Source organism: Mytilus trossulus, chromosome 3 (genome assembly GCF_036588685.1).
Source record: "Mytilus trossulus isolate FHL-02 chromosome 3, PNRI_Mtr1.1.1.hap1, whole genome shotgun sequence".
Classification (NCBI taxonomy): Eukaryota; Metazoa; Mollusca; class Bivalvia; order Mytilida; family Mytilidae; genus Mytilus; species Mytilus trossulus.
In genome coordinates, this window is record NC_086375.1 from 7,842,211 (window position 1) to 7,914,299 (window position 72,089).

The 72,089-nt window shown below is 32.7% G+C and overlaps 1 protein-coding gene across 1 annotated transcript; it reads left to right on the forward strand.

Moving 5' to 3' along the window:
- The first annotated feature begins 28,719 nt into the window (after positions 1–28,719).
- LOC134709933 (uncharacterized) lies at positions 28,720–58,169 on the forward strand. Its single transcript, XM_063570056.1, has 6 exons — positions 28,720–29,223; positions 31,353–31,740; positions 36,436–36,665; positions 43,423–43,780; positions 47,929–51,405; positions 58,132–58,169. Exons 2-6 carry the CDS (start codon positions 31,524–31,526, stop codon positions 58,167–58,169), a joined length of 4,320 nt encoding a protein of 1,439 aa, XP_063426126.1. The 5' UTR covers positions 28,720–29,223; positions 31,353–31,523.
- The last annotated feature ends 13,920 nt before the right edge of the window (positions 58,170–72,089 follow it).

The following is a 72,089-nucleotide window of genomic DNA, read 5'->3' on the forward strand; positions in this document are numbered from 1 at the left end:
AACCAATAGTGGACATTATGAGGATGAATAATTTTGAATTCTGGAAAATTGATCAGAATGATTAAAACTAACATCGAACTATGTAAAGTGGGTTAGCCATGTTAAATTTGACTTTCACTGATAAAGTCTGCAGATATCTCAGAAAAGATTAACTTACAATCTGTACATGGTTAACCCTCCAAAATTGGGTTAGTTTTCAGCATAAATTTCCTAACCATTTCCAGACTTCAAAACTTTTCAAGATTCAAATATTTCCTTCTTTGATCAACTTTTGACCAAATATGTACGGGCACATTATCTTAGAACATTTATTGCAATTTAGGCACTTGCAACTATTGTGAAGTAAAATTAGCAAGAAATTATTGATTCAAGCAGAAACCGTCGAAATCCACCCCAACAACATTCTACAATCACTAGTGACTAACTGACAAATGGACTGACAGAAGTGAAGTAATATGTTCATGTTTCACAAAGAATCTTCGAGTTATGAATCCGCAAGGTCCCCTACAAATTCGAAAAATATATAACAATCTCCTCACCTCTAACTTATGCACTAAGAGATTCATATTGCAGTAGCATGGGTTTGAATCCCGGCGTGGGAATAACCAAAAATTTGCGAAAGCAAATTTACAGATCTAACATTGTTGGGTTGATGTTTAGACGAGTTGTATATACATTATGTACACAGCCATGTATCACCATCATTGATGGCGATCCGATGGAAACATCTGTTGTAGGGTTGTCACTGACTCAGACGTACTTATGAATATAATTATTTTCTGTGACTGTATCTTACATTAATTTGTAGGATCCTTTACTATAGATAATGTAGCTGATCTGTAACAATAACATCTTCATGCCTTATATATCATGTACTGTAGTACGCCGCTAGATTAAAACTGACGTGGAAAGGTAACACATGCCCACTGAAAGCTCTTTTTTGAGAGCCCAGGTGGTCGTGTGGTCTAGCGGGACAGCTGCAGTGCAGGCCATTTGGTGTCACGATATCACAGTAGCATGGGTTCGAATCCCGGCGTGGGAAGAACCAAAAATTTGCGAAAGCAAATTTACAGATCTAACATTGTTGGGTTGATGTTTAGACGAGTTGTATATATATATATATATATATATATATGAGTTTATAAAGACGAGTCTAAATTGAAAACTACGTTAAACCGGAGGGAAAATATAATACAAGCCCAAACAAAAAAATAGAGTTTATAAAGATACAGCTATAAAGCTGCAGCCCAAAATAAAGTGGAGACAACTTCGGTGAAAAAGATCTAAGAGTCAACATATCATCTGATCTTCAATCAATTTTAAAAGATGTCAAATCAATATCAATACCACCTCTTCTACTCTACAAATGAAGGTTGGAAGAAAAGATCAGGCCCAGCACTTGGTTCCAAAAGTATCTGGAATTGAACTAATAAAGCCATCCTTGTTGACAAGACTCTGACGTGTCCAGAAAATATGAAATCTTTTGATATAAGGGCCTGTCTTATATTACCTGATGGTAAATTTATAACACTTGATTGGAATGAAAAACAATTTCTTCTGTTCAGTAATGATGGCACCTTCATCAGAAAAGTAGTAACATTAACAGGATATCCATGGAATGCTTGCTTTGTCAGAAATAACACAGTGGCTGTCACCTTAGTAAACACAAACCGGACAGTACTGGTGGATACAGAAAAGAATACAGTTATTCAAACAATTCAACTTTCTCATTTCTGTTTTGGAGTAGCAAGTGATGGTAAAACTTTGGTCATCAGTGATAGTGTCAGCCGATGTACTACAGTGAATCTGAGTGACATGTCTCATAAAATCATAGAAGAAATGGGAAGGGTGTGCCATGTTTCATTATACAAAGGAAATATCTATTTGACCAATTACGATGAAAATAAAGTCTGCTGCTATAAAATTACAGGGGAACCTGTCTGGTCATTTCAGCATCAAGATATTGCCTGGCCAAGAGGAATAACATTAGACAAGAATGGTTTTGTTTATATAGCTTCTGATAGAAACAACAGTATTGTGGTAGTATCCCCAGATGGTAAAGCCTGTAAGACAATATACTATTGGAGGATGATGGAATCGTAGATCCTTGGGTAATAGACATCAACAGAGAAACAGGAATGATGATAGTGTCAAGTAAAAGTAGTGACGATAACAGTGTTAAACACTATGAAACAGTTTTGGTTTATAAAATTTAAAACATTTTTTGTTGAATAAATATTTAAAAAATTTGTAAGGGTTCCGCGGAAGCCAGTGTCTCGCCTACTTTTGCTGAAAATCACAGGCTCAACAAAAATGAAGGGAAAAAAAATAAAAATATACTTCTTGATACTATCTTTTGATTGTTAGAAGCTTCTGTCCAAGTTTGGTAAAAATCCGGATAGTTTATGAATCTAATAAATGTTTAAAAACTTTAACTGCCGACTGTATGTTAACTGGAAGTCCATTTATAAGTAAAATACAGATACACAGGTACAAAATATTAACAAAATTTCCTTCTAAAAACTAGCTTTTGATCATAAACAAGCTTTTATCTAAGTTTGGTACATATTAAAAGTAGTATAAGAAAGTTATTATTTTTTTTTAAATCAAACCACAGAGTGAATGTGTTGTTTCTTGGCAAAAAATCTAAGTCCATTTAAAAGTAAAATACAGAAAAAACAGATTTATTTTTTTACAAAATTTACTTCTGATTTTTATCTTTCAATCATAAACAAGCTTGTGTCTATGCTTGTTACAAAACCAGGATAGTTTAAAAAAGTTATTAAAATTTAAAAAAAACTTTAACCACTGAGTGAATGTAATGTTTCCCTGTAGAAAAACTAAGTCCATTTGTAGGTAAAATACGGAAAAAAAATGGAATTTTATTTTCTACTATCATAGGTGGGGAATAATAAAATCACCCCAAACAAGGTAACTAGGACAAGTTTAGTGGTTTATAAGGTGCAATACCATCAAATCATAGAAAGTCACATCTTAATTCATAGGAAAAAGGATTGAGAAAAAATATTCTATTGAATTTAAATTGTCAGTTACATGCACAAGAAGTTAAAATCTAGAACGGAAACAGGGAATGTGTCAAAGAGACAACAACCCAACCAAAGAGCAGTAAACAGCCAAAAGCCACCAATGGATCTTAAATACAGCAAGAATATCCTACACCCTGAGGATTTCGTCAGCTGACCTGTTAACAAAAATGGGCCCTAGTTCAGTAATAATGGATGTCATACTCAACTCCGAAATATACAAAGAAACTAAAATTAAAATTCATTCAAGATTAACAAAGGTCAAAGGCTACTGACTTGGGACATAATCAAACACACAGTGAGGTTTAACATAAATCCTGCATTTAATTGCAAAATAATTCGAGAGTAAAAAACATAACTTGAGTGTTTCAAGCACCATTCTTTTTTTATTTGATATTTCAAAAAAATATTTTGGAAGCTTGAACATGGTTACTTAAAACAGTGGAAAAAAAGGTGAACATTTGATTGGTTAACTTTAGTATGAAATTAATCACTTTGTGAAATTATGTTTGTAGTACAGGACAGAATAAACTTTACTCATGCCAGTCACATACTAAAAATCATATTTTAATTAAGAATTGAATGCTTCTTTTTGTAAATTTATTGGGGTGTAAAAGCGTTGACCGAAGTACATTTTGTATGAAGCGCGGAAGCGCTTCATTCTAAAAATGTACGCACGGTCAACGCTTTTACAACCCTATAAAGTTACAAAAAGAAGCATTCAATACTTATAATTACATTTTTTAGCTAGGATTATAAAAACGATTTTCATGAAGTTATTTTTTTAAATTCACCTGTGCACTTTATTGTGGGACCTCGTGTCATCATGAATGAAATGTTATTGTCTCATGCAACTGCTTACGGAATAACTTGTGATGTGCAATTAGCCAATCAGAATAACGTATTATAATGAAACATACATCTAATGTAATTATAAGGATATAAACAAAGGCAACATTAGCATACAGCTGTTTAAAACTCATAAATCCATGGACAAAAAACAAAATTGGGGTAACAAACTAAAACTGAGGGAAACGCATTAAATATAAGAGGAGAACAACAACATAACACCAAAATGTATCACACACTGAGGATCAGACAAAATCCCACGAGAATAACAAATATAACATCAAAACCAAATACATGAATTTGGGATAGACAAGTACCGTGACAAGTCTTATCGCAATGTGAATTTACACAAAACAAGTATTAACAAAGGCATTATTTTCCATCCAATCAGGCCATCTTCAAGAACGAAAAAGCTATAGACTTAATTCTGTAATCTTAAGATGTGAATTTTGATGCATGTATTTTTGTTAATACTCACATAAAAAAAAATGAATTATCTCCCTTTGTATATGTTGGAATTCAACTTTGATATCAATACAAAGTCTGAACTGAGTTATATTGAATGACTGCCATAAGGATAAGAAACCAAAAAAAAATTTCTAAAATCTTTTAATCTCAAAACCAAATTTCTATTAAAATAATGGTATAAGAAAAATTATCCTTTTGGTTTTTTCATGACAGATCAAGCTAACTTAAACTCATAACAAAAGTCCAAATTGTCAATTGGTGCATTAAAATAAGGGAATTGAAGTTTTTTGTTACTTTACACTGTCCATTCCATAAAGTTTTTACTATTCCTTAAACAATCTCATATAATTTGAAAACTTTACAGTTTACTTTATACACATGTAGTACATGTATTATCATTTACTGTCTATCTCCTAAATAGATCTGATTGTTATCCAATATAGATCATGAGAACTTCCTTTCTACATTTCTATACTGTACAATCCCTTTAAATATTACAACTATCCATACTAAATAAACAACTTAGTTTTTGAACATGGTTAATTCTCAAAGCATAAAAAAAACAGCATGTTAACAAATTCCTGGAAAAGGTGAGTTATATTCTGTCAAGAATTGTATAATGAAGGTGTAAAGACCACAACTCAACAGGTGGAACTACAGAAATTTAACATAAAGTCACTTCCACTGATGCGGTATCAACTTCTTATTTTTTTATATGTGGCAATACTCAAAATAAGCTTTTAAGAAAATTTTCAATTGAACTGATTAAGTGATTGGTTAACACTTGAAGGCTTTTGGTTGTAACCTGATAGAAATGATAGACATGACTACATGCATTACTGATATTTATAGATTACCGTTGATCATCTCAACCAGATTGACAATCGAATTAAGATGATCAATGAGAAAATTGAGAATGGAAATGGGGAATGTGTCAAAGAGACAACAACCTGACCAAAGAAAAAAACAACAGCAGAAGGTAACCAACAGGTCTTCAATGTAGCGAGAAATTCCAGCACCCAGAGGCATCCTTCAGCTAAACTAATTTCCAAATTTTACACAAGAAACTTATAAAATAATACAAGACTAACAAAGGCTAGAGGCTCCTGACTTGGGACAGGCGCAAACATGTGGCGGGGTTAAACATGTTTGTGAGATCTCAACCCTCCCCTATACCTCTAGCCAATGTAGAAAAGTAAACGCATAACATGCACATTAAAATTCAGTTAAAGAAAAGTCCAAGTCTGATGTCAGAAGATGTAACCAAAAACAAGAAAGTGTCCAAAGTACACGGATGCCCCACAGCACTATCATTTTCCATGTTCAATGGACCATGAAATTGGATAAAAAATATAATTAGGCATTAAAATTAGAAAGATGATATCATAAGGAACATGTGTACTAAGTTTCAAGTTGATTGGACTTCAACTTCATCAAAAACTACCTTGACCAAAAACTTTAACGTGAATCATGCACTATCATTTTCTATGTTCAGTGGACCGTGAAATTGGGATCAAAAGTTTAATTTGGTTTAAAAATTAGAAAGAGCATATCACAAGGAACATGTGTACTAAGTTTCAAGTTGATTGGACTTCAACTTCATCAAAAACTACCTTGACCAAAAACTTTAACCTGAAGCGGGACAGACGGACGAACAGACAGACAAACGAACAGACCGACAGACGGACAAACGGACAAACAGACCAGAAAACATAATGACCCTCTACTATCCTAGGTGGGGCATAAAATTAAAAAAAATGACAATAATACATCAATAACAACAGACTACTAGCAGTAAACTGACATGCCAGCTCCAGACCTCATTTAAACTGACTGAAAGATTATGATTTCATCATTTGAACATCAGGCACAATCCTTCTGGTTAGGGGTTTAGTATCATACCATCATAACATATATGAGAAGAACATAACCATTGTCTGTTTATCACTATTTTACCTATGACGGTGTTGTCAATTTTGTTAGCAATGCCACCTGACTGCTTAGTTTTTAACAATAATTTTCCATCTCAAGCAAGAAGCATGATATGAAAATTTATGACAAAAAAAATCAAAGGAAAAAATCTGATGTAATTTATATAACTCAATGAGGACAAAAAGTGAAAGAACACTTGATGTCCTGTCGCCTTCCATTTGTTGTACATGTAAAAGTTCTTCTTTGATTCAAATGCAAGGATTATAAACTGTATAGATAAATTTGTACAATTAGAATAAGATTATTGAATCATTACCTGCATGAGAGATGATTAAAATATATTAAAAATTCATCACTAAATATCATAGACCTAATAGAATGAACAATAAATGGGGAATGTGTCCATACTCAGGGACACAGATGATGCCCCCCCCCCCCCACTATGCATAAAGCGCTATGAAGGGACATAACTCAAAAACTGTAACAGTGATCCTTCCAAAAATTGAACTTAGGCTGAGTTTTTGTGGTAAAAAGCCAATTATATATACATTTCATTTCATTTAGTTGGTGCAAGGACACAGTTACCTTCTTTGGTTTTCGTTGTCTACGAATATAGTCCCTAGTGTAAAAAGTGTATAACTTGCATCTTTTATTTGATACACTTTCTAAATTTATTTCTTGATATTAAATGCATGAAATATTAAGTAGGGGGATGTAATTACATGTCAGAAAAAATTTGGTGCTGAATCTTTATGTTAAGTAGTGAATTGGTCCAGTTCTAAAAGGTCAAATTTTATCACATCTGAAGCTGTCAAACTGAATTTTACACCCCCTTAACACAGAATTGTCAATATTTTGAGTTAGAGCTGGTAGAAGTTTCTATAATTTTGATATTATTTGTCTCACTGGTAGTATACTACACTGTAAAAATCTTTTTGAGAAAGAGCAGGTGCGATTTTTTAATTTGAATTTTAATAATTGTCTAAAAGAAATGCACTACGAAATAACTGTGTTCTCGGGCCAGTTGATAGAGAACAGAAACAAAAATTCAGTAGTTTTTTTCATTTGTAAAGGGACATAACCCTAGAATGGTAATCAAAGTGATTATAAGCACCTAATGGTAAAGAATGCTTCAAAAATAAAATTTATCAGTAGGAAGTAAAATTGAATACTGCATTGTATGAAGCATTATTGGCAGTTGATTCAACATTCTGAACAAGGAAAGATAACTCAAATTTTCAAAAAAGACTTTAAAATATTTTTTAAAAATGAAGAGAAACCATATACTCCACAGGGCACAGCTTTATACGGCAGCAGAGGTCGAACTCTGAACAGTTGGGGCAAGTATGGACACAACATTTAAGCTTGATACAGCTCTGAATTTTGATTATGATTAAATAGTTGACACAACAAAAGTTTCTGACACAGTCAATGAATGTGGTCTAAGAACTTAAACTTGAAAATTTTAAAACTTTAAATTGACCATTTACCTATCATAGTCCAATATCCAAAATCTAAATACATGGTAAGATTCAGCATATCATAGAACCCCAATTTAATTTTTCATGAAATCAAATAATGTTCCATTTCAGACCCTTTAGACCTCAATGCAGACCAATTTGATAACCGGGTCCAAATATTGAAAATCTAAATACATGGTTCAGCATATCAAAAACCCTTAAGAATTCAATTTTTGTTAAATTCAAATAAAGTTTAATTTTGGACCCTTTGGACCGTAACTTAAGATCAATTTGAAAACAGGACCAAAAATTAAGAATCTTAATACACGATTAGATTTGGCATATCAAAGAACCCCAATAATTCATTCTTTGATGAAATCAAACAAAGTTTAATTTTGGAGCCTTTTGGGCCCCAATTCCTAAACTGTTGGCACCAAAACTCCCTTAATCAATCCTAACCTCCCTTTCATGGTCATAAACCTTGTGTTTAAATTTCAAAGATTTCTTTTTACTTATAAATACTGAAATTATACTGCGAAAAACAAATGTTTTCAGACGACAACCACAACGTCATACCAATATACGACCAAATTTTGCGGTTGTATACAATCTGCTTTAATTTATCAGGGGAGGGCAAAAACTAAACATTGCGTTATATAATGCATTGATTGTAGTTGATTCAACTATATTCATGGACAAAAGAAGAAAACTTCAATTTTAATGAACAGCTGTGTCATGAGCCCATGATAAGCCCATCATCTGGTGTGGAAGTTTTATGCAATAATCATTAATAGTTTCTGAAAAAGTTTGAAGGAATAATCATATATTGTTTTTGAGATAGGGCGGGACATGTGAAACCCACCCCTCTTTGTTTTTTTACAAGACACTACTAAATATCACTTAAATAAAATTTTGAATCAAAACCAAAAACTTTACAGATCTTTAGATGAATATAACAATGAAGTGTACATGTGTAAAGTTAAATTGAACAATAATAAATTGTTTTTGAGATACAGGGCAACATGTGAAAAACCCCTCCCCCTTTTTTACCAAAATACTCAATAACTCAAAAATAAAATTTTGAATCATCACTAAAAAGTATACCGATCTTAAGATTCATATAACAAAGATGTGTGTAAAGTTTTAAGCAATAATCATAAATTGTTTTTGAGATACAGCGTGACATGTAAAATAAGCCGCCCCTTTTTTACAAAGTACTCAATAACTCAAAAATGAAATATTGAATCATCACCAAAACTAATACAAATCTTAAGATTTATATAACTAAGAAGTGTGCAAAGTTTTAAGCAATAATCAAGAATCCTTTTTGAGATACAGTGCGACATGTGAAAAAAACACACCCCGTGTTTTAGTTACAAACTGCTGTAACTTAAAAAGTTGCATAATGCAGCCTAACCAATAGTGGACATTATGAGGATGAATAATTTTGAATTCTGGAAAATTGATCAGAATGATTAAAACCAACATCGAACTATGTAAAGTGGGTTAGCCATGTTAAATTTGACTTTCACTGATAAAGTCTGCAGATATCTCAGAAAAGATTAACTTACAATCTGTGCATGGTTAACCCTCCAAAATTAGGTTAGTTTTCAGCATAAATTTCCTAACCATTTCCAGACTTCAAAACTTTTCAAGATTCAAATATTTCCTTCTTTGATCAACTTTTGACCAAATATGTACGGGCACATTATCTTAGAACATTTATTGCAATTTAGGCACTTGCAACTATTGTGAAGTAAAATTAGCAAGAAATAATTATTGATTCAAGCAGAAACCGTCGAAATCCACCCCAACAACATTCTACAATCACTAGTGACTAACTGACAAATGGACTGACAGAAGTGAAGTAATATGTTCATGTTTCACAAAGAATCTTCGAGTTATGAATCCGCAAGGTCCTCTACAAATTCGAAAAATATATAACAATCTCCTCACCTCTAACTTATGCACTAAGAGATTCATATTGCAGTAGCATGGGTTCGAATCCCGGCGTGGGAATAACCAAAAATTTGCGAAAGCAAATTTACAGATCTAACATTGTTGGGTTGATGTTTAGACGAGTTGTATATACATTATGTACACAGCCATGTATCACCATCATTGATGGCGATCCGATGGAAACATCTGTTGTAGGGTTGTCACTGACTCAGACGTACTTATGAATATAATTATTTTCTGTGACTGTATCTTACATTAATTTGTAGGATCCTTTACTATAGATAATTTAACTGATCTGTAACAATAACATCTTCATGCCTTATATATCATGTACTGTAGTACGCCGCTAGATTAAAACTGACGTGGAAAGGTAACACATGCCCACCGAAAGCTCTTTTTTGAGAGCCCAGGTGGTCGTGTGGTCTAGCGGGACGGCTGCAGTGCAGGCCATTTGGTGTCATGATATCACAGTAGCATGGGTTCGAAACCCGGCGTGGGAAGAACCAAAAATTTGCGAAAGCAAATTTACAGATCTAACATTGTTGGGTTGATGTTTAGACGAGTTGTATATATATATATATATATGAGTTTATAAAGACGAGTCTAAATTGAAAACTACGTTAAACCGGAGGGAAAATATAATACAAGCCCAAACAAAAAAATAGAGTTTATAAAGATACAGCTATAAAGCTGCAGCCCAAAATAAAGTGGAGACAACTTCGGTGAAAAAGATCTAAGAGTCAACATATCATCTGATCTTCAATCAATTTTAAAAGATGTCAAATCAATATCAATACCACCTCTTCTACTCTACAAATGAAGGTTGGAAGAAAAGATCAGGCCCAGCACTTGGTTCCAAAAGTATCTGGAATTGAACTAATAAAGCCATCCTTGTTGACAAGACTCTGACGTGTCCAGAAAATATGAAATCTTTTGATATAAGGGCCTGTCTTATATTACCTGATGGTAAATTTATAACACTTGATTGGAATGAAAAACAATTTCTTCTGTTCAGTAATGATGGCACCTTCATCAGAAAAGTAGTAACATTAACAGGATATCCATGGAATGCTTGCTTTGTCAGAAATAACACAGTGGCTGTCACCTTAGGAAACACAAACCGGACAGTACTGGTGGATACAGAAAAGAATACAGTTATTCAAACAATTCAACTTTCTCATTTCTGTTTTGGAGTAGCAAGTGATGGTAAAACTTTGGTTATCAGTGATGGTGGCAGTCAATGTACTACAGTGAATCTGAGTGACATGTCTCATAAAATCTTAGAAGTAATGGGAGGAGTGTACCGTATTTCATTATTCCAAGGAAATATCTATGGGACCAATTACGATGAAAAAAAAGTCTGCTGCTATAAAACTACTGGAGAACCTGTCTGGACATATCAGCACCAAGACATTGCCAGACCACAAGGAATTACATTAGACAAGAATGGCTTTGATTATATAGCTTCTCCTGGAAACAACAGTATTGTGGTAGTGTCACCAGATGGTAAAGCCTGTAAGACAATTCTATCAGAGGCTGATGAAATCAAAGGTCCTTATGCAATAGACATCAATAGGGATACAGGACTAATGATAGTGTCAAGTAAAAGTAATGACTATAAAAGTGCTACACACTATGAAACAGCTTATGTTTATAAAATTAAAACTTTATTTTGCTATTTTATTGTATTTAATTTATTAATTTATCATTTCCCATTTTTAATTATTCATTTTTAGACGGTGATTTTTCATTAATGTCACCAGCTTATGGTGTTTATATATCTCAACTTATTTGATTTACTCTTGTATGTAACAATGTATTTGATTTCAAGAAAGAAATCTCTGTAAAAAAATTACCGAAAAATTATTACACCAGGGTTTTCGTTATCACAAACTTAAGTAAAAGCATTTACTGAATTTTACAATCGGTAGAAGGACATCATTTCTAAATAATAAATTCACATGCAGATACAAGTATCTTATAAAATTCAGGTATTTCACATCCAATATTTTATAGTACAAAATGTAATACTTTACAAAGCACAACATGTCGGCAGAATGATCAATCACCTCAAAGGGCAAACTAAATCTTTAAATAGATTTATTTATGTTAAAAGTCTGTAAAATGAATGTTGAACTTCAAGTATCATATATAAAACTTAACCCGATCAATTATTCCTGAAAATGAAGTCATGAATTATGTCAGACAGACATTCCATACACCAAATACAGTGGTCTTATGTCTTATCGCTTTAATAATTCTGAGAAACAGATCAAACCACAAAATCTAACATTGACCAATGAACCATGAAAAATGATGTCAAGGTGATACAAAACCTGGCTCATTTCATGAATGGTCAATCGTCAACATTATTTTCAAAAAAACCCTCAAACTTTTGTCTTTTGAGGCCCTTTGGGTTACAATTATGTCAATGAATGTGCCAAAATCTGACATATCACTAGATTCAATTTGAAATTTTTCATAATCAAATAATTTTTAACAGAACTGATCTGATAAATTTACAAATCATATTTCCAAAAGATTAAAAATAAATCTTGTTGAGAAGTCTGACCTAAGGTTTTATGTAATGAATCCTTGGTCTGACCTGATAAGTTTTTAAGTGCCAGTCTGCCTTAGAATCAGGCAGTGGTGAAAACATGACAACAACAAAAACACCCAATTTGACATTGATTTCAGTTCATAATATGTAGATATGCACAAAAATAACATTCATTTCCATTTTCTGTTCTGGTAATAGAAGATACAATTTGGTTGAAATGCACTAAAAATTCAAGAATAAGGGGAGATAACTCTGTAATTTGCTATCATTCTAGCCAATTTTCTAACCAAGTTATTTGATATTACCAGACACACACAAAGGAAAGACTTATACTTTTACACTCAGGATGATGGTTAGTATTGAATAGAATGATTAGCTCGGTGGGTTTTCTAATCATGTTTTAATTTTTACCTTAATTGCCTGATTCTTACAAAGACTGGCACTTAACTACACATGTCATTGGAAAAGATAGAAACTTTTAAAACTAAAATGCAACTTTAACACTAAAATTGAAAAATTATTCAAAATATAGTAAATCTAGTAATTAACAACCCTTAACTTCAATTATGAGTTAACTCACTCACTCACAGAGGAATTTGGCCCTAAAACCATTTGAATATATCGTCTTGCTGATCATTTCTACTTTTTTAAAGTTTCTATCTATCTATTGAAGTCTTCAAGATATGAAGCAAAAACTCAGAAATTTGTAAAATTGTCAATAAAGAGCAATAACTCTTACGATTTTGGCAGTATTAACTTATTTGTGTTAGGCCTTTAGTGAATTAAGGTGTTTCTAAGTAAATCTAGTGTTTTGCTAATCAGTTTTGCTATTTTAAAGTTTCTCTCTGTTTTTGGTTTGAGATACATTGTAATAGGCAAAAATGAAAAAAATTAGTAAAACTTGTCATTTAAAGGCAATAAATTTACAACTCAAATGAAAAGTCACAAACAGTTTTGTTGTTAAAACAATGCATGCAATCAGTAGAGCTCAACATTGTGAAATTTCTGCCCCTGTCAGATTTTTTCTATTTGTAGCGGTTTCCAAAAAGATACACAAAACTTGCATTTATAACTTTTTCCTATTCTTAGCCATGTTGACCTACTTGGTTAATAGGCAGAATAATCGGAAACATTTTTGAAACTAGATACCCTAATGACGATCGTGGCCTTGCTTAATTAATTATATTTCTTCTTTCAGTAGTAATCACAGTCATAAATAGGGACACAGATGAAACCCCCTCCTCACATATCATATTGAGTTATAAAGGGAGTCATAACTGAAGAACGGTAAAAGCGATGCTACCCAAATTTAATTGTTAATGGTCTGAGTTTTGTTTCAGCCAACTTAACATGCTTAAGAATGGAAACAAAAATTCAGCATTTTTTTTGTTATAGAGTGGTATACATGTAACTCTAGAACAGATAATAAAGTGACACCACCAAAGTTCAAACTTGATCTGTATTTTGTGGTATATATGTAATAAGCATTGTGTAAAAGCTTCATAACATTGAGTTAAGGACAAAGATAGTGTTTTGTGGTGATAAAAGAGGTACCAAAGATACCAAAGGGACAGTCAAACTCGTAAATCTAAAACAAACTGACAACGCCATGGCTAAAAATGAAAAAGACAAACAGAAAAACAATAGTACACATGACACAACATAGAAAACTAAAGAATAAACAACACGAACCCCACCAAAAACTAGGGGTGATCTCAGGTGCTCCGGAAGGGTAAGCAGATCCTGCTCCACATGCAGCAAAGAATATTGGCCCCGCAATTCAATAAAAAAAAATGGTTGCAATCTTAAACAATAAATAGGCAACAAAGTAGCAACACTTCATCAGCACCTCATAGGCATTAACAACTTCAGTGTGTATGCCATGTTTGAATTCATTCCATTCAGTGCACCTCTAGAGGAAGCATGTGTAGGTATTTCCCAAAGGGTTTTATGTTTAACTTACTCCCCCTGCTGGCAGCCTTATTGGATGACAATTAAACAGCTACAAAGTAGCAACATTTGGTCAACACATCAAAAGAGACATTCATACCATTAGGGTCTTGAAAGAGACATTTGGATTTCCCATAGGGTTCTTTTTTAACCATGGTAACTAAGTTTCCCTTTAGCAGCCATCTGGTTAATGGATTTGCTACAAAGTAACAACAATATTAAAGTCAGAAAACTGACGCCAAGTGATAAGAAAAGCTCATTTGGCCCTGGGTTAGGGGAGCTACAAATTTATAAGAGTGTTCATGGTCTTATTTAAGACCGATATAATAGTTCTTTCTGTACATGCTGTAGGGGAGGAGTGAATAAATAGAATTATTTGATTGTGGATGTAAATTGATAGCTACTTATACTAATGTAATATAGTTTTGCTCAGCTTTGAATATCAGTTACGTTTAATATTATACATGTACATATGTATATATATATATACATGTATATAAACACAGGCACTTAATGTCTCATAAAAAAAAATCCTATATACCTTAATATAACACAAGGTACTTAACTAAATTTTTTGAAAAATGACACCAAGTTCTGAATTCTCGTTATTTTTTTATTTCTCGGTTGCCAAAACTACTTAAACTTAATATGCCGTAAATCTAAATTGATTTATCCATTGTTATCTACACAATGGTATATGACACGACTATCATTGTTGTCGGGATCTTTAGTAGCAGGCCTCAGAATTCGGTCAGCAGGATGTTTTTTTCGCATTCGTCTCATTGCTACATTGTTAAACCCTAACCTCCAAACTATGCATGCCTTTAATTGACCTAAATCGGAGACATATACATGTATATGTCTATGCCTAAATTCAATATATTTTGTCAAATTCAGACACTTTTCATATTCTAATACAACATGTACAACAGTACAAAGGGAGCTAATTCAATTTAAAATTATCATACAAGGAAAAGTTGCAATCCTGTGACATTTTATAATAATGTTTGCCACTTTAAAATTTAATCAAATATGTGGCATTAGAATCTGAAAAGAGATAACTGTACCTGTAATTGTAAACCAAATTTGTCACAGTAAAATCTATGTTAGCAACATTAGCTTTCGAAATGCTAATTTTTAACCTTTTTTCAGCTGAACCAAATCACTAATTTACAGAAACATTGTACAGGACGATGAGATATGAGTGCCAATAAGTAACAATTTATAAAAGTAATGACCCAAATTATTTGAGGCATAATTAAAACATAAAGAAATAAATTTGAAAGGGGTATAAAAAAAAATGGTAAGGGAGCTACCATTTGATTTTTATGGGGGGGGCTAGGATGAAATTTGAAACAAGAGGCTCTCAAGAGCCTGAATCGCTCACCTTAATACTTTTGGTTAAATCTCTCATCAATGATTATTTTGGCTTTTCAATTTATTTAAATGTTCTTTGGATCGTCCTATTTTCTTTAAAAGCCAAAAAAATAATCATTTTCTCCTATGTTCTATTTTAGCCATAGGAGCTGTTTCTTGACATACAAGGAAATAAAATATAAAATTTATACTAGATTCTCTGAAACTCATTTAGCCTAAGTTTGGCTGAACAGCAGTTTCAAAGGAGAAGATTTTTTAAAGTAAGTCAACATGATGAACAAATTGTGAAAAAAGTCTTTAAAGGGCAATAACTCCTTAAGGGGTCAATTGACAATTTTGGTCAAATTGACTTATTTGTAGATCTTACTTTGCTGAACATTATTGCTGTTTACAGTTTATCTCTATCTATAATAATATTCAAGATAATAACCAAAAACTGCAAAATTTCTTTAAAATCATCAATTCAGGGGCATTATACCTGAAAAACCAGTTACCCAATTCGGCGGAAAATTTCAGGACAGGTAGACCTTGACCTAATAAATACTTTAACTTCTTGTCTTATTTGCTCTAAATGCGGGAGTTTTTGAGATATAAGCCAAAAACTGCATTTCTATAATATTCAAGATAATAAACAAAAACAGCAAAATTTCCTTAAAATTATCAATTCAGGGGCAGCAACCCAACAACAGGTTGTCTGATTCATCTGAAAATTGCAGGGCAGGTAGATCTTGACCTGATTAACAACATTAACCCATGTCAGATTTGCTCTAAATGCTTTGGTTTTGGAGTTATAAGCCAAAAACTGCATTTGACCCCTATGTTCTATTTTTAGCCATGACGACCATGTTTGTTGATAGATCAAAACTTCGGATACAATTTACAAACTAGATACCCTAAGGAACATTCAGTTAAAGTTTGGAAGTATTTGGCCCAGTAGTTTCAAAGGAGAAGATTTTTGTAAAAGATTACTAAGATTTACGAAAAATGGTTAAAAATTGACTATAAAGGGCAATAACTCCTAAAGGATTCAACTGACCATTTCGGTCATGTTGACTTATTTGTAGATCTTACTTTGCTGAACATTATTGCTGTTTACAGTTTATCTCTATCTATAATAATATTCAAGATAATAACCAAAAACAGCAAAATTTCTTTAAAATTACCAATTCAGGGGCAGCAACCCAATAACGGGTTGTCTGATTCATCTGAAAATTTCAGGGCAGATTGATCTTGACCTGATAATCAATATTACCCATATCAGATTTGCTCTAAATGCTTTGATTTTTGAGTTATAAGCCCGAAACTGCATTTGACCCCTATGTTCTATTTTTAGCAATGGCGACCATGTTTGTTGATAGATCAAACTTCAGATACAATTTATAAACTAGATACCCTAAGGAACATTCAGTTAAAGTTTGGAAGTATTTGGCCCAGCAGTTTTAGAGGAGAAGATTCTTGAAATAGTTTACGACGACAGAAGACGACAGACGACGACGGACGCCAAGTGATGGCATACATGTAAGCTCACTTGGCCCTTTGGGCCAGGTGAGCTAAAAAGGACAGGAGTTTTGAGTAAACAAAACTGGCAGGATAAGACACTAGCAAAAAAAAAAGTCAGCACGACAATTTATTAAAAAAAAGTCAGGATAAACTTTTTAAAAAAAGGCAGGACCGAACAGAGTGAAAAATAAAAAGGCAGGACAGAGATAACAGCTATGAAATGCAGGACAAAATTTTTCATCCTAGCCCCCCCCCCCCCCCCCCCCATAAAAATCAAATGGTAGCACTAGCTCCCTAAGTAACCAAAGGGGAATAACTAGACCATTTTTTAATTGTCTTTTATGAATGAGTTACACCAGTTGACCCTGGACTTCATATGACATCTTCAAACGTTCACACTGTCACATAATAACTCAAGAAAATTGACAAGGGGAATTCATTGAAAGGTAGTGTCTGAGCATACCTGCATGTGGGTATGTGAAGACAAATTGGCCATTGTAGGCTACAAGTACACCTACTATACTCAGGTTTTATAATTAAATGTCATCCAATCAGGAATAAAATGTGTAATAAACCAAAAATTTATCACAATATAGAAAAAAGGATTAGACACAGAGGTATCGGGACCGTTCGCCCTAGTAACATGTTCGCCCTGGGTCTGTTTGCCCTGAGTTCGTTCGCCCACAGAGTCCGTTTGCCCAATTAAAAAATATTAATAATCAGGGCATTGAAGTTGAATAAACTTAATCAGATATATTTCTATGGTATATATTCTTGAAATTTATGGAAACATGGAAATATCTGAAAGTTTATGGCTTGTTAAGGATCATTAATTTATTGTTTTATGACAAAATAATTCGGATCACTGCTTATTGTGATACCTGTCTTTTGATGGATTTATAATATAAAAAACAAATTTGTTTTGATAATATATTCAGCTTGAAATTAATTTAAAAAAAATGTACAACTGTAAAACGGATTTACAAGTTCATTCATTAAAATACTCTGAGACTAGTCTAAGTTATACTGCAGACATTAGTGAATGACTGAATACAATTATTTTGTTAACAAATATCAACAAAGATAAATACATTGTATTCCAATATATATTCTACTGCAATCAAAGAGAAAATGATGAAATTGATTGCAGCAATATCAATATTCGGTGATTTTTTCAACAAACTTCAACATATTTTATTCAAATTATGCCACTAGACAACAATTAGTAAAAAATAAAAATCAGGGCGAATGGACCCTAGGCGAACAGGTATCAGGTGAACAGGTACTAGGGCGTATGTGAATTAGGGCGTACGGACCCGGATTCGACACAGAGATGCTAAGATTTGAAATATATTTTTTTTTCAATTTTTTAATTTGCTTTTTTTAATTCATGTAAACTTTATAAAATTTCCCGCCAAAAGCTGCTACTAGTATATAACCCCCTTCGTTTGTTAATTCCGACTCTCTAATTAACCTAACTTTTGGTACCCTTTAAGTATTATATAAGAGAATACTTCCCGATTGAATTCTGTAAAAAAAAAAAAAATATTAATATAGAAATTTCCAATTTTCTGATGGTAACTGGTCAACCAGTAATGTTTGCGGCTATAAAAATAAAGTTTAATATGATACTTTTCCATTTTAAACACTGACATGATATTTTTTTACTTGATCTCAACTTTTTAACATGTAAATAAAGTTTTACCTGTTGATGAAATTTCTCACCTGCAAATCCTCTCCTTTCTAGCCTTCTTGACAGAAGAGTGGGCTACATTAAAACTCTGTCGAAAGCCGGTTTTCAGTTCCGGTCGATTTTGAAAACAGGACTTTCATTGGAAATAATTTTTTAAAGGGAAGGATATGAATTATTTTTTTTGAATAAGCTTTTGTCAGTTCACACATTACTTCCATTTTGATTTTTTTGGTGCGTGTCCTTCATTTGATCCAACAGATCATGAATATCATTACCCTTCCGTGATCATGGTTGGAGTCACTGAGTTTAGGCTCCTAGACCATCCTACTGTGCCAAACGAAGGGCAATTTTACTAATGCTTAAAAATGGGGATAAATTACTGAAAAGACATGTTATGCCGAAATGCGCATCTGGTGCACTGAAGAAATGGTACCGTTAATTTTATTACATCATTGATGTCATGATACACTTGTACCCTGTATTTTTATATTCCGTGTAGGTAAAGTTGGCATGTCATGATATATTCAAGTTTTTTCTTCACTAGTCTACATAATTATGATGCAGACAAAAGTTTCCATATTTTGTAGATTTATCCTTATTTACTATATTGTTACACCTGTTTAATTTAGAATCCATTTTGAACCATAGAAACATGGGTTTGAATCTACCTTGAAACTGACGACCGGGTTATGATTCTGTAATAAGGAGTACTCAAATTGCATATAAATATTCACATCCCGTTTATTGTCCGTTTATACGTACATTTTATAATTAATAAGGTTTAACTTGACTCTCTCAGTCAAAGTTAACTGTAGCGAAAAGTGACTTCATCTGGGACTATAATGTTATACTAGTTAGTATGGTGAGATTTTTTTATGACCCCCCACCGTGGCGAATAGGGCATTACGTTTTATCATTGTCTGTCTGTCCGTCCATCCGTCCGTATGTCACAAAGTTTGTTTACGTTCTATAACTTAATTCAGCCGCAACCAAAAGTTATGAATCTTGTACTAAATGCTAAATACCACAAAAACACAGATCAAGTTTGAATTGTGCATCAGTGGTGGCGTCACTAACGTTCTAGAACCGTGCGAAATATGTAGTAGGATTCCACCTAGACACTAGTAGGTATGAAGTAGGAATCTACCTAGTAGAATCAAAGATTCCATGTAAAAAGTAGTCGGACATGGAAAATGAACAAAAAAATTACTGGATTTTTTTTATATTTCACTACCAAAACCCTACCTAGGTGGAATCTTAAAAGTCTGTATGGAATTTTTTCTGTTTTGAAAATCTGAATTGATAATTTATTTCCAACTATATGTAGAAGATTCATACCAGAATCAATTTATAGATTCCTACCAGAAATATTTCTACATGGAATTGTCTCGAACTGGATTCCTATTTGATAAGAACACACATTTTGCAGTGTAAAATGCAAGTAAGTTCCAGTTCACAAATTCAAAAGTTTGAGTGGAAAATAATGAAAAGTTGTGTTGGGACACAATGCTGTAAGCTAGGATCACACAACTACAACATGGAAATGCAAGAACATGAAATTATGGCTTATGAAGACTGAAGGTAATTTTTATACATTCAAAATAAAAAAAATTATCTGCCGTCCAAAAATATTTAGTAAACAATAATAGTGCATAATTACATGTATACTCATTATTTGTTCATTATTATAACTCTTAATTTCAACTAGCATTTTTTTGGCTTATCTTCATGTTTATGTTTTATATAATGTGTAGCTTGCATATATTGCAGTTTAATTTTTTTTTTAAATGAATATATTCCATGAATTTCATTTGTTCTTTGTTATTGAGATTCAAACTTAAATCATTGACCCAGCTGTGTATTTGTGAATATGCACTTACATTTTGTATATTTTTAGATTTCTACCAGAAAATATTTTTTTTCTGGGGGGAATTTTGAAAAATTCCTACTAGGTTTTCTAGTAGGAATTTTATTTTTCTACCAAATCATTCCTGCTAGTTTGAATATTCCTGCATGGTAGGAATATACAATTATTATATTCCTACAAACAAATTCCTGCTAATCTAAATTTTCGGCTATTTTCTGTGTGGATTCCTGCTTCTGTCTGACTGGAATATAACTCTTTTCTGGTAGGAACTCATAGCAATATTCCTACTATATTTCGTGTACATTTCACCTGGGATATTTCATACAGGGTCAGTTATGTTCTTTTACAAATGGAAAACTAAATTGCTGAATTTTTCGTGTTCGTTGCCTCAACCAAATATTATGAAACTTGCATGTATACGCAATGCTAAATATTACCACAAAACACAGATTAAGTTTGAATATTGTTGGCGTCGTTCTAACCGTTCTGGAGTAATGCCCCGTTAAAAAGCTTGCTGCTTGTTTCGTTTCCGTTTACTAGCTTATTAATAAGTTTGCCTCAACCAAATGTCATGAAACTTATACACATATTATACTTATTAAAACAGCATACTGATCAAGTTTGAATTTTGGTGGTGTCACTTTTACTGTTCCATAGTTTTGCCCCTTTACAAATGGAATACAATGGTGAATTTTCCGTTTCTGTTCTCTAATGTAAGTTTGCCTCAACAAAATGTTATGCAAAATATACACCGTGAACAACATTAATTACTGCACAACTCCTATCAAATACAGATTTGGCTAAGGTCACCTTTATCGATCTTTAGTTATATCCCTTTATAAATTTAAATGATTGTGTCCCATGGACACATTCGACATTTATTTTTCTCCATTTTTCTCCATTTTATCAATTAATTTTATTTTGAATATTTATTATCTCCCTTTGATATTTTAAGCGAAAATTATATATATTATTGAAAGTAGTAAAAACTAAAAGCTTTTTAAGATTTTATTTTGTTCGTGTATGAATTTTCAGTAAATTTTATAAACACCATTACGAATTGATAGATCCATACCTTGTGTCTGTGTCTAGCCAAGGACATTTTTACCACGTCTTAGAATATGGTTTACCATTTACCTTGTCTGAGTGTGTATAAAGTACCGAACATGACCTATTCCAGAATATGACTCTTTTGCTGAGTTTGAATTTGAATTGTAATAAGACGTGGGATTTGTTTATCCAACATTCATGTATTTATAAATGATATTGGTTTTTTCCGACATAGTCGGTATAGTTTCGGTTTGTGCCCTTTGAACTTAAGGACGATTAAATATGGAAACAGAATACGCATGCTCGAAAACCTTTCTGTGATTGAACAAAATGCTGTCATGGTGGGTGATTAGGTTGTGTTTGAAAAAAGTCTCGTTAATTATATCTTGATGGAAAGCAAGTGAAAAACTATAAATATTTGAACTAGATCTTACACAGATTTATATTTTTGTTCAAATAATTGTTTCTCCAATAGCTCTTTGCATCCATGACAGCTGTTTTTTCGGGACAATTATATACTTTTTAATGTAAACTTTGTAGTACGAACGTACATGACTTTTAGAACGCACCTACTCATGTTAGATTTCTCCGGGGTTTTGGTTTATGTAAACAGAAAGATACGAGGACCGAGAATACCGAACACACACAGAGAACAAATTCTTGCAGTTACATTCAAATGGAGATTTAATTAAAGAGGTCCTGCATCATTAAGTCATTGTGCGTTTGAAGGTTATCGAAATGATAGTTTTACACATATACTCAAATTTAAATACGTCGGATATCTTTTTTTAAAGATAGTTCTTGTTGTAATTCGGATCGGATATTGAATTTGTTAAATGTCTTATCGTTTGTAGTTTTTATTTTCTATTCGTATGTAAAAGTAAAGATAATTTATCACCTGGCCAGTCCATTAATGAGATTTTCGTTTAATGCAACAATATGTACACGATTTATTTGTTTAACATTATTAATTTAGAAAAAAATGTGTTCTTTTTTATTCTGTGGTTAGCATGTCGAAATGTACTATTGTATTGTTTATTTGTGTATTTCTCTGTCCTGGATGTTCTTACATGTATTGGTACTGTATTCCTGTCATGTAAAGTTGTCGTTTTATTTTTATATTAAACATTGCCATACAAGCGCAAGGTTTGGCTATCCATAACACCGGGTTCAACCCACCATCGTTTCTTAATATGTTCTGTACCAAGTCAGGAAAATGGCAATTGTTATCTAATAGTTCGTTTCTGTGTGTGTTGCATTGTCATTTTATTTGTTGCACTTCTGTGTTTTTGTTGTTTCATTGTTTTCATCTTATCGTTGGTGTGTTTCCCATGGTCGTCAAGTTGTTTACTTATTCCTTATTCCTTATTCGTTACTTACTCCTTATTACTTATTCGTTACTTATTCCTAGCTTATTGCTTATTCGTTACCTATATTCGTTACTTATTCCCTATTCCTTATTCGTTACTTATTCCGTATTCCTTATTCGTTACTTATTCGATTTTTAATATTCTTCCCCCTTTTTAATTGTTTAAACTTTTATATATCTGGTAATAGTTCTAAATTTGTTGAGGTAAAATGATCTTTTTATGGCCTATTTATATGTGTATTTATATGTGTTTGTGCTAAACCGATCCTTTTACTTTATGTTCGATACTCATTTGTTCCTTATTTGGGTTTTATACGTTCTACCTTTTAACTGCTCTGTATCCGTATGTTTGAAGATGATGGTTCTTGGTTCGAAGGGGTGAAATCACCGTGTTCGCGCTTGTATAAAAAAGAAGATGTGGTATGATTTCCAATGAGACAACTCCCCACAATAGACCAAAATGACACAGAAATAAACAACTATAGGTCACGGTACGGCCTTCAACAATGAGCAAAACCCAAACCGCATAGTTAGCTATAAAAGGCCCAGACATGGCAATGTAAAACAATTCAAACAACAAAACTAACGTCCTTATTTCATATACAAAAAAATAAACGAAAAACAAATATGTAACACAAAAACAAACGATAACTACTTAATTTCAGGCTCTTGGCTAGGGACAGGCACATACAAACATGATGTGGCAGGGTTAAACAGGCTAGCAGGGTGTATATCGTTTCGGAGCATGCTATTACCTTGTTCAATTCGTTCCATTACTCGCTCATAATACGTGTATTATACGTTGCACCTTTTAAAACATGATTTTCAATTGTTTTCTTGTCTATGGTGGTAGATTTGGGTTTAGAGGGGATATAACTTTATCAGCGCGTATGTACCCGTTCCAGCGCTCGGATAATACCCTGTTACCTATTCGTTACTTATTCGTTTATAATACGTTTGTTATATATTGCACCTTTTAGAAAAGGATTTTCAATTGTGTCCATGTCTCCGGTGGTAACAATGTGTTCTTAGAGATGAAATGACCCTATTAACGCACGTGTACCCGTTCGAGCGTTCGGCTAATACCCTGTTACTTATTCGTTCCTTATTCGCTTTTAATCCTGGTATCTATGGTAAGTTTATTAATGTGTTTCACCCTTTCAAGAATCCCCAGATTATGGATGAATATTTTTTTAAAGGAAAGTTATAAAAGATCTACAAAGAAAACCCCAGAATCCTTCATATACCTACTTAAGGGGGTGATTTTAGAAACTAATAATTGAGCCCTTTTCTCCTTTAAAAGATAATTAGCTGTGAAACTGAGGTTCACCGATTGGACTCAAATTCTTCTATTTGATTTGTATCATACTGGCATGTTTATCCAAATTACAATAAGTCTAAAAATAAAAATAATAAAACAACTAACAATGCATGGACTCGATGATAAATGTCAACATTTCGGGTATATTGATGTGTAGACGCCACATGTCCAACTACAGTGATCCATGACATTAAGTGTTTTTAAACTTTAATTGCGATATCTTAAATAAAGGCAGCAGTAGTATATCGCTTTTCAATTCATAAATCGATTGGAAAAAAACAAATCCGGGTTATTAACTAAATCTGAGGGTAACGCATCAAATATTAGAGGAGAACTACGACACAACAGAACCACATTAAATTGAAATTACATGGATTGTATCGAGGGAAAAACTAAGGTATGTTTAGTAATCTACTATACAAATCCATATCTTCAATAAAAACGATCACTTGAAAGACAGTTTTAAGCAGAAGATACACATAGTCCTACATTTTAAACAAATAAAGGACCTAATAAACAATCTCGAATCAATTGTCAACTCCCGTTGAAATTCTATACACCATTCTATCTAGTGAACAGCAGAGCATGCTAGCGATAAAGTCTAATGATAGCTGATATAGTAAGGTCTTGTCTTATTAACCATCGAGATGACATCCGAAAACAAACGATGATCATATAATTAAATATAAACATAACTATGAATAGATAGCGACATCGTGCAATTGAAATATCATAGGTTTGGTTGATTTCATATTATAGGTTAAAAAATAAAGTTATTCATCTTGTTATCTGTATAAGAATGATTTCACGTGGATTGAATCAGTCAATGAAATGGTTTATCCTGATTTCACTTTCGATATTGCTTTTATTTTCCTTGAAATAGCTAAGCAAGCCTTATATATTCGTCACTAAACTTGAACTTAGGGATGACATTGATGTTTACTGGAATACGGTTTCACATTAGTTCGAATTATTCACTTGCAAGTACACAAATTCAGGCCAAAATGACTGCTTATAAAAAAATGTTATTGAATAAAACCGGGTCGTCAAGATAAAATAAAATTAAAATATTACCACCATTCTTTCTACATTAAAATCTGGCAATCAGGAATATTGTAATGAGGCAGTTTAAACAGCGGTGTCAACTAGATTTTGGTTGTTTAACATGTAAATTGATGAAATATTCAATCGCAATGATTGAACAGTAATCTAAAAAATCTTTGATCGTTTAATAATACTTCTATTATCCATGTTCAAATGATGAATCGACTACACAGCGTTCATTACACATTTGGGATAGGAAATGAATCATAAATTAGGGTGATGAAAAATCTTACTTTGTGAAAAGTAAAAATTCTGATTCAGATCTTTATTTTTTCTTCTATATTGACATAGACGGGCGACTTTGAACTAGAACTGATGACAAATGTGATGAATTCGACTTTCTTACTCCTTATTTCTTAGCAAAAACAAATCTTCTGCTCCATCGTATGGTGTTCATATATATGTCTGTACATACATGTACGTTACGCTCGTGAATGTTCAAACGGACTTTAAACAAAGTCATAAGGAAACAAGATTAAAACCGACACTTTATCAGTCTTATTAATATGTTGACCAATTCGATAATTTAGTGTCCCAACGTACTACGGACATGTTTTACCTGTCTTAGATATATGGACACTAGTATAGTGGTCTTATGTGTAATTTTGTCGATTGTGTCCAAAGAAAGTGACTCTGATTGTAGAGGAACCTTGATAATTGTTATCAAAGGTATCATCATTTAATATGCCAGACGACCGTTTCGTCTACATAAGACTCATCAGTGACGCTCAGATCAAAATAGTTATAAAGCCAAACAAGTACACAGATGAAGAGCATTGAGGACCCAACATTCCCAAAAAGTTTAGAACCCGGAGAGAAACACAGACCTTCGACCCTAAACTGGCTATTTTTGTCAATTAAGATCGATCGGAATCGAACACAGCTTGTCACGATTGGAAAGGTAACTCACGGTATCATGGTTGACACGATTGTTATTCCTACTCTTTCCAACTACAACCACTATTTCAACGAGCCCTACTCCCGTGAATAGATTGATTGCTTTACATCGAGTCAAAGCAAAATTGCTTCCTGATTAGATGTTTGCCGATTACTGTAAACCAACTTATATTTGTGGATACTTTATTTCGCGTTTAGCCCTTTCTAGTCCATTTCGCGGCGATTTGAATTCATGATTCTCTAACTTATTTGATGTTGTTAGGTTAGGGAAATCAAAGTATTACATTTTCTTCTATTTTCTACTCGCAAAAGTTGCGAACCGAGATTGCTCGCGAAAATTGGTTGTTTTACAGTATATAGTATATCATTATTATAGGCGAATGGAAACTTTTGATATTTATTTCTATAAAGCCATGTATTTCATTCCTATTCTATTTATCCATTAATATCTGATTATCAATAGAAAACCAAAAAGGAAGTAATTTATCCGGAAATCAAACGGAAAAATTGAAATGTTGCAAACTCGACGCCTGCTTACCACCAAAACTTTTCGTATTATCCTACCACTATAAACATGCTGTTCTATATGTATTATTGGTTAAATATGAAATCATTGTTGAATTTAGTGTTTAATATTAATTTCTTTTATTTTGTTGTTTTTTATGTTTGGAGTAAATAATTCATGCATACAACACTTTGATATTATCAGACGTCAATGAGACAAGCTGGAAGAAGAGTCTAAGCTTAAGGAGCAAAATATTACAAGAGCGAGCCTAAATGGTAATGATGTCGACTTGCATTAATTCAATATGGCACAACTTAACAACATTGCGGTGAATTTGTTTTACCGGTATTTTTTATAATAACATCTCAGCATTCACAAAACACCCACGAAATCAATTTACTTTTCCCTCAAATTTGAATCTGAAAAAGATACGATTATTCCACAATTTTGTTTACCTATATTTCTGTTTCGATTTGAATTTAAACTGATATATAAAAATTCGCATAAATCCATAAATCTATTTAAAGAAAAGCTTGAACCTTAATGTACGGTATGTAAACATATGACATGTGTATCTATTCATAAGAGTCTGTTATTCAATCCTTAGTCTTGATATGCTATGTTTTATGTGCTTTTTTAGTCTTGAAAGCCTTTGTCAAAAAGCTACGATCCAAAATGTTCTACAACTCAAAGGTGATATCGAATCATTAGTATAAACTCTTGATGATCCTAGTATAGGGATTGTGACTAAAGTAACTCATGCGAAAAAGTCTAAAAAAATCGAACGGAAACCTACTTTAACATGTTTACAACACAAATAATTAAGAGTGTGATTAGGTTTCTCTAAAAATGAAAATATGAGTACACAATGTCAGGAAAATGAACTCATCATAGATACCAGGATTAACATTTAGTACGGCATCGGGATCGTCTTTTAATAGAAACTCACCATATCTGGTTAGATGAACAAGATCAACAATACAACCGAACTCTAATGTAAATTCAAAAAAGATGGAGCAAATAAAATCTGACATAATCAAACGCTCGACTATGTTAAACAAAGAAATGAATGACAAACAGCACTCTTCAATAGTCAACACAAAACTTACTTACAGTTTGACTGTTTTGATCTGATTGATATACTAAAGTTTGAATCAATGTGTTGACATAATATCCATTGTATATAGATATAGGAAGATGTGGTGTGAGTGCCAATGAGACAACTCTCCATCCAAATAACAATTTAAAAATTAAACCATTATAGGTTAAAGTACGGCCTTCAACACGGAGCCTTGGCTCACACCGAACAACAAGCTATAAAGGGCCCCAAAATTACTAGTGTAAAACCATTCAAACGGGAAAACCAACGGTCTAATCTATATAAACAAAACGAGAAACGAGAAACACGTATATATTACATAAACAAACGACAATTGTATGGTCATTTTTAACTAATTATACCGTAATTGTGCTAAAAGCTGAAAACAATAACATTCCTATACAGTTGCTTTTATGTAAATAGTTAACAAAGGTACCAGGATTATAATTTAGTACGCCAGACGCGCTTTTCGTCTACATAAGACTCATCAGTGACGCTCATATCAACATATTTATAAAGCCAAACAAGTACAAAATTGAAGAGCATTGAGGATCCAAAATTCCAAAAAGTAACAGATGGTGTTCCCACCAAGGAGAAATTTATATACATATAGATACACATAGGATATCAAGGGCGACAATAGGGCTCTCGAGCCACGTTTAGTTCGGCCATATTGGATAGGGGGAATAATTTTTTTCAAAGAGGTGGAAATAGTATGAAAGTATGGGAAATCCTATGGATGTTTTTAAGCAACTGCTCTGTTTTAATGATGTTTTCCCGTATTTTTCACACCGTAATTTTTACATCCAACTTATAAATCTGCCCCCTATCCAATATGGCCGAACTAACCGTGAAGAGCCCTATTTAAGTCAGACATATTTCCGTTACAGTAAACATGATATTTTACCAACCGTTACTTGGTAAAGCGTGTGAACCGACTGTTTAAAGAGTATACAGAGGAAAGAAGAAGATCATCAGATGATAACATAGGAAAACCTGATTTGTGAAAAGGAAACAAACTGTGTTACAAGTGTCAGAACGGAAACCATACACAAGCTACATATATTAATCAGTTGAAAGTCATCCAAAACTATGAATAATGACGAAGGATACAGAAATATGTTGTTGGTGAACAATACCTCCATTAAAGTTTGATATCATTATAGCTATTTCATCAATACAAAGCTTTCAATATGGATATATAAACCAATTATTTAAGGTGTGTATTTTCAGCACGTCGTTTTTTTTCTTTCTTAATTTGTTCCACGTAACAGCATGGCATGTTTAAAAAGGGTTATCAAAACATGCATTCTTTTGTACACATTTTGTATGGAATAGCAAATGTTATATTTTGTCTAATGCTTAGTTGGTTTCAGTGTGTGTTACATTTTAATGTTGTATTTCTGTTGTGTCGTTGTTCTCTTATACTTGATGTGTTCCCCTCAGTTTTAGTTTGTAACCCGGATTTGTAATTTTTCTATCGATTTATAAGTTTTAAACAGCGGTATACTACTGTTGCCTTTATTGAAGAAATACGGTAAACTTTATTCTTGTTCCTGTAGTGATTACTTACAAAAAAACTTGATTCGAACATGACTTACTTGACAAGATCTTTACCAAATTTAAAAACATGTACATTAAAAAATAAAAAGTTTTAGAAATAACAGAGACTGTATATTGTTTTCTTACTGTTCATGGCCTGTTTTTGAGGAAATGAAATATAATATTATCAAAGTTCAATTATATCAAATCAAAAACTAAAATGATAAAAATAGACAAGTTATTATGTACACATATACCATAAGGAAGCATTGTCACGGATATTTCCTTTTTCGTTCATTTCTATTTAATGTTAAATGAGAATATATGTTGGCAAATCACATAAAGCACACAGACTTTATTACACTGATTTTTATTCTTAGATTTTAAACACACTTCTAGATGTCAAAAGTATATCACCATTTGAAAACTCTGTTTCGTATAAAAATCACATTTTAATAACAATATACTCATAATTGAAACTTTGAAAGAAATACTGTTCAAAAGAGGGGCTAAAGATACCAGAGGGATTTTCAAATTCACAGATCAAAATCAACATGACAATGCAATTACTAAAAAAATAAAAGAAAAACAGATAATAAATAGTACACACGTAGTTCAAGCTACGATTTTTTTTTATGTCATGCCTAATCAACATAACATAGATAACTAATCAACACGAAACCAACTAAAACTTTAGGTAATTTCAGATGTTTCGGAAGTGTTAGTAGATCCTGCTCAAGATGTGACACCCGTCGTATACAACTGGTTATGACGTACCATGATTTAGTGGTATTACACCTGAAAAGGGATCGGAACTGTAGTAACGGCATAAGGAATAAATCCGATATCATCTGTGAAACGGATACTTTATAACGATCAATCAATTCGTGATGGCGTCCGTAAATTTCACGAAGAGATGATTTCAACTGCATTATTTGGAACTCTTACTTTCATAGCTTCCTAGAGAGCATCAACTCTCTATCAAGGAAATCATGATAATAAATATAAGCCCGTGAATATCGTATCAATTGTTAGATATATACTACGTATGCATGCACTGAATGAATGGTGCTACATAAACATGTCATAAATCGGAATCTGAAATCATCTCTTTTTGTCGTAAATTTTTGTTTTCAACCGATCCTTATTTTCAATTTCTATATGTAAATCAAGATATGAGGCACACTCAACTATTATGAGTTTTTGTACGAAAAATTCATATTGCGTTATAAAAAAATGCACTTTATTTCAATACTAGTATTTGTAAATATGTTTATACATAATGAATCTTGATAGTAATGACATTTCGTAAAGGTTTTTAATAGAAATCATAAAAATTTTACCATTTATAAGTTTAACAGGAAAAGTTTCATCAAAATCGGAACTTGATAAGTGTTTGGCAATGTTGAAAAAAATATATTAAGGGGAACTTCCGAGATGGGGAAACATTTATAACTATAAATATATATTTATTAAAATTTTGTCGCGAATGTATACTGAAATCAATTTAAAGAATATAATAAACAGTATTCAATAAATATTCATGTCGTACGAATTAAACCTAGGAACTATCAAGTTTAAACACAATTTTCTACTGAGGAAAATGCATATACTTAGTCAAGAATATAACAGAAAGTATCTATTCGTTTGATGTGTTTGAGCTTTTGATTTTTGTAATTTCAGTTTAGAATTGTCCTCGTAAATCGTTATTTTTTACATTTTACTTTTTCATTATTTTATTTAAAGAAGCTCAACTGTAACCTGATCCTTCATTGTCCTTAAAATATATGTGTTACTCTTTTCCAGGAAAATTGGACATTTGATTCGATATATCAACGTCAGATTTTATTCATATCAACATTAATAAAAAGAAGGCCCGCCATAACCAACTACAACATTGTTTTATGACGGTCCTTTGTCATTTCTGTGTTATACAAACAGTCTGAAATCTGTTTAAAGGATAAACTATTCAACAAGATGGCTTCTATTTCTCCAGAGGAAGAAAACTATGTTAGGATGAGTTTATTGCTGACAGGGATTTCTCCACGTGCAGCTAGAGTCTTATTTGATCGTGAATTCCATCCATCATGTTTGGACTCTTCTTTAAAAAAGGCATACAAAACACTGTTTGACTTGAAAAAGAAACATGTTATAAATGCAGCTCAGTGGAATCTTCTGTTCACTCGTTTTCCTGGTAAGTTCAAAGCCTTGTTATTAATTTGCTACCTAAGTTGAAATCTGTATATTAACCAGATCCTGAGTTAATTTAATTTTTGTTTACTGAAATGTTGTTTCTAAATTATCATACAAAATGGAATTAGATCTTTTTACATGTCTCACTGTATGATATGCCAGTCACAGTGAAATATTTTCTTTTTGATCTAAAGTGCACAAAGGGCCATGTGACCTGTTGCAATCACTTTTTGTCTGTCAACCGTTTGGGTGTACCATGTGTGTCTTTCATCTATCATCTGTCTGTTGACCATTTATTTTTTTCAAAATTTTCTTTCAAAATGTTTAAACTGATTGCTAGCGAAATGTGTCTCCACTTCATCTTAGTTCTATTAAAAACAAGAAGCGAAAGATACAAAAAGGAAATTCAAAATAAATTCGAAAATGAAAAGACTAACAAACAAAGAACATCGTTAATGTAATTGATTTTCAGTTGATCAACCAACAAACCAACATAGCTATTAGTGCATGCTTAGATATCTAGCAGCTGCCAAACAGCGGTTTCGGGTAATATCTAACAGTTCAAGTAAGAAAAGAAAACAGTGGAAACAGTGATAACCATAACATTCCCTGTAAATTTCTGAAATATATAAAACGATAGACAAACGAGCTTTGTGTTAAGGTACGTGTTGTGAAAACATGACATATTATGTGTGATTTATACAAGGGAAAACATCATACTGTGATTGAAATTGAATTGAATGGTAGTAAAGTGAAATAAAAAACGATAGGAAAGTTGTTAGGGGTGCTTTCAGAAGTATAAAAAAACTAAAACCGATCACTGTATATTTTCTCTATTAACATATAATAGTAAATGTAGATTTCTTAAGCTTGATAAAAAATACTATTTTTGAGTTACCTTCCCTGAGGTAAATAACATAAAATGAAGCAAATATAATATATTCTTATAAAAATTCTAGTAATTGATAGGCTAAGATTGAGAATGACATACATGATACCCTTAAAAGTTGTTTTTTTCCACATAGTCTGAAACTTTTAGGACATATAGGAGACAAACAACACAATTTGGGTATCGATGGATGTGTCTTCTTTATACACCAATATTTAAAAACAGAAAGGAGTATTTGCTTGTGAACACGTATGGGACAGTCGTAAGGATAAACATCCCCATTAGACTGTCTGGTTTAGTTGCTGGGACAAGTGCTCGATATAAAATGAAACGAAACTGCAGATCGATTTCTCGATTTCTTTAATAACTTTCATCAATCTATAAAGTTCACATCTGAAGTTTCAAATGAGAAAATTGCGTTTCTCGATCACATCATAACTTTGGAAAACGGATTCCTAACAACCGACCTTCACACCAAAAAAATCTGATAAACACCAATTTATCTTTCCGAAGAGTTGTCACCCTAAACATTTTCCCCGTAGCATTCCGTACAGCCAAGCCAACAGGTTAAAACGGAATCAAAATTAAACTACCGTTTAAACGTCACGCACGCTGTTCCTACAACCTCTATAATTTAAAACAGAATCTTCGAAATTTCTTCCGCAAACAAAATAAAATGTTAACAAACACTAACCACTATATATAAAAACTTATTCAGTATATGTTTTTACTTTGTGTTCTTATAGCTCTTGGTCATATGCTTAGTCATATCTAGTATATTTGAGGATTAAAACAACAAGGCTATGAGAAAAAAAAACGGATGTCCAACGTTACATTTTTGACTGTTTTATCTCTTATGTATAGGGATCCTATTTCTAATTATCTGATCTTCCCGAAACTTAAAAGAATCAACCAAGTTTGTCAGTTCTTGGTTAAATTAAAGCCGTTCTTTCGTCGAATTTCGTTTGACTCGGTGGCTGCATATTAAGCTGGAATCAGAAAAATGTCAGATTACGTTTTTCGTTGACTTAACGGCTGAAAGGTATTTTTATAAGTAGACATAGCTAAAAATGTCTAACAAATTTGAGATAATTATAACATCTACCAAAAGAACAAACATTTGCCTCATTGTTCGTAAGTTCGAAAATTGTAGATTCTATAAAACCATCTCTACACGGTCGTTTTTCAAGCGGTAGCCATTTTGTCCAAGTTGCTATTTCATTTGTACAAGCAAATTTTGCGGGGTTTTTAACTGATATTTCAATAAGTAATTTAAAATTCACCAAAACAAAAGTTTGATACACGAAAAGAACATAAAGTCTAGATTTTTTTTATTAACTGCATGTTTGGGTCGTTCAGGAATAAAATGCTACGAACCATTTCACAATGGTAGCCATTTTGTCCATACGTCGAAAAATCCAAACAAACGCTTTTTTTCGACGTTACATGTACAAAATTTGTTCCATTGTATATTCCTGATACTTAAAACGAATCGCGTGGTGAAATTTAAAAACAAAATGCTGGTTGTCAAAACAAGAAAAAACATTTTGCGTGTTGTTTCAACTACTTGAAAACAGAAAAAAGACGGCCAAGACAAATACAATCCGGTTTGATGTTAGCTTTCATCCTGACCTGACAACTCTTTCATCTATTGTCCACAAACACTGGCATTTTATTGAAAATGATTCTTACTTAAAAGAGATTTTTCCATCACCTCCCGTCATGGCTTACCGCAGACCGCCCCCTCCCCCCCCCCCCCCCAAAAAAAAAAGATATTTTAGTAACATCCACAGTATATAAACAGGAAAAATCTGCAATATGAGATTATAAACCATGAGGAAGGGGCAATTGTAAGTGCTGCAGATTCGCCAACATCGAAACCAAATTCGTCAGCACAGTCACAAAGAAAAAAAATACAACATAGTTATAACAGTAAATTGCGAAATGTTTTTATGTTCTTACGTTTGAAACTTGCACGTTGCAATATCTTGGTGAAACAGAAACATCATTTAACATCCGACTAAACAATCATCGTTCATTTAATACAATAGAAAGAAACTGTCCAATGAAAAGACATCTTTGAAGGGCAGGTCATGATTTTTAAAACGTCACATTTCAAATCAATGAGAAAAAACAAAATTGGTATACACAAGGAAGACAAAAGAGAAAGAGAGATTTTGGATGCACCAGTTACGAACATATAGTATTGAAGTTGATGGACTCAATGAGAGAGACGAAAAAAGATTAAAAAATAATCAAAACAATAATCTTGAATTTATACAAATTAATTTACAGAAATTCATACAATTTATCGAACATCAATAAATATGTTAAACTTTTACTCAAATTTTTATTTTAGTTCAAGCTACGATTTTTTGTATGTAATGCCTAGAAAATCAACCTAACGATGTTAAGAGTAGATCTGATTCGTAACTTCCTCCCCAAATGGGACTGGAACCTATACTTTGTATTTCTTACATTTACGACAACACCGCCTAGTATTGCGCAGAGACATATCCCCTCATCTAACTCTAGCTAAAGGAAATAAGCTTTCGTCTCGGGAGGTGTTATCTTCTCGTTGGAATTAAACAAGAATTTCTGATACACTACACGATCACTGCAAATGAATATGTATATGTCTTCCCGCCAGGATTCGAACTCATGCTACTGGGATATCGTGACACCACATCGCCTGCACTGTATCTGCAGCGCTTTACCGCTCGACCACCTTGACTTCCCTACAATAAAGCTTTTGGTGGCCGGGTGTTTCCTTTCCTTCAGTTTTTATCTAGCGTCGTAAAATAGTACATAATACATAAGGCATGAAGATGAAATTGTCACAGATCAGCTTAACTATCTATTGTAAAGGATCCTACAAAATAATGCAAGATACAGTCACAGAAATAATTATAATCATAGATCCGAAGTAGTCGAGAGGTCTAGCGCGTCCAGAATAGTGCAATGCAATTTGGTGCCACGATATCGTAGTAGCATGATTTGAATCCCGGCGAGGGAAGAACAAAATATTTCCTAACGCAAATTTACACATCTAACATTGTTTGTTGATGTTAAGACGAATTATATATACAGAATATATTGTCAGCTTATATCACAATCACTGCAGGTGATCCGATGGATAACATTTGTTGAAGAGTCGTCACTGTTTCTGACGTACTTAATATAATTATTTCTGTGACTGCATCTTACATTAATTTGTAGGATCCTTTTCAATAGATAATTCAGCTGATCTGTTACAATTCCATCTGCCTGCCTTGTATATAATGTACTGTGCTACGACTCTAGATTAAAACTGACGAGGAAAGGTAACACCAAGCCTCAGAAAGCTCTTTTAATAAGAGCCAAGGTAGTCGAGTGGTTTAGCGAGGCGGGCATAGTGCAATGCGATTTGGTGCCACAATATCTCAGTTACATAAGTTCGAATCCCGGCGAGGGAAGAACAAAAAACTGCTATATAAATATATATATGTATAGTGTTTTAAATTTTGCATTTACTAGATCGACATCAAATGTTCTGTCCAGGCATCACAATTTGACAAAAGCATTTTAAAAGTCTGTTTTAGCTTCATAATGATAAAAAAATTTGTCAAACTACTTGGAGATATTATTCATCGTTTTGGTTTTTAACAATTCACAAATGACCTAGCAAATTTTCAATGGGAACGTTGAAACATTAATGTGAACCCAAACTATGCCCCTATAAGTATTGGTATTACAGTAAGTTCTTATGAACATTCTAGCTATTTGCTTTTACTGTTTTTACTTTTATAGTGTTTTTTTTTTTTTTAGATGTTCCAGATTCTAGAACATTCGATGTGACTTTGATGATACTTTTACTCAGGCACTTGACTCCAATGACCCCTCCACTTTGTGGATTTGACCGTTTACCCTCTGCAATGGAAACAACATCAGCTGCAGATTTAACCAGGATCAAACACTACAGGAATCACCTGGCTCATCTTGTTGATGGCAAACTAGACACAGGGTTCTTTAATACGGCTTGGAATGATATAACTTGTGTATGTATATATATGAACGTCAATTTCCCTGTTGGAAAGATATCTTTATTTAAAATACAGGAAATCGAATTCAAATTCATTTTATGAAATTAATCTATGGAAAATATGTATTTTAAAGCATTTTCTAGAGAACTGAATATCGAATACCAAAACACTAACTGGTGGAGGAAGCTGGAGTGCCTTGTTTTCTCCGGGCACTAAGGCTTCCCCCACCAATAAAAACTGGCCGCAACGAAATAGCCTTAATGCGGTGCTTGAAAGTGGCGTTAAAACACCAAAATTAAATTAAAGAAAATGACGGGCAAAACGTGGTTTTATGTCAAGGTAAACCTTCCACTGGTACAACAGTTATTTGCTATATGTCTTGTAATGGCATTTTTTGTTGAAGAAATATATGAAATGAAAACTGAAATTGTAAAAGAGGGACGAAAGATACCAAAGGGACAGTCAAACTCGTAAATCTAAAACAAACTGACAACGCCATGGCTAAAAATGAAAAAGACAAACAGAAAAACAATAGTACACATGACACAACATAGAAAACTAAAGAATAAACAACACGAACCCCACCAAAAACTAGAGGTGATCTCAGGTGCTCCGGAAGGGTAAGCAGATCCTGCTCCACATGCGGCACCCGTCGTGTTGCTTATGTGATTACAAATCCGGTAAATAGTCTAATTCGGTAGGTCAAATTCATGAAAGGGAAGGGGATTGTAGTTACGACGTAAGGAACATATCCGATATCATTTGTGAAACGGTTATTCCATAACGGTCAACCAACTCGTGATGGCGTCCGTAAAGTTTACGAAGGGATGATTTCAACTTCACCATTTGGAACTCTTGGTTTAATAGCTTCCTTGTGAGCAGTAACCCTCTATCAAGAAAATCATGATAGGAAATGCAAGCACGGGAATATCGTATCAATTGGGAGATATATACCCCGTATGCAGGTGCTGCTGGAATGTTGCTACTTAGAAATGGAAAGTTCACAATTGGAAAGCTGAAATCATCTCTTTTGTCGTAAAGTTTTGTCTTCAACCGACCCTCATTGTCAATTTCTAGATGTAAGTCAAGATATGAAACCGACTTAACTGTATCTGTAGTATCCTTTATCTCCAATTCGATGGGATAGATGCGATCCACATAGTCACCAAATTTTGAATTGTTTAGTGAAAGAACGTCATCTATATAGCGGAAAGTAGAGTTAAAGGATATTGCTAACTTCTTATCTTTCTTCCTAAGAAGTTCCTGCATGAAGTCAGCCTCATAATAATAAAGAAACAAGTCAGCAAGTAGAGGGGCACAGTTTGTTCCCATTGGGATGTCGACAGTCTGTTGAAAAACACGTCCTCCGAACGTAACAAATATGTTGTCAATCAAGAAATCAAGCATCTTGATAATATCGGTTTCAGAGAATTTTTTGTTTGAATCAGAATGATTCTTTACAAAGTATGATTTATCCCTCCCCAAGACAAAATACTTGTATCTACGTTGGCCATTCTTTTTTATGAAGCAAAGTAATACCAACTCCTTTAATTTGTCTTTTAGTTTGGAATGTGGAATACTTGTGTAAAGAGTAGAAAAGTCAAATGTTTTAATACTGTTACAAGATGAAAGAGAGTTAGATTGTATGTACTCTAAAAGATCTTTGGAATTTTTAAGTATCCACATCTGATTCACGCCACCTCTAGAATAGGCAGTTTCACAATAACTTTGAAGCCCGTCTTTGATTGCTGATAAAATGGATGTTAATAATTTAGAAAATAAATTCATGTAACATACGCCATGAAAATATCATAAAAATCACTTATTCTAATTTGACCAAGATAACATAATAGTTGTTGTCTGCTATCGTTTTTAAACACCTGTTTACTGGACATATAATGGTATACCATTATGAGTCCGTCTGTCTGTCTCAATGTCTATCATCAACATGTTGGACAGTTACTCAAAAACCCTTTCACCAATTTTTATGAAACTTGGTGAATTGTTTATATCTATTGACATTAGCTCACTTTCGGTTTTTATAAATTTAAGATTTTGTACATATCCGAGTTATTTGAATTTATTCATAAAACAATAAGTGTTGTCAAATCGTAGAGTTTTGCTCAACCGTTTACTCAGATAATCGTTTGACCGATTAATCGGTAAACCGGTAGTTTTAGTTGATGTTTGAAGGCCTTATCTATAGTTCCCTTCAAATGTATGCTACTTTTTATAATACGATGAAAAGAAGTTTATCATTTGGCATTATATTAAGGCTTGTCTATGAGTATTCTTGGCGATGTTTGACTTTAAGTAATCCAATACTCCGTGCCTGCTATGGTGTTTTTAATAATTCAGATCGAAAAATGAATGAAACCTTCTTGATCTCGATGAATTGACAATGTCTGAAACCGATGATACTTTAATTTTTGGTTGATGTCCCAGAAAAGAATGTGGAAGGTTTCAATTTGAAATGAGTAAGCCTGTTACTCGTACCATCAAATATAGTATAATACATTAATTACATTCGCGTTGATTTGCATTTCACAATTTCTGAGTTTGAATTTCATTTTGAATTATGACATAGCCTTGCACGATCGAGGTTGAACATTCAGATGTAGGTCTACTCAATATTAGATAAAACATAAAATGGTGAAGTAAATCGTGATTATAGCTCTTCATCTTTTATAAAAGCTTTGGATTTCAAATATTTTGGCCACGAGCATCACTGAAGAGACATGTATTGTCGAAATGCGCATCTGGTGCAGGAAAATTGGTACTGTTTACGTTATTACTACCATTGGGTCGATGCCTCTGCTGGTGGACTGTTAGTCCCCGAGGGTATCACCAGCCCAGTAGCCAGTACTTCGGTACTGGCATGAAAATACGGATTTTTTGTGTTATTAAAATTTACTGTAACAAAATGTTATAAATTATTATAAATTAAAGAATATATCTCCCTCATGCAAAGCTCTGATTCCTTTCACGGATTTGGCTATACTTTTTGGACCTTTTGGATTATAGCTCTTCATCTTTTATATAAACTTTGGATTTCAATTTTTTTTACCAAGCATCATTGACGAGACAGGTATTGTCGAAATGCGCATCTGGTGCAGGAAAATGGGTACTGTTAGTTTTATTAAGAGGATCACTGAGTTAAATTACTGTTAAATTAAACTCGTAAGTGTTCCGCGGAACTCAGTGTCTCGCCTACTTTTGCTTTGATCGCAGACTCAAAAATGAGGAAATGAATAAAATAAAATTTTCCTCTTGATATTATCTTTTGATTGTAAGAAGCTTCTGTTCAAGCTTGGTAAAGATCCGGGATAGTTTATGAATCTAACAAATGTTCATAAAAAATTTACTGCAGACTGTATGTAATGTCCATTTAATAAGTAAAATACAGATAAAGAGGTACACAGTTTTAATTAAACTTCCTTCCAGATACTAACTTTTGATCATAAACAAGCTTCTGTCTAATTTTGGTACAAATCCAGGATAGTTTAAGAAAGTTATTCAAATTCACAGAGTGAATATTTGTGGACGACGACGACAGCTATTTTTTTAATCTAATTTTTTTTATCTGTCAAATAAATAACCACAACGATAATATTTGAATAGAACAAAATTATTAATTATTTTAATACACATTTATATCAAATCAAATGAAATTGAAAAAAAATAGTTTGGTTAACGGGTTAGCGTTATCATGTACATCTTTTGTATAGTCATTTTATAAAATTTACTGTTTGCAAAAGTATAAATTATTCCAAATAATAGGGATGTTCTGGTAACTAACACTAAAACCCTTGCCATTTTTGGCACAACATTTTTTGATCTTTTGGTCCTCGATGCTGTTCAACTTTGTACTTGTTTTGGCTTTCAAACTTTTGTATCTGGGCGTCACTAGTAGGTCTTGTGTGGACAAATTGCACTTCTGTCGTATTAAAATTTTGAACTTGTTACTTTTTGTTGGCTGTTGTTCGTGTGATTCGTTGTCAATTGTGTTCTCCAATTTATTTATACTGTAGTCCTTTTTTGTTATTTTGATGTTATATTTCACACATGGCCATAAAAGTGCGAGGTTTGGAATGCCACAAAACCAGGTTCAACCCACCATATTTTCCTTTAAAAATGCCCTGTACCAAGTCAGGCCATTGTTATATTATAGTTCGTGTCTGTGTGTATTACATTATAACGTTGTGTCGTTGGTTTTTTCTTATTTTTTAGTGTAAATTCACATTGCGATAAGACGTGTCCCGGTACTTGTTATCCCAAATTCATGTATTTGGTTTTGATGATATATATATGAGTTCTTTTTTTGTGTTATTGGTGTTGTTATGTACACTTTTTAGGCGTTTATATAATTTATTTTATTGTGTACATGTATCGTTACTTGTAACGATCCAGCGCCCTCGTGGGAAAAATCGTTGACTATTATTCAGACGTTTTATATATATATATATATATTCATAAAATAAAATAGTAAGATAAGTTATCTTATCTTACTATTTTATTTTATGAATATATACATCTGCACATGTGAAATTTATTTTTTACGCCTATATATATATATATATATATATATGTTATATTTGTTATTCTCGTGGGATTTTGTCTATGCGTGTTACATTTTTAGTGTTATGTCGTTATTCTCCTCTTATATTAAATGTGTTTCCCTCGGTTTAAGTTTATTACCCCGATTTTGTTTTTTGTCCATGGATTTATGAGTTTTGAACAGCGGTATACTACTGTTGCCTTTATTTCGACATTCGGTCCTTCCCATGGTTAACCGATTAACCGTTGACATCACTACAAAAAAAGCATGTTTTCCAGTCTTCTGATCATAACTCAATAGCGTTTGAACAGTTTTCATGAAAATCTGCTAAATTGTTTATATATACTGACTTAAGTTCCCTTTTGATTTTTTTAAGATATTTATTTTAAATTTTTGGTGTATTTGGACTACATATTAAGGGGGATTTTTTTTCCAGTATTTCAGATAATAACTAAAGCACTAAATTACCAGTTATTATGAAACTTTGAAAATAAGCTCTCTTTATTTTTTTCTATTATTTCTGATATGACATTGTGGAGTTATTGAACTTGATTAGTTCAAAAATTGTAGAAACAATTCAGTTGGCGACAGGCGTATCATGCACCAATGGCGTAGCTTTTGATAAAATATAAATTAGAGATCATCAAGTGTATAATTTATACATTGTATAAATCATTGAATTCGATTGATAAGACAATATTCATGATATCAATTGAGGATGTTTTAGATACCATACGGCCTTCATCAATGGGCAACACTCATTCTGCAAAGTTAGCTATTAAAGGCCCCAAAATGGCTAATGTGAAACATTTTTAACAAGTTACCTTCTAATTTTTGTACAAAACATAGAATGATCGAAAAACAAATCTGACCTACAACAACAAACCACCAGTGAATTACAAACTCTTAACTTTGGACAGGCACATACAGCATGAGGTGGTTTTTAACTAGCCTGTTGGCACGAAACCTTCTCCCTAACCGTCGACAGAGGTGTAACAGTACACTAGAATAACAAACTATAAAAATTAGTTGAAAAGGGCTTAACTCATGAAATCGAAACATTTAGCAAAAACACAGACCAGACATGACAGCGTAGTTATATATCGACCTGACAGAACACATTAAGTGCAGATCTGAGAGTGCATACAGTTACTGACAGCTAGTTCAAGGCTAATAAAAACTAACAAAAGATCATGCATCTCTTTCCCATTATATTGTCATCAAGACCCTTGTAATATGATGCTTGTAGTAGTTTCATCTAAGACAGTTTGCAAATTTACTAAAATCTACATATTGTTTCTGTGATCTTCCTTGTTGTTTATGGATGGTTTCGAGTTGTTAAAATTTTGTAAATTAACTGTAATTGTGTTTTCCTAAATGTTGGTAAAATAAGTTTTAGATGTTCTTAGTTTTTTTTATGTTGCGAAGATGTTACTGTGCGCTTTAAAAAATGCAATGTTAGTTTTACATATTGCTTACTACATATTAGTCTGGTTAATCTTACCACATGTAAGTGTTGCTTATTCCAACAAGCTTATGCACATTAAGAAAAAAGCAAATCTTAAGAGAAATCCAAAGGCAGCAAGCCATAATTCACAATGTAAAATGAATGATTGATTAACCAGTGTGATCTTTTAATATACTAAGGATCATTTATTTTTTATGGTTTCAAATTCAATTTATTGGTTGGAGAAAAATTTGCAAGACTTATGGCTTCTTTATGTCCTGATGTGGCATTTTCTTGTATCAATTTTACAAAAAATTTGAATTTATCTAGGTATTTAATTGAGTATTACCCTTATGTATAAGTATAATCATAAAGCCAAAGTGCATGTACTTTAATCAAAAGCTACCTATACTTTGGATTCATTATTATTCGTTTGATACCAATTTTCGTTGGTTTCGTGGGTACAGGTGAACCACGAATTCAATGTTCAACAATAGCATATTTCCAATGGACTTTGTATACAGAGATCAGCAAAACCACGAAATGAAATATCCAAGTTTTCAGCATTCCACGAAAAATTATACCAACGAATTTAAATGAATCCACAGTAAAGTGATTGCTGTCTTTCAGATTTTTGATCATTCCCATTGATTATTGATTTTTTTTTTAATTAGAAAGAGTATCGCAAAACTACCCTTTGAACCTGCAATTTTTAATCAAGTTACTGTATTAAGATAAATAGAAATAAACTGGATTTTTTTTTACAGGCCATAGATAGATTAGGTGCACAGCAAATGAAGCAGGAGTGTGAACATCTGAAAACCAAACCACTGGATCAAACCAACCAAGAAATAATGATAGACATCAAACATTCCTTTAATGAAATCCGAGAGCTAAAAGAATCATTTGAAAGTTTGAAGATTTCACATACTAAGATGATAAAATCTCATGAATTACTTCAAGAACACCATGCAGAGGTAAAGCAATCCCATGAAATGTTACAGGAAGACTATACAGAAATAAAGAAATCCCATAAGACATTACAGAATGCCCATAGGAATGTTACAGACGAAATGGAAAAAATTAAGACTTCACAAAATGACATTGTGCCTTGGAATATAAGAGGTAAGAGATGAGCCGTCAAGGTAATGTTGATAATTTTGAATAGTCAGATTAGCACTTTATAATGATCTTAATTAATCTTGGTTGTAATTTTAATACCTTTGATTGAAAGAAATCAGCAGGGAAGTGAACTTGATAGCAAGAAATATCAGAGTTGAACACATGGATGTCAGACTGATTATTTTGAGGATCAATAATTGAAGGAATCTTTGTAAAAGATAAAATGAGAACGACATGCTGAAACAAAAGCAATAATACTTAAATACAAACTCAGTATACAAATACCAATGTAGGAAAATTATAGGCTGAGCAACACAAACCCCATGAAAAGCTTGGAGTGATCTCGGTTGCTCCTGAAGGGTATTCAGATCCTTGTACACATGTGAGACCAGTCGTGTTACTCCTATAATAATATGATTATATGTTATATCAAAGTGATTAGGCATCACGCAATAGCATAACATTAAAATATAAAATGAGCAAGATTAAGAATGACTTTAAACAAGGATTTAGAAGTGAAATAATTCACAAGTAAATACTATTCCCTCAATATTATACACACACATGTATATTTATATAGCAAGTGATAAGGCATCGCACAATAGAAGAACATCACAATATTAGCACGGCTGGTAATCTACACACGCAGAACATTTGGCTCTGCAATGAAAACCGTGTGAGGATCGTCCGGTTGTGCTTGAGTGGAGTTATTATCACCGCTTCAAATTTAAATTTTGAAATGGTTATATTAACAGACCTACAAGTTCAAATTTAGTTTTTTTTTCTCGGTCAATTGGTATAAATGTCGTTTAGGGCGTCGTGTATGCTGTTCGGTGTTGATAGACGTCTTTAAAATAAACCTAAAAACTACATGTTTTCATTATTTTATGCGTGAGGGGATTGGTTCTGATTGAGGACATCGTGAATGCGTGAGGGGACGTGAAATCTAATTTTTTTTCCAAACTATGAGTTGTTGAAAATTACCTAAATTTTGGTAAGATTGTTTATGAAACACATGTGTGTGCAACAAAAATGAAGAGAGAGAATTTCAAATGAAATATTGGGCGTATGACGTTTGTGCTAATTTTGAAATTTTTCATTTTTCAATTGCGTCGATCTTTTCTTTATATATATATACATAAACGTTTTAACCAATAAATTGTAAATCTGTCTCAAAATTTGCAGATTTGGGCAAATAACTAAACTTAGTTGCCCAAATCTTCCCCCAAAAGACTTGGTGGTTTATTGTAAAAATCAAAATATTTAAACAGACATCAACATTTGTGTTGTCACAATCATTTTTTTTCTCTCAAATAAACAGTAAAGGAGAGAAAACTATTTTGGTAAAAAAATATATAATGGGCTGATAGGGAAAATTTAAATTTTTACTGGAAACAAGAAAGCAAAAAAGTTTACACATCTTTTAAATTATTCTTCGTAAAATATATTATATTAAACCTATCTTCCAAAATTTATTTCAAGCTTCTATCTAATATTTTATTTATGCACTCAAATGTGTTCATGAACAATCTCTACTAATTTTGTCAATTTTCAACAACTCAGCTTGTATATAAAGATATCATTTCACGCCCCCTCACGCATTCACGATGTCCTCAATCAGAACCAATCCCCTCACGCATAAAATAATGAAAACATGTTGTTTTAATGTTTATTGAGACGTCTATCAACACGACGCCCAAAACGACATTTATACCAATTGACCGAAAACAAAACTAAATTTGAACTTGTAGGTCTGTTAATATAACCATTTCAAAATTTAAATGTCACCTTTTTAACCAATTTCTCGAGGGCAACTAATTTTGTAGGTGTTAAACTCCACGTACAACCATAAAGGATACATCTATCTCTTCTTTAAAGTATTCACCACAGCATAGCATTCTCTGAATTTCAATATTTTGATCAGTTGAATAAGAAAATTACGATTTAGAAATGTACATACCTTTTGAAGCGGTGATAATAACTCCACTCAAGCACAATCGGAAGATCCTCTCACGGTTGTCTTTGCAGAACCAAATGTTCTGCGTGTGTAGATTACCAGCCGTGTTAGCACTTTATGATGTTATAGATCAATCTTGGTTGTAATCTTAATACCTATTTTGACTCTTTAAAATTAAGGATTCTTTCCTTAATTGAGGTAAATAAAATGGCCTTCTAAATACTTTTTATACGACCGCAAAATTTGAAAAAAATTTCGTCGTATATTGCTATCACGTTGGCCTCGTCGTCTGCGTCGTCGTCGGCGTCCGAATACTTTTAGTTTTCGCACTCTAACTTTAGTAAAAGTGAATAGAAATCTATGAAATTTTAACACAAGGTTTATGACCACAAAAGGAAGGTTGGTATTGATTTTGGGAGTTTTGGTCTCAACATTTTAGGAATTAGGGGCCAAAAAAGGGCCCAAATAAGCATTATTCTTTGTTTTCGCACAATAAATTTAGTTTAAGTAAATAGAAATCAGTTTATAACCATAAAAGGAAGGTTGGTATTGATTTTGGAAGTTTTGGTCCCAACCGTTTAGGAATAAGGGGCCCAAAGGGTCCAAAATTAAACTTTGTTTAATTTCATCAAAATTGAATAATTGGGTTTCTTTGATATGCCGAATCTAACTGTGTATGTAGATTCTTAACTTTTGGTGCCGTTTTCAAATTGGTCTACATTAAGGTCCAAAGGGTCCAAAATTAAACTTAGTTTGATTTTGACAAAAATTGAATCGGTTGGGTTCTTTGATATGCTGAATCTAAAAATGTACTTAGATTTTTGATTATGGGCCCAGTTTTCAAGTTGGTCCAAATCAGGATCAAAAATTATTATATTAAGTTTTGTGCAATAGCAAGTCTTTTCAATTGCACAGTATTGCACAATGGCAAGAAATATCTAATTGCACAATATTGTGAAATAACATTTTTTTTAAAAATTAGAGTTATCTTTCTTTGTCCAGAATAGTAAGCAAGAAATAACTAATTGCACAATATTGTGCAATAGCAAGATTTTTTTTAATTGGAGTTATCTTTCTTTGTCTTGAATCAACTTAAATCTTTGTTATATGCAATATACAATGTATATTCACTTTTTACTACCAACTGATAAATTAAAATAATCTTTACCATTCAGTGATAACAAGCAGTTTATTTACATCTTAATATTTTATGATGTATTTAAATGAGTAGTTATTGTTGCAAACTCCTTTAGAAATTTTAATTGAGATTAGTTTTGGAATAAGGGAAAGGGGGATGTGATGAAAAAAATTGGGTTCAATTTTTCTCATTTGAAATTTCATAAATAAAAAGTAAATTTCTTCAAACATTCTTTTGAGAGGATTAATATTCAACAGCATAGTGAATTGCTCTAAGAGAAAACAAAAATTTTAAGTTCATTAGAACACATTCATTCTGTGTCAGAAACCAATGCTGTGTCAACTATTTAATCACAATCCAAATTTAGAGCTGAATCCAGCTTGAATGTTGTGTCCATACTTGCCCCAACCGTTCAGGGTTCAACCTCTGCGGTCGTATAAAGCTACGCCCTGCAGAGCATCTGGTTGATCCCTAATATCACTGAAGGACATTAATTGTCGAAATCCGGATATAGTGTTAAACATTTAGCACCTCATGTTGTGGTTTACCATCTTTGCAGCAGGTTTATTGTTTTCTTCTTGGTATTAAATTAATATAGATCCATTTTGTTACAACTTGTGATCAATTTATTTGGCAATCCTCAATGGCAGCCAACATGGTTTAAGAACATCAGTTGTTCGACCAGTCAAATGCGTTTTGTTAAAATATTTTTGGAAAGTGTTTTTTGTGCTAATTTTAGCCATTGATCGTCATTGACACTGACGAAGGCTAAATATTTGTCAAAACTATTTAATAACAACGTAACTTCGTATAATATCTTATATTAGAACCGTTTCACAAATATTAAGACTTATATATTTTTTTCCCTTATCTGCACAGTATCGACTATTCTAGACGATCCAGTGCATAGTAATTTGCTGATTGGTACTTTTTATAGACTTCTATATATATGTAATACGTTAATCAGCTGGTTATTTATACAATGAAATGATAAACTATTGTATTCAGATATTTCCATGTCAGTTAAAATGAACTGTCCCTTAATTCATATTTCAGAAAGAATAAATGGTACACTTAAAGATTGGAAGGAAAATGATGATAAGATGTATATAAATACAAGAGCTGCCAAGTATGTACTCAACTGCATAAAGAAAAACAGTTGTGTAACTATAACAGCTAGTTCTGGTACAGGGAAGACAGCAACACTTAGACATGTGGCTTTACAAATGGCAAAAGAAGAGTTTGATGTCCTTCCGGTGACAGACCCAGTTGACATTGTGAAGTTTGGCAATCCTAAACAAAAAACATTGTTTGTTGTTGATGATTTATGTGGAAACTTTTCGCTTGACCAGAGTGACATAAAAAGTTGGGAACCAATCATGGAGGATATTAAAAAGACTCTTGATAAAAAACAAACAAAAATACTTGCAGCATGTCGGTTACAAGTGTTCCAAGATGAAAAGTTTGAATCATTATCAGTTTTCAAGTCATGTGTATGTAACATGTTATCAGAGAACATTTGCCTGTCGAAAACTGAAAAAAAAAATTTAGCTCAATTGTATCTCAATGCAAAAGCCTCAGAGATAAGTGCCTTTTATGATATTTATGACTGTTTTCCTCTATTATGTAAATTGTACCATGACAATCCTAAACTTATTATTTCAGATTTCTTTCAGAATCCATTTTCAATTTATGAAGCAGAGATTGATAAGCTTCTGAAGAAAGGGCATCACGCTAAAAACTGTGTTTTGGCTTTATGTGTCGTGTTTAACAACATGTTAAAGGAAGAAATGTTTACAGAAGAAGTGAATGAAGAAACTAGGGCTATTATTGAGAACACATGTGAGGCATGTAGATTAGACAGAGGAACTTCTAGACTTGTATTACAGGACGAACTTGACTCACTCACACATACATTCATAAAAAAAGAACGGAACATGTACAAGATAATACATGATAAAATATTTGACTTTCTTGCAAAGATCTATGGACAAAAGATAATATATTGCTTGATAAGGAATGCAGACATTGGTTTGATCAAGGAAAGATTTTTATTAGAAAAAAAGGCCGACATGGACCAGTTTATTACTATAATACCTACAAAGTATCATCAGATGTACATACAGAGAATGCTTGATGACTGGTCAAAAGGAAAATTACAAGATGTATTTAATAACATCAATATGAAGATACCTCTTTTCAGACAGAAATTGCTCTGCTTTTTAAAAACATTAGACAAATCTTACCAACGACACTTGGCACATATCTGTAATGATAGTAAAATTGAGAATGAAAATCGGGAATGTGTCAAAGAGACAACAACCCGACCTAATATTTTTGAAAAACGACCTAAAGGATTCAAAATTTTTAAAATTAATGACCATACCTACGATACATCTTTATTGCATTGTTGTTATTTAGGAGATATTTCTTTGGTCAAGTGGTGTTGTGATCATGGTGTTAATATAAACAGGTGTACAAACAATGGCCAGTCACCTATAATGATGGCATATGGTCATGGTCAGATAAAAATAGTAGAAATATTGTTAGACAGCGGCGCAGACTATAATAAACAAGACAAGAGGGGTCAGTCACTTATAATGATGGCATGTGGTCATGGTCAGATAGAAATAGTAAAGATGTTGTTAGACAGAGGAGCAGACTCTAATAAATGTAATGACGATGGTCAGTCACCTATAATGATGGCATGTGAACATGGTCATACAGATATAGTAAAGATGGTGTTAGACAGAGGAGCAGACTCTAATAAATGTAATGACGATGGTCAGTCACCTATAATGATGGCATGTGAACATGGTCATACAGATATAGTAAATATGTTGTTAGAAAGAGGAGCAGACTATAATAAATGTAACAAGAGAGGTCAGTCACCTATAGTGATGGCATGTGAACATGGTCATACAGATATAGTAAAGATGTTGTTAGACAGAGGAGCAGACTATAATACATGTGAAAATTGGGGTTATTCACCTGCAATGAAGGCTTGTGATTATGGTCGTACAGAAATATTAAAGATGCTGTTAGACAGAGGTGCTATCTGTAATGGAGATTGCAAATTTGAGCAGTTACCTTTAATAAGGGCTTGTGAACTTGGTCATACAGAAACAGTAAAAATGTTGTTAGACCGAGGTGCTAGCTGTAATAAATATGATTCTTATTATAAGACACCTGTTCTAAAGGCTTGTGAAAATGATCGTACAGAATTAGTGAAGATGTTGCTAGACAGAGGAGCAAACTGTAATAAATGTGGCTGGGGGAATTGGTCACCTGTAATGGAGGTTTGTGAAAATGGTAATACAGAAATAGTAAAGATGTTATTAGACGGAGGAGCAGACTTTGATCAGTGTGATACTGGTGGTAGGTCACCCATAATGATGGCATGTAAACGTGGTCATACAGATATAGTAAAGATGTTGTTAGACAGAGGAGCAGACTCTAATAAATGTAATGACGATGGTCAGTCACCTATAATGATGGCATGTGAACGTGGTCATAAAGATATAGTAAAGATGTTGTTAGAAAGAGGAACAGACTATAATAAATGTAACAAGAGAGGTCAGTCACCTGTAATGAAGGCTTGTAAATATGGTCATAAAGATATAGTAAAGATGTTGTTAGAAAGAGGAACAGACTTTAATAAATGTAACAAGAGAGGTCAGTCACCTGTAATGAAGGCTTGTAAATATGGTCATACGGAAATAGTAAAGATGTTATTAGACAGAGGAGCAGACTTTAAAAAATGTGACAATCGGGGTCAGTCAACTGTAATAACGGCTTGTGAACATGGTCATACAGATATAGTAAAAATGGTGTTAGACAGAGGAGCGGACTATAATAAATGTGATGACGATGGTCAGTCACCTATAATGATGGCATGTGAACGTGGTCTTAAAGATATAGTAAAGATGTTGTTAGAAAGAGGAGCAGACTATAATAAATGTGACAAGAGAGGTCAGTCACCTGTAATGAAGGCTTGTGAACATGGTCATAGTCAGATAGACATAATAAAGATGTTATCAGACAGAGGAATCGGATATCTTAGTGACGAGGTGATACAGGCTGGTGGACATGGTCACACAGAAATAGTAGAAATGTTGTTAGACAGAGGAGTAGACTATAATACATATGACAATAGGGGTCAGTCACCTATAATGACGGCTTGTATACATGGTCATACAGAAATAGTAAAGATGTTGTTAGACAGAGGAGCAGACTCTAATAAATGTAACAAGAGAGGTCAGTCACCTATAATGATGGCATGTGAACATGGTCATACAGATATAGTAAAGATGTTGTTAGAAAGAGGAGCAGACTATAATAAATGTAATGACGATGGTCAGTCACCTATAATGATGGCATGTGAACTTGGTCATACAGATATAGTAAATATGTTGTTAGACAGAGGAGCAGACTATAATAAATGTAACAAGAGAGGTCAGTCACCTATAATGATGGCATGTGAACATGGTCATACAGATATAGTAAATATGTTGTTAGACAGAGGAGCAGATTGTAATAAATGTGACTGGAGGGATAAGTGACCTGTAACGAAGGCTTATGAACATGGTCACACAGAACTAGTGAGTTTGCTGTTAGACAGAGATGCTAGGTGTAATGAATATGGCAAATTTGATCAGTCACCTGTAATTAAGGCTTGTGAACTTGGTATAGGAGAATTATTGCATTTATTAGAACTCACGTTTGAATGAAGTGTTTTGATTGGCTTATCTGAGGGTGTTAATTTACTCTATCACATGGCTGAGAGGGTAACAATTTTTTTGAATGTTACCCTCTCGTCCAGACCAATCAAAATTGACAATGTAAAGGACAGTGAATTGAATTTACATCAAGTGATTGAATTCAATGCTTAAGTTTTACGTTTTGGCGCAGATTTTATTATTAAAATGTCAAATTAAAAAATAAAACATCTTACTTAATTTTGTTGTTTTTTCTAATACCTGTAACGTTGTTATGTACGTGACGTCATACAAAATACTTTTAAAATAGAATTAATCTGTAACAGACAATAATGATAGGCAAGTTGACAATGTTTTCTCGGGGTACCAATCTGCTCTATCACCCTCTCAGCTATGTGTTATTTATATAATGTTGTTCGACAGAGAAGCAAACTAATAAATTTAATAAATCTGATTAGTCACCTTTGACAAAGGCTTGTGAAAATGATCAATGTGATGTGTATGGTCATTCATCTTTACTGATTGCTTGTTAATATGGTTAAATAGATATAGAACAGATGTAGTTAGAAAGAGGAGCCGACTATAATAAATGTGATAAGGATGGGCGTTCTACTGTTATGAAAGCTTTGAACATTGTCATTCAGAAATAGTGAATATGTTTTTAGACAGGAGCAGACTATAATAGCTGTGACAGGTTTGGTCAGTCATCTTTACTGATTGCTTGTTTTAAATATGGTTAAATAGATATAGTACAGATGTAGTTGGACATGGTAGCATACTTTTATACATTTGACTTGAGGAATGAGTCTTTAATGAAGCTTTGTGAACTTGGTTATACAGAAATAATAAACATATGTTGTTGGACAGAGGAACAGCTAGACTATAATAAATATGACAGTTGGATTTATAAGTCTCCCTAAGGAATGGCTTGTTAATATTGTTACACAAAAACAGGAAAGACGTTGATAGACAAAATAGCAGACTACATGTTTAGATGTGGGTTTTTTTTCATTCTCACTTTGTCGTTATGTGCTAACTTATCATTAGTAATCACAGATTTTTATTTTTGTTTAATGGATTGTTTATCACTCATCAATGGGCGCCATAATTGGCTCAATAAAATAACTTGTAGTTTGTATTGATGTGTGAATAATGTAAATGAAAATAATTCGTTTATAATATTTTAACAAAATGAATTTGTTAGCTTACTTTTATCTTTAGTGTTTGATTAGCTCTTCAACGTCTGTACTTTATTTTAGATTTTCAAATACTTGAGATTCATATATTTCCGTTTGTACAAACTGTCGTGGATGAAGACATATTGGATTTATGTTGATGATAAATTTTGTGGTTTTGCCAAAGTTTTCTGCCTATATACTTCTTGGAATAACTATATATATATTTTTTTTTTTAGCTTTTCTCATCACTTGGCATCCATCGTCCGTCGTCGTCGTCGTCCTGCGTCCGTTAACTTTTACAAAAAAATTCTCCTGTGAAAGTACGAGGCTTAATTTAACCAAACTTGGCCACAATCATCATTTAGGTGTCCGATGACCCCGCCAACCACCAAAATGGCCGCCATGGCTTAACATATGTATAGAGGTAAAATGTAGATATTTGATTATGTCTCTGAAACCAAATCATTTAGAGAAACTCTGACAGGAACAACATTGTTAATTAGGTCAAGATCTGTCTGCCCTGAAATTTTCAGACAAATCTAATAACCTCTTGTTGGATTGCTAGCCCTGAAGTGGTTGTTTTAAGGAAATTTTGCAGTTTTTGATTAGTATCTTGAATATTATTATAGATAAAGATAAACTGTAAACTGCAATAGTGTTCAGCGAAGTCAGATCTACAAATAAGTTAACACGATCAAAATTGACAATTGACCCCTTAAGGAGTTATAATCCTTTAACAATTTTTTGTAATTTTTCTTTAATCTTACAAAAAGTTTCTCCTCTGAAACTACTGTGAAAAATTAGTCCCATTCATTATAATGGTATTACGTTTAAAAAAATATGTCAGATGATCCCGCCTACCAACCAACATTACTGACATGGCTAAAAATATAACATAGGTGTAAAATGCACATTTTTGCCTATATCTCTGAATCTGAAGCATTTAGAGCAAAGGACTGGGGACGACAAGGCCCCTTTTTGACCATCCCTATTCTATCATTATTCAAATTTTGTTTTGGAAAGCTACTAATCACGTTAAAATAAGAGAGTCATTACAAGGGTATAGTCGTGCGAACATGATAGTAATTGTTAGATTGATACTAGTGATATTATGAGAAAATCATAAGATAATAATTATATAACATGACTCTTTTATTATAAGGTCTATACAGTACTTACAATATTGGAGTCATTACAAGGTCTTCAATAGGGAGAACATTAAAGTCATTATCATGTCTACAGTAGTGAGAAGATGCCTCCTTTTAAGGTATAGAATAGGGAGAACATGACAATTATTATAAGATCGATATTATTCGAAACATTACCGTCATTATAGAGTATATAGTACTAAAATATTACCGTCATTATAAGGTTTATAATACTCAAATATTACAGCCGTTATAATGTTTGTAGTACTCAAAACATGATCATCATTATACGGTATATAGTATTGAGACCATAACAGTTATTCTTAGGTCTACATGATGGAGAACAAGGCCGCCATTATAAGGTCTACATGATGGAGAACAAGGCCGCCATTATAAGTTCTACAGTGGTAAACCATGAGATTTATTCTAAGATTCCAAGTTAAGTAAACATGACATTTTATATTGGGTCTTTAGTTGTGAGATCATGACAGTTATTATAAGGTAAACAGTATTTAGAACATTAGGGGTATTATAAGGTCTATAATAATGAAATCACGAGAGTTATAAAGTCTGGATAGTGGGAACTATCAAGTTGATATAATGTCTGCATTAGTGAAAACCAAACAGACATGAAGGACGCCTCCGGGTGCGGGAAAATTTCTCGCTACATTGAAGACCTGTCGGTGACCTTCTGCTGTTGTTTTTTCTATGGTCGGGTTGTTGTCTCTTTGACACATTCCCCATTTCCATTCTAAATGTTATTATGAGATGTACAATACTATGACCAAGGCTTTCATTATATGATCTACAGTAGTGAGAACATAAGATTCATATGTATGTCTACCGTAGCGAGACTATAGTCTCATAATTCAGTCTACCATTGTGAAAACATGCGTGTAATCATTAGGACTACAGAAGAAATAAAAGGTTTAGAGTAGCCAGAGTTATTATTACGTCTTTAAGCTGGTGAACTTGACAGTCATTATAAGATCAAAAAAATAGCGAGAACATGAGAGTATTTATAAGTTGTATGGTAATTATTAGGTCTTCAGTTGGAAGAATATGACAGTCATAGTTAAAACACCAAAACTAAGAACACGAAAGTAATGATAAGATCTACAAGAAGGAAAAGATGAGAGCCTTTATAAGTTGTACAAAAGATAGAAAATAACAGTAAGCATTAGGTCTATACTAGTGAGATCATCAACACTCTTATTAGGTCTACAATACTGAAAAGGTTATTCCGTATAAGGCCCATGAAAGTGCGAAAATGAGAGTTATTATAAGATCTACAAAACTGACATCAAGGCGGCTATTATAAAATCTACAAAAGTGAGATCACGGCGGTAATTATAAGATCTACAAGTGGCGGCTATTATCAGATCTATAAAAGTGGTAGCTAATTTAAGATATACAATGTCGAGATCATGGCGGCTATTATAAGATCTACAACATTGAGATGACGGCAGTTATTATAAAATCTACAAAAGTGAGATCACGGCGGTAATTATAAGATCTACAAGTGGCGGCTATTATCAGATCTATAAAAGTGGTAGCTAATTTAAGATATACAATGTTGAGATCATGGCGGCTATTATAAGATCTACAACATTGAGATGACGGCAGTTATTATAAGATCTACAAAAGTGACTTCATGGCAGCTATTATAAGATCTACAATAGTGAGATCATGGCGGCTATTATCAGATCTAGAATAGTTAGATCATGACGGCTATTATAAGATCTACAAAAATAAGACCATGGCAGCTATTATAAGATCTACAATAGTGAGATCATGGTGGCCATTATAAGATCTACAATAGTTATATCATGTAGGCTATTGTAGGATCTACCAAAGGGATACCACGACAGTCATTATAAGATAACATAAGTGAGATCATGGCGGCTATTATAGGATCTACAGAAGTGAAATAGTGAGTCATTATTAAGTCTACAGAAGGGAAAAGATGAGAGTCATTATTAAATGTACAAAAGAGAGAACATTGAGTGTTAATATAAAGACTAAAGTACTAAAAATCTGAGAGTCAAAATAAGATCTACAAAAGTGAAAACATGAGAACAAATATTAGGTCTATACTTGTGAGATCATGATCATTATTATTAGATCTACGATAATGAGAACAGTTCACTCATTGTAAGGTCCTTATATAGGAGTCATTGTACGATCTACAGTAGTGCAAAAATGATAGACTTTATAATGTCTATAGTAGAAATAAAAGGTCTCATTATGAGGTAAAGAATAGGAAGAACATAGCGAGTCTATATAAGTGACAACATGACGATCATTGTGCGGTATATCTTACTAAGAGCATGACAGTCAGTATAAGGTCTACAGTACTTGCAACATGAGATGAAGCAAAATGAACATGAGACTTGATCGTATGTCTATAGTTGTGAGAACATGTCTTGCTCACTTTTGATAAAATTTCACCGTGAATAAATCTATGCATGTTTTTTTTCCATGTAAATATGGCTTAGACCTGTTGTGATCTATGTTGTCAAAATCATAACTTGAAGATTGAAATGATTATGAATCGTTTATACTAAAAATGAAGCTATATGTACTTTTGTTTTTCAGACAAAGTCAGTCGTTTATCACTTTCTTGTGTTTAATATTAAGGTAAATAAATGAAATTATATTTATTATTTCATTTAATGTATTTCTTTGTGATATCATAGATTAGAAGTAGGTTTGTTTATCTATCACAGAACGCCAAGTGAAAACGAAAATTTCTCCCCTAAAAATATATCGGATAGGATAGATGTATATTTGATTCTGATTATGTGTATACTACTGTTTGGCAAACATATGCAGTAAAAACAAAGCCATACGTTATCGTTTGCCATGTTTGATTTTTCTTAATCGAGGTCATGTGCAAATTAATCTAAGTAATACAAATGTCGACGAAAAGGAACATGGAGAAAGTTAAATTAACCTGATCATCTGGTTTTTGTAGATTTTTTTGTATCCAGTGGTTATTACAGGGTGCATTCGATATTTGATAACGGTGGCAATTAAGACTTTTAAATATTTTACTAAACAACGGACAAGAGAAACGAGTTGATGACTTAAATAATTAATAAGACACTACTTGAAAATGATGCAATGTAATTGTGAATTAAAACAAAATCAGCTTCACATTAACAAGTGTAAGGTTTGTGGTGTAACACGATGCAGTGAATGTACGAAGAAAAATGTTGAGATATAAGAAGATGTGGTATGGGTGCCAAAAATACCTCCAACTATAGAGCTATTTTCCCGTGTAAACTATGCCTATAACATGCAGCGTAGTCACTAGAACACCGATTTCCTCGGCCAATGGGTATATAAACGATACATAATGTTAATGTTCATCTTTCGACCAGAGCCCACCGTCTGAAGCAAGAAAATAAAGCAAGTGCATGGCCACTGTTAGAGTTTCGACCTAAAGAGAGAATCAGTAGCTCTTATGCGAATTTCTATAATGTTTAAAGGAGTTACATTTTTCTGCTATTTGTTTGTTTGTTTGGGTTTTTTTGTTTTTTTTTCAGTTACATGTAATTCAAAAAAATTCTGTGGGTATTTAGAACATAACTGATAACATTATTTCAATCTTGGCTTTGGAATAAAGTTTTAAGTTTTCCTTATGCAGCGACGCGTAAAACAATCACACCTCTTGCATTTTTGACTTACATCTAGAAATTGACAATGAGGGTCAGTTGAAAACAAAACTTTACGACAAAAGAGATGATTTCAGTTTTCCAATTGTGAACTTTCCATTTCTAAGTAGCAACATTCTAGCAGCACCTGCATACGGGGTATATATCTCCCAATTGATACGATATTCCTGTGCTTGCATTTCCTGTCATGATTTTCTTGATATAGGGTTGCTGCTCGCAAGGAAGCTATTAAACCAAGAGTTCCAAATGGTGAAGTTGAAATCATCCCTTCGAAAATTTTACAGACGCCATCTCGAGTTGGTTTACCGTTATGGAATAACCGTTTCACAAATGATATCGAATATTTTCCTACGTCGTAACTACACTCTCCTTCCCTTTCATGAATGTGACCTACCGAATTAGACTATTTACCGGATTTGTTATGACATAAGCAACACGACGGGTGCCACATGTGGAGCAAATAGAAGTTAAAAAAATGCATCATATATGAATCATAATTGCCAATGACACAAATATCCACCAAAGTTAAATTCAGTGAATGTAAGCAACTATAAATCGCCTTACAGCCTTTAACAATGAGTAGTAAAGCCCATCTCATTAGGTAAGGCATTAAATGCTTGATATGACAAAGGAGGGGCGAAAAATGCCAGTAGGACATTCAAACTAAAGATCGAAAATAAACTGACAACGCCATGGCTAAAAATGAAAAAGACAAACAGACAATTATTGTACAGTTATAGGACAAACGCTAGATTTTGAGTTCCTTCAGCAAAATAGCCAAAACATTATCAAATTAACAGCTTATTGATAAATCATTTATTCAAACACTTGTTTATTTGTCTTTACAGAAGGAAATCTTCTGATTACCAAAATATTTAGATGGCTGACCAGAAATGACCACATGTGTACTATGTACTGTCAAAGTACTGTTCCACATAAATAGATTGTTATCAGAATCAACTAGTGGCAAATATTCTGACTTTTGAATTTTATCTATACAAGATCGCCCTTTTTGTGATACAAGTTTTGGCAATGCAAACATTTGAAAACAGAGTATTTGTGTTCCGTATTTTTTTTATATTTAAGCGTATAACTAAATCTACAATATAAATATGAATAAGAAATGACTGATTTAGTAAACTAATTTTTTGTATACTGATATGAAACTTGAGAGGTTATCGAATTTAATGTTCTTATACCACAGGCTCACTTTGAAAATGTTTTCTCTTAATAACGGTGTAAAAAATCCAACACAAGTTTTGACATTTTTAATAGTTCCAGTTTTACAATTTGCTATTTGTCAAGCCTGCAACGAAAGTGGTAAAATCTAGACATGACAATCCTTCTATGGGGAACGGATTTATATTCATTCTTCTTGTTTCCAAATCCCTACATTTCTATTGTATTATTGTAACTTGTGCACTTTTGAAAAATAAAATATTGTTTTGAAACTAAACTAATCCTTCTCTAGTCGTATCACAACATTTAGATTCATTCTCTAGTTATTTTCCTCTTTAAATAAAGACAACAGTAGTAGACCGCTGTTCAAAACTCGTAAATCTATGGACAAAAAACAAAATTGGGTAACAAACTAAAACTGAGGGAAACGCATTTAATATAAGAGGAGAACAACGACACAACATTAAAATGTAACATACACAGAAACGGACTAAGCATTAGACAAAAACCAAAACATCAAAACCAAATACATGAAATAAAATTCAATTCGTGACCATTTGATAAATATGAGTTGTTTCCGAATTAAAAATGCATAATTGTTTTGAATACTTACATAATACATAAATTACGAATTATTTAACAAAAAACAATATGTGTTTATCTTTTAAAACAAAAATGTTATGTCTTTTTTTCGAAAGGAAAAATACGGCCACAAATCAGAATTTTGAGCAAATATACAAAATTTTGACCTCATTTAACAAAAAGTAGCACATGAAGGTGTATTTTTTATTACATATTTGATTTAATCAGGCCAAAATAGCCTATATGGAAATTTTCATCAAACTGTAAATACGGGGACAAAACTGTATCGTATGCCCTTAAACCTTCACATTATTTATTTAACTAACAAACGTATCTTCTACACAATTACAGCCTGCAGAGATTTTTTTCTTTTTTCAATATTTTACCGTTATTTAGTCTTAGGTTTAAGTTTCCAAATATCAATAATTTTATAGAATTTTATGAACAGGGACAGAATTTTCATCATGACCAAAAAAGGCAACTTAAGAAAAAAAGATTTTTGTTTTCATGACCCGCAAATGAAAGTTGGGAGGGGGCATATTATTTTGCCCCTGGTCCGTAAGTCCTGGGCCCTTCCATCTTTCTGTCCGTCTGTCCCATTATGGGTATATAGCTTTCCACATCATTTCAGTTTGAATGCTAGGAAGTTTTCACTTTACTGGCTGTATGCACATGAAGGTATGCATGTGGTCAGGGTTTTGATTTTTTGTCGAGCCTGTGACTTTTGTCGCAGAAAGTGATATACGGATAGTGATTCGGTGGCGCTGTAAGCCTAACAGCTTTATATAATCAATAGGTCAACTATGTTTGTTGTGCGGACTGATTGAAAGGTGTATATATCTGTTTGGCAGGTATCATCTGACCTTGACCTTATTTTTATGGTTCATTGGTCAATGTAAAGTTTTCATGGTTAAGTTTTTTCTTAGATTCATGTACTATAAGCAATAGGTGAACTATATTTAACGCACAGATTGATTGTAAGGTGTGCATGTCTGGTTCATCTGACCTTGACCTTATTTTCATGATTCATTTGATAAGGTTTAGTTTTCCTGTTTAGGTATGGTTCATAGAAACTAAGCAATAGGTCAACTCTATTTTTTGTATTGAATGAATGTAAGCTAGGTGTACATGTATTTCAGGTTTGGTTTATCTGACCTTGACCTCATTTTCTTGGATCATACATCAATAGTCAGTGAAAAAGTCAAGACATTTAAGATTGTGCACTCTTGTTATTAAAATTTGCCCTTTTTGGAGAAACATATAGTTGAAATTTGTCATTTTCTTTTGGGAGATACATGTTTTTGAATTTTGTCATTTTTGGAGTATATATATAGCTCAACATGCAGACTTCTTATACGTTCAGGTATATCACATTCAATTGTTATGGAAATATTCTTTATAAAGCACAAACATGTCAGTATTCACCTCAGAAACTAACAAAATCTTGAAATAGACTGATTAAGAAGGGATATAGTTACGATACTGTTGTCAGGTCATTAAAGATTGCATATTTTGGCGTTAATATTGATTAACTTATAGGGTCTTTGCATTTGAACTAAACACATTTATTCAAAAACAGTTGTTGGCATGACACGGGTTATGTTCTTCTCATATATGTTATGATGGTATGATACTAAACCCCTAACGGGAAGGATTGTGCCTGATATTTATATGATGAAATCATAATCTTTCAATCAGTTTAATTGAAGTCTAGAGCTGGCATGTCAGATAACTGCTACAAGTCTGTTGTTATTTATGTACTATTGTCATTTTGTTTATTTTCCTTGGTTTCATCTTCTGACATCAGACTCGGACTTCTCTTGAACTGAATTTTAAATTAGCGTATTGTTATGCGTTTACTTTTCTACATTGGCTAGATGTATAGGGGGAGGGTTGAGATCTCATAAACATGTTTAACCCCGCCGCATTTTTGCCCCTGTCCCAAGTCAGGAACCTCTGGCCTTTGTTAGTCGTGTATTATTTTAATTTTAGTTTCTTGTGTACAATTTGAAAATTAGTATGGCGTTCATTATCACTGAACTAGTATATATTTATTTAGGGGCCAGCTTAAGGACGCCTCCGGGTGCGGGAATTTCTCGCTACATTGAAGACCTGTCGGTGACCTTCTGCTGTTGTTTTTTTTCTATGGTCGGGTTGTTGTCTCTTTGACACATTCCCCATTTCCATTCTCAATTTTATTTTTTACAGAGTTTGTTCTCAGTGCCGTGTGAAGACAGTAGAGTGCCTCCCCGTGATTCAGGTTTATGCTCTTATAATATACTAGATTATGGAGTGTGTATCCGAGCGAGAACTTCTCTAGTTCATTACTTTAGGAATATTTATCAAAAAGTAGTATTTAAATATTCAGCCCCATTCTACTATGTAGTCAGCCGTTAGTCGCTACCCTGATATACCCCATCTTTTCGGGTAATTAATACGAATAGCGTTTGACATTTTTAGCCGAACAGATTTATCATTTTTACATAACTTAATTTATTGTATGCTGGTTCATATTCTGGACGTCAGTCTTTGCTCCTTTATAATATAATTCACAAACAAAAAACAAATATTAAGCTTAGAAATGGAAAAATATTAAATACTAAGCTTGTTCAAAGGGTATCTACACGTCACAATCTTCAAAATCTGTTATATTAAAATACTACCACCGCTAACATTTTTAACAATAAAAATCGTGGTTACCCTTCTATCGATAAGTGTCATGCCAAAAAATGACTTACATATCCCCGTCTTTCCACCAACAATACGGTAAGGTCCACGTTTAATGGTCGCACATTTTCTTTAAATTTTGAAACTGATATAACTTGAGAAACATACAGTATTATTTGTTTACTCACATGAAACAAACCGGGATGTGGTATTCAGTACGTAGTTGAATTTGGACGATATTTATCTAAACGCACGCAAGAACATCTGTATCGTTTTAAAAGACCCAATAAATTCAAAAGTATCATTTATCAACACCTTAAGAAGCACAATCATCCTATTAAATATTTAGAAGTTCAACATTTAGAAGTAGTAAATAAGCAGCCTGATGAATCTCATTCAAAATTTGTACGACCACGGAAAATAATTGAATTAAACTGGATTAAAAAAAACAGACAGTCTACCCTCTCGGTCTTAATGATAATATCATGGGAATGGGTAATATATCAAGAACCGATTCCGTTAACATTTTGGATATAGTTTCTAAACCTGTTCGTAAAAACCGTTCTCACGGTCGTAGAAAAAATCGCAATCCAAGAATATTTCGGACTTAATTTCTATTTCAAAAAACAACGGCAGACATTATCTGTTAACAAAGCTCTGTTCATTACCGGTTAATAGGTTTAATAAAATTTTGGAAGATTCAACACAATTTCATATAGCAGTCCTAAGTATGAAATAGTTCAAATTATTATGGCATATTGTTATTCTAAACTATTTCCCAAAATTGATCGCCCTGAAGATCATAAAAAAACATTATTAAAATAAAGTATGTTAATAAAGGTTTTGATTTTGTAAATATTGCCGGTATATATAACGACCATTCTTTTAAAGAACAAATTCCTGGATATTTTGACAATACTGAGCTCCCTCTTATTTGTTATATTTACAAGAAATCTACCCGGAAATTTGTGTTTAATTATAACCAATTGTGTAAAGATGTTAATATCAGTGAAAATACACCTACTTCATGTAATTCTGGTAATTCCGAATGCATTTTTGGACCCATTTCCCATGTTATAACAGGAGATCTTAACATCGTTCAAGACCGAGAGTTAAAATTATTCCTCAGTAAAGGACCTAAATATCGTCCCCCGTCAATTATTAATTGGAATGATTGTCGTAATAGCATCCACGACTCACTCCGTACTTACTGTTTGAAATGGATAAAACGGGAAAAAGCTGACAAAAAATCTTTGGACACTTTTTTGAATTCAGTAATGAACATAGCTGTTATACATATTCAACATTTTAAAGAACATTTTACTATTAACAATAACCACAATAAACCTATTTCTCGTATCAAACATAAACTAAAAGAACTAGACAAGGAATTTGTTTTTGTCCCGGCCGATAAAGCTGCTTATAATATTATCATTGTTTGACGTAAATTGTACATTGAGGTTCTGAAAAAAGAAATTACCAATTCACCAACATTCCAACTTACTCCATTTTCAGAAAACGACATCTGTAACAAACATAAACTTTTAGCTACCGCTTTACAAGCAGAACCAAATACAATGAAAGTCCCAACTCTGTATTGGCTTCCGAAGCTACACAAAACACCTTACAAATATAGATTTATTTCGTCTTCAAGCCATTGTTCCACTACTAAATTGTCTATTCTTCTTACCAGTACACTTGGTACAATCAAAAACCTGATAATAAATTGTTCAAATTAGGCCTTCGAAAATAGTGGAATTATTTACTTTTGGAGTGTCAAGAACTCGTTGGAAGTACTTGATAAATTGCATGCTTTTATTGGTGATTTTGAATCTGTTCAAAGTTTTTATTTTCTACCCTGTATACCACATTGCCTCACATTCTCATTAAGAAAAAATTCACACACCTAATTAAATGGGCATTTAAAAAGTCAGAATGTGAGTATATATGTTCAAACTCTTTTAGGTCATTTTTTAGTAGCAATAAACAAAAAAACTATGTCAATTGGACATGCTTTGATACTATATATGCCCTTTAATTTTTTCTAGATAACATTTTTGTTCGCTTTGGAGATTTCGTATATCGTCAGATTATCGGAATTCTAATGGGGACTAACTGTGCACCAGTTGTTGCGGACCTGTTTTTGTATTGCTATGAGTTAAAATTTATGAAACAAATCAGCAAAGACCCATCGTTCCCTTGTCACCATCTTACTGTGTTTATATATTTCAACTTGTACGATTCGCTCGTGTATGTAACAATGTTTTAGATTTTAACAAGAGAAATTTATGTATTACTGAAAAATTATTACACCAGGGTTTTCGATATCACAAACTAGTCAAAACACTTACTAAATTTAATCATCGGTTTAAGGACATTATTCGTAAATATAGCTCAAACATGCAGACTTCTTATACGTTCAGGTATTTCACATCCAATTTTTTATGGAAATATTCTTTATAAAGCACAAAAATGTCAGTATTCACCTCAGAAACAAACAAAACCTTGAAATAGACTGATTAAGAAGGGATATAGTTACGATACTGTTGTCAGGTCATTAAAGATTGCATATTTTGTTAATATTGATTCACTTATAGGGTATTTGCATCGGAACTAAACACATTTTTTCAAAAACCAGTTGTTGGCATGACACGGGTTATGTTCTCATATATGTTATGATGGTATGATACTAAACCCCTACCGAGAAGGTTTGTGCCTGATAGTCATATGATGAAATCATAATCTTTCAATCAGTTTAATTGAAGTCTGGAGCTGGCATGTCAGTTAACTGCTAGTAGTCTGTTGTTATTTATGTATTATTGTCATTTTGTTTATTTTCTTTGGTTACATCTTCTGACATCAGACTCGGACTTCTCTTGAACTGAATTTTAAAATAGCGTATTGTTATGCGTTTACTTTTCTACATTGGCTAGAGGTATAGGGGGAGGGTTGAGATCTCATAAACATGTTTAACCCCGCCGCATTTTTGCCCCTGTCCCAAGTCAGGAGCCTCTGGCCTTTGATAGTCTTGTATTATTTTAATTTTAGTTTCTTGTGTACATATTTGGAAATTAGTATGGCGTTCATTATCACTGAACTCGTATATATTTGTTTAGGGGCCAGCTGAAGGACGCCTCCGGATGCGGAAATTTATCGCTACATTGCAGACCTGTTGGTGACCTTCTGCTGTTGTTTTTTCTATGGTCGGGTTGTTGTCTCTTTGACACATTCGCCATTTCCATTCTCAATTTTATTGCATCAGAGTTGTTTCTGGATAACTCCTTCAACAGTGAACAATAGACCTATGTACATCCATGCTTAACTTTGTGTATTTAAAAATAACACTTTGCATCTGCAGGAGCATCATTTGTGTTTCCGATGCAGACACAATAGTATCTTTTAAGAAAATCCAACATTGACTTTGTTATATTAATACAGTTAACTCAGAGTGCAGTGCGGGGATATCATTTTGTATAGTTTTTATTTGCTCTTTTCTGTATTTTGCTAATGATTAGAACTATTTTTATTTAATAAATATTTAGATACATTCTAGGGTTTAAGTTAAAACTATCATTTACCTTTCTCAAACCTCCATTTTAAGACAACGTTAAAGCAGATTATTCATATTCAATGAGTACCTGACATGTAGAGTAAAATTCGAATTTTCCACCCATTCTTTTATAGTAATTAACAAATAAATATGTCTTTTTTTGCAGTCAACTTTTTAAGTAAAGTCTGTTGTGAAAGACAGATTGATTGATTGTTGGTGGTGTTTTAATGCAACTTTTAAGCGCAACTTTTGGCCTATTTCTTTTTGGTCATGTTTTATTGGTGGAGGAAGCCGGAGTGCTGGAGAAAACCACCGACTTTAGATAGAGAAACCCTAGTCAATTAAGATTTGAGTCGAGAGCACCCACACAAGTGATGTTCGAACTCACAACCTCAGTGTTGACTGGCTTGTGATTACAGTAGTAACTACTTAGACCAATCGGCCACCGATGCCTCTGTTGTAAAAGATTTTGAATAACTTTGCCAAACCTTCGATCATGGAATTTTACAAAACTTTGATCAATGCTTCTACTTTATTAAGAGATTGAACCCTGTGCTTTTTTGATAATTTTTATTTTTAAAAATTATTTTCTGAATACCGGAAATGATTATATTTCTAATAATTTATAAAAAAAAGTATTCCAATAATTTTAATTCAAGACTTAAACAGGGTCATATTCAAATGTAGATACTACTAAGGGTGACTTGTTGCATCCCCTTTTCAAAATCCTTTATTAATTTAGTAATTCTTTTTAAATCAATAAATTGTGCAATTTGATATCTCCTAAATTAGGAGGAAATTTTGCGTTTGTCCTATATACAAGACACAACATAGATAACTGAGGACTAGGCGATGCGAACTCTAAAATGAGACACAAATGCCAGATTTATGAGAAGAAGGAAAAAACAAATACAAATACAACAGCTATTAGCTGATAGCAATCACTTGTTCTGGACGTATGACAGGAGCATACTGGTTCGGGGATAGGGGTTAGGGGGGGGGGGTCAAACTGTTGTGAATGCCTAACCCTTGGGCAGTGATGAAGGGAAAAATCTGAGAAAAAAATCTCTTGATTCTTAGTTAATAAATGTATAAATGTGGAATTAATAAAATATCACATTTTGAAATTAATTTATAAGTAAATAATAGAGTACATAGTACATATGTTTCCAGATTAAGAAATAAACTTCAAGATCTTTTAAAGCAGTTTGTGTTTTTGGTCAAAATGTCGTGGTGGTATACCGTAAAAACTGAACGGACGTTCTTAAGAATGAAATTTTAAATTCATCTACATTCAAGTCAATGCGCTCCACAGAGAGTCATATAGTAAACAAAACATATATCATAACCACATTAAAGCTTAAGGCTTCTTCTGAACATTTGAAGGTCCCTACTATATATTGGATAACTAAACTAAACAAAAAAAAAATTTAATATCTCATCTCGGCCTCTAGTAAGTGTTCTACAACTACTCTTTCAGTGCTTTTTTTACAAGTTCATTAACTTCTATTAAAGAGCTTATCATAAACTATTGTAATAAAACATATGAACATAGTGGAATGAAATATTTTTGGAGTGTAAAAATTTATTTGGATGTTTTAGATAAATTTCGTGCTTTTGATGGTCCTTTTGATTCTGTTGACAGTTTTGATTTTCTACTCTTTACACTTTCTTATCCAACAAAAGTTTTCCTTAAAATTAAATGGTCGTTTGGTAAATCTTAATGCAAATATATTTGCTGCAACTCATTTTAAGCCTTCTTTTCGAATGAGAAAGGCAAATATGCTAGATATACTTACTGGAGGTGTGATAAGATGATTGAGGCTGCTAATGTTCTCGTTGATAATATTTACGTACGTTTCGGCAACAAAGTTTATCGACTACGAATCACAGTTTATGACTTAACTCAGTAAAGACACTTCTAAATTGCATTTAATTGATAAATTCAACAACACTTACCATTATCTTGATGATATTTTTTCGTTAAACAATCAAGAATTTTCATATTATACTACTGAACTTACTTCAAATAAATCAAATTTAAACGGTAATAAAGTCTGTCCTTTCCAAGATTAAGTTATTTCGGTTTTTAACGGAAAACTTCACACTAAAATGTTCGACAAAAGGTACGATTTTTCGTTCCCTATTGTTAATTTTCCATTTTTAGATGGTGATGTTCTGTTTGCACCATCCTACGGTGTTTATATTTCACAGTTCGTTCGCTATACCCGTGTCTGTTGTGACGTTTATGATTTTAACGAACGTAATCTATGTATTTCTGGTAAATTATTTAACCAGGGATATCGTTACCATAAATTACTTAAAACCTTTACAAAATTTTTCCATAAATATAAAGATTTGGTTTTGAAGTTTGGTTGTATCTGTAGAAAACTTATTTAATAGTGCTAACAGCTACCCAACATTTAAAAAAACAACTAATGAAGAAAGTTAAACTTGGTCGCATTTCTGGTCCTTTCAGATATCATTCTTTTCTCAAACTCAGGTATCAACAATGGGGCTAGTTCCAAAAAGATCACTGTTCAGTGCAGTAAAGTTCTGTAGACGAAGCAGCATGTTTGATTAATAGACACAAAACATTTTCCCCGTTTAAGTCAGTGCACTTGTGATGTTAAAGCGGTTTTCTGCTTGTTGCCAATTGCCCCGCAGGATTTTGACTTGTTGGGGATAAAGTTTCAGGGTAAATATTATCTAAATAAAATGATGTCAATGGGGGCCTCATTAAGTTGTGCCCTGTTAGAAAAAATTTCCAAAGCTTTGCATTAGATAATACAGCAAAAAAGCGGAAATGATAAATTTCCTTCATTATTTAGATGATTTTATTTTTGTCAACTCGAACCAAACATCAAAAGTTAACAATACTTTGAAGATATTCCAAGAGGTAAGCGACAAAATAGGTATTCCTCTTGCTAGTGAAAAGACTACTTTGCCTTCTACAGTACAGCCTGTGACTTCCTCTTAGTAATGTCCACCCTCTTGCATGGTCAACATCCAATGGTGAACATTTATTGGGGTATTCAATCTTGAGATGTTGGCCATTTATTGGGGGTCATAAATCATTAGTAGATTTTTTATCTAATTATGTTACCTGTTAAAATCTATCAGGGTTGAAGTTTTCAGCTGGTATGTTTCATTAAAATTTACCTGTACAGGTAACTTGGTTTCTTTTAAAATTGACATGTCACCTTTTTTGGAAAATGTAGAATAAAATATTGTTTTAGTCTGTTAATTTATTATTATTTTTTGTCTTTAATTTTATTTAATTTTGTAATTTTTTAAGTTTTATTTTTGTATTTTTGTATGTTTTGTTTCTTATTCTTTTAATTTCTTCTCAGTAAGAATCTTGAGTAGAAATGGCAAAGTTAAAGATAGAGTTAGTGACTAGCATTTAAAATAAACAGACTTTTAATAATTGTTTTTTAAGTAAAAAGGTTTATATAAATGTACATGATGTACATTGTATTCAATTATTTGTTAACATTATTAAATGAGTTATTACTATTAATAATAACTAATAATCATGCAAGTGATATTTTAAATTAAAAAAATGAAAGTAATTAAACAATTTTGTATCTTAACAAAATAAGATGATCAATATCAATCCTTTTACAATAAATTTTGATAAAATCTAATATTATTCAGGAAAACTAAAAGTACCATTATTATGTATGGTAAAAACTAATTTTGTTTATCTTAATTTTCTTCAAATCTCAAAACAAGAGTTGTGCACAAACAATCACTGAAAAGTCTTATTTTCCAAATGTCTACCTAGTTATCATCAAATTTTGATAAATGTTCATTAAAAATGCTTATCATAATGAATTTTTTTTTCTAAATTTGTCTCCAGAAAAATAGTGCACTTCTAAAGATGGTGACACTTTAATGGTCTATTAATTAAATCATTTTTTTGTGTGTATTATATTGTCAATAGTGCTGGACTGGCATGATACATAATCTTGGTATACATTTACAAAGAATATTTCAATCAACCTAGGACTTTTAGATAAAGTTAATAATTGCAGGGACTTGAATGAATTAAGACTTTTAAAGTCCGTAATAAAAAAATGAATTTAAAGAAAAAAATAAAAATAAAAACTTTTGATAAAAACTGTAAACTTGATTGTGTCAATAGGTATAGAATTATTGGTCATAATTTAGAAATAAAAAATTGTGGACAATATAAAATTCCTAGAAAGGATAGAATGTGTAAACTGTGCCTCTTGTTACAAGGTCAATGAAGAACACCTATTCCTTGATTGTAAAATTAACAAAACAAATTTGAAATAATCCATTTGAAAATTAATTACCTTCTCATTATAATGTCTCTAACCCAAGAACAAAAAGTAAAAGAAATGCTTAACATGGATCATGTTTAAAATATCAAATGACAATAAAAATATTATCAAATTTTGTTGTAATGAATATTTCTAATACTTATTAGTATTTTATTCAATAAAGAAATAATGAATTGCCTAATTGTTTTTAGTGTATGAGTCCTAAAGACAATCTTTATCATTTTTTAAATAATATTGAATGCAGATCAGTCTATCTACAATAATAAACCATTTTGATTTTAGAAAATTAATTTTGAGAAACACCTTGTCGATAGAAAAAGGCAGGCATTGTAAATGTTCACAGTATATTTGAAAATGATATTCATTTATTTTTCACTACCAAAAAATAACTTAAATTGAACAAAAATTATTTAAAAGGTATAATATCAAAACTAATAGTCAGGGAACAATTATGTTTTAATCAAGCTGTTTGTTCAACTAGTTTTATTATTTCAATTTATTTTTGAATTTCTTGTCATAATCACAGTTATTAAATTTGACAAACACATACATGTAAATTTTACCTGAGACACCTGACCTGTAAGTTATATAATTTTAACACTTCAATGCATTCAAGATTTCCCTTTATCCTTGACTAGTTTTTGAGTAATACCTTGTGTATTAAAAAAGCAACAGGGGGTATGATGATGAACATATAGGGCCACCATGGTGAACATATTTTTTATGGCCACCATTAATAAGATAAAGTCACAGGTAGTACTGTACATTCCTCATTTTTTTTAGGTAAAGAATTTGATACACAGAATTTAATCATGCGGCTTCCAAATGAAAAACTTGTCAAACTCTCATAAAAATTATTTTTAGCAGTTTTTTCAGTTGCCTTCTTTGGTTTGCTAAGGGATGGGGGAAATCACTACTTCGAAATCTAAGTCTGTTATAAATGGCTTCAACTTAACAGTTTCTGATATTTTAGTTAAGAATAAAGTCCTGGAGCTAAGAGTAAGGTGGTCAGAAACGGACCAAAAGGGAAAGTCCGTTACTTTATTTATACCTGAGAACAGAAAAAAAATACTTTCCGATACGACTCATTAACAAATACTTAAAGGTACGACCTACCTGTAACAATAAAGATTTGTTTATTCATTATAATGGTATGCCTGTAACTAGATACCAATTCAGCAGTATACTGGAAAAGGCTTTACATTTTCTTCATATTAGTAAAGGTCATTGGGGGATTCACGGAACTAGCCAGACAGGGGTCTCAGAGGAGGTAATTAGGCAGATGGAAATCGCATGCGTATTCTCGCTATATTAGGCTGCAATTTTCCGATTTTCAAAAGGCTTACAAGCTACAAATTTTCACAGGTTCCAAAATTTTATGGATTGTTGGAAGTTCCCTTGTTCATTGTGCCAATTCAGAGGCAAAGAAATATGGTAGGACCAACCTGGTACTGGAGTCCAAAGGTGTTACAAAATACTGATTGTGCAACCTTGTTTACAGATTAAAGATTTGGACTCCCTACTGGATGCAAAAAGAAATTATTAACCTTCTCCCAATTTTATTATTATTCACTGTAGAGCTAATGATTTGACAGATTTAGTATTGACAGGGAAGAGTTTAATCGAAAATGTAAAATGTTCTATCCTACGTTACAAGACTTTATTTATAAATGTTATTATGATATGATCTCCAATGCTACAGCGCAGATACTGGCATTTTGCGTCCTTAAATGCGGGTTAAATAATCGAACATGAGAGAAAAAGAGTGAATTCAGTGGTCAAAAACTTTGTAATAGAAAATGGGGTGAAAGCTATTTTCCATGGGAACATTAGGGCAAGTGAAGTGTCTTTATACAGAACAGATGGAACTTATTTATCTCAAACTGGAAATCAGGTTTTCGTAAATAATATACAATGGGGTGTTGAGTCTTTCCTACGCACAACACAATCAACTTTTCATATGCTTCAATAATGAAACTTTTGTGGAGGTGAGAACCCAAATCGAAAATGGTAGTTGACTTGGGCTCTCATGTGGCGGTTCAGGGAAACTGGTAGTGATTGGATAATTATTTCACTCCGCCCTTGCTCTGGGCCTGACAAGTTCTACAATTTGCAGGTTTGGAAAATGTGGTTTGTGGTAACGGTGGGATCTCCAGATGGGTAACTTCGGGACCGCCTCCATCTCATCTAATAAAGGGGAGG

Excerpts from the sequence above, each read along its gene's own strand:
- LOC134709933 (XM_063570056.1), top strand. The coding sequence starts at position 31,524 with ATGGCTTCTATTTCTCCAGAGGAAGAAAACTATGTTAGGATGAGTTTA. Across the intron at positions 36,666-43,422 it reads CTTGGAATGATATAACTTGT|GCCATAGATAGATTAGGTGC; the intron begins GTATGTATATAT and ends TTTTTTTTACAG. Across the intron at positions 51,406-58,131 it reads GTTAGACAGAGGAGCAGATT|TGAATGTAAGCAACTATAAA; the intron begins GTAATAAATGTG and ends AGTTAAATTCAG.